Below are 72,089 nucleotides of genomic sequence, written 5' to 3' on the forward strand. Positions count from 1 at the left end.
TTGAAGTTCATTTTAAATCCAGTAAATTAATTTGAGTTTGTTTTGCTGTTTAATTTGTTGATTTAATTTGAATCATGTATTTTGTTGTTTGTATTGTTGTATCCTTGCTCATCCATTGATGGTCTAAATTAACCAGGATTGGTTCCTGATATGGTTAACTCATTCCATTAATTTTGAGTTGTGTTGTTCATCGTGTTCATGTGATTTGTTGTTGAAGATTGTTGAGAAATTGGTCATCTTGGCTATATTTTGGCTAAGTTATGATTAATTGATTGTTTAGAGCAGAGGGGTAGTTTGGTAAATTGCAGTACATTCTGGGGTAGAATGGTAAATTGCAATAAGGTCGGAAGGGTAGTTTGGTAATTGAACATTATTTTAATTCTTTATGTTAAGCATGGGGGACAAAATGTAATGGGGTGGTTTTTGATATGATTGTTTAACATAATAGGACAAAACATAATGTAGTGGAGGGGAATATTACATTTGTTTATGTTAGGCATGGGGGACAAATTGTAATGGGTTGGGGATGATGTATTTGTTTAATGTAAGCATGGGGGACAAATTGTAATGGGTTGGGTTTGTTGTATTTATTTAATGTAGGCATGGGGGACAAAGTTTAAAATAAATAAAACATTAAGTAGTAGGGACAAAACATGCATTGGGGGAATATTTTGGGTTAGGGATTCAAGACTTGTCTTGCTATATATATAGGGTCATTTGACACATTTTAGGGGACTTGAATGAGAGAGGGGAGAGGACTGAGAGATCATTTTTGGGAAGATTTTCGAGAATTAGAGAGATTATTATTGAGAGACTTTTACACTTGAGAGAGCTTTTAGACTTGAACTTCTACTTGAATAATTTCCGGTTGTTTTTCTCGAGTGTTATTCAAAAATCATTAAACCACTGCATCTTGTCTCCGCCTCTCTTTTGCTTTGACTGCGATTGCACTGTGGTCTTGTTGAGTATTCAATCTGTTACTGGGTTATTCTACTGGTTGTTACTGGTTTGCGGTGTTGCTGAACCTGCTGTTGCTGTGTTATTATTGCTGCTGATTTCTCCTTCTTTTGTTCTTGTACTGCCATTTCCAGGTACACATTTGTACACTCTCGGTTTGAAGAGAAATGAAATATTAATCAGGCTTTTGTTCCTGTTGAATTCCTCCTGTTAGATTTGTGTTTGAATATTAATTTTCCTTTCTTTGTACAAAAATATAGTTGATTGATTAATGAGTAACGAGGTTGCATATGTATAACATCTTCATCTAATAATGTTAGTTTAAATTAATCAAAGAATAGTTAATCGGTTTTGATATTATGGTATGTCAATCTCATGTTCTCGTATTATTGAATAATAGAATATAGAATGAAAGCAGTTTTTTTCTTTGTACAAACTCGATCGCAATTTTCCATTCACATTAGCCGTAAATTAATAACTAATAAGTTACGTTTTTCAGCATGTAATTAATTAAGAATTTTCTTTTATTTTAGAGACGAAATTAATAGAAAAATGTAGTTGCTGTAGGTTTATCCTTAAAAAATAAAAATGAGATGAGCCTCGCCGAAAAATACAAAAATCGCGGGGCCCTCAGTAAATATTTGTTTTAAAATTGCTTAGACTTCGGGATGGACCGCTCAGCAAAATTCCACGGCCTTCCCAAAATAACAATACGTTAGTCTCTTTAGGACACGCTTTAATAAATCCTACCTTCTTAAATTCGGGTGTACATTTATGTGACCCAAATCCAAATCTCAACGGAGTCGAAATGTGTCTCTAATCACGGGTACATTGATTGTGACGTGGTTCGAGATGCGTGTCCATGACGTTGCAAATTCCTTTCAAAAAAAATAAGAATGAGATGAGCCTCGCCAAATAAAAATACAAAAATTGCGGGGCCCTCAGTAAATATTTGCTTTAAAAATTGTTTAGACTTCGGGATGGACCGTTTTAGTAAAATTCCACGGCCCTACCCAAAGTAAATGATACGCTAGTTGCTTTAGGCGCGTATTTAATAATTTAACCTTCTTAAACACGGGTGCACATTGATGTGACCCAAATCCAAATCTCAACGGAGTCAAAGTGTGTCGACGACCACGGGTACATTGATTGTAACGCGGTTCGAGATATATTTTCACAACGTTGCAATTCCTTGTAAGAAATAATAATAATAATTATGAAAGCGGTAAAAAGTTAAAATTTGCACATAAATTCATATTTGTATAAAATCAGATAATCAAGCCGAATATAACAATTGAGCGACCGTGCTACAACCACGGAACTCGGGAATGCCTAACACCTTCTTCCGGGTTAACAGAATTCCTTATCCGGATTTCTGGTACGCAGACTGTAATATGGAGTCATTCTTTTCCTCGATTCGGGATTAAAATTGGTAACTTGGGACACCCTAAATCTCCCAAGTGGCGACTCTGAAATAAACAAACCAATCCCGTTTCGATTGTCCTTTAATTAGAAAAAACTCCCTTGCACCCCCGCGGGTGCGGAAAAAGGAGGTGTGACACTTATAATCCGCATTCTTTCAATACGACTTATAAATCGCATACTTCTAAACTGCTTATAAATTTACTAATTCATTAAAAAAAATTGTTGTATAAAAGAAATTAGCGGAGGTAACATACAGCGTGGAAGATGTCATTTAGCTTTTTTTCGCTATTTTTGCTATAAATTGTGAAGTAACGCCATAATTGTATTTATCGAAAGCTGCGACTCATAAATTGCATTGATACTCATAATTGTTCTTTAATTATAAATCGCGTTCCTCTAGTGCGACTTAAACTTGTTGCAAATGATATTTATAAATCGCATTCTTTGTAATGCATTTTATAAGTTAAGAATTCCTTATGCCTTGTAAACTGCCTTATAAATGATTTTTATAAATCGCATTCTTTGTAATGCATTTTATAAGTTAACAATTCCTTATGCCTTGTAAACGGCCTTATAAATGATTTTTATAGATAGTATTCTTTAGGGTTTGTTAGCCACCAAGTAATTGGAATTGGTGTAACTACAAGGGTAGTAATTACACAGTTGTGTAATTACGACGACTTATTTATTTATCATAGTGTAAATTACAGTGTAATTACAAATTTACTATTTGGTTGCACAAGTGTAATTAAACAGTTAGATTAAATTTTAAATAAAGTAATTATCAAAACTTAAAAGTTAATATAAAATAAATTTTTATATATATATATATATATATATATATATATATATATATATATATATATTTAATAATATTTAGTTTAATTAATTATAAAAACTAAAAATATACGTTTTGTAAGAACATCATGGAATTCATGTTTGATAAAATAAATTACTAATATTTATAAATATAATGTCATAACATTATTCAAATGTTTGACAAAACTAATCTATCAATTCTAATTGAACAATGAACAACATGTAATGTGAGACAATACTACTAATAAGTTTATAACCACATTCAACAACAAAATTCCACTTTAATTGCATTACTCATTATATGTTAAGTTTGTTAATGACTCATTATTTTTAATATTAGAAGGTGTAATTTCAAAAAGTAGAATAATAAATGAATAAAAAATAAAATATAAGCAATTACATGGAATCGCAAGAAATAAAAGTAGATAAATAAAAGATAAATAATGTACAAAGAAAATTATATTTTGAAATTTCAAAAGAAATTAAAAAAATTAAAATAATAGAAATAAAAAGTTATAAAGAAAATAAAGTTAAAATAAAAACAAAAAAGAAAGAAACTAAAAAACAACCTTCTAATTACCACCGATTCTCACCTCCCCCTCCCCTCCCCCCCTTGAGGTTTGGCCAAACAAACATGACAAAATGTGTAATTACACACAAATCCATTTCCAATGCATTTTATAAATTGCATTCTTTAAATGCATTATATAAATCGTATTCTTCTAATGCATTTTATTAATTTATATATCCCATTCTTCTAATTATAAATCGCATTGCTCTTTGCGACTTACAAACAAACCGCAAATCCCTGTGCTATATACAGAACTTTGTCTCAAATTACTGACTCGTCAACCATTTGGCTCCGACTGCAGAAAGGTACGAAGTTGAAAATGGGTCACCGAGTATCCCGCCGGCTGACCGCCATCTGCCTCTCTCTTCTCTTCTTCGTCTCGTCAACACACTCCTTCTATCTCCCCGGCGTTGCTCCTCGCGATTTTCACACTGTACGCTCTAAACTACTTCTATCCTGAGTTTTTTTTTTCCAACGGTATTTATATCAAGATAGGATCTTTTGGATCAAATAGTTATATGATTGACCGTTTCTTAAATAATTTAAGCATATTTTAGTTTTCGGTATTAAGTAATTTTTGAGTTCATGTGACTGATAAATGATTGGATCTATGGTCTTTGACTGAGTGTTGAAGTTTTGTGAAATGGGTTGCTGTTACCTGTTTGATCTGATTTTTAGGGGAATAAAAATGTTTGCTTTGTTTAGTACCTGTAAAAAATGTTTGATTTGCTTAATGGATATGATCACTTTTCGCTCTTTGTTGATAGACAAAGTCTAACTTAGTCAACTGAGGTAGACTCACCAGAGAAATGTAGTACTCTGTCTGTCCCTAACGCAGCCAGGATTTTTATGTAATTCAAAATATAAAGGAGTAAATGCAGAAAGAAGCTAAGTGGATTCTACGTATAGTGTATATATATATACATAAAAAAAAATTGACCTATATACATAGTGTACTTTTCCGTCGAAGTGGTGTCAATTGACTTTCCTTGGACAAGGGTACCTCCACCCTTGCTAAAAGAATGACACAATTTGGAGTTGGAGGGTCAAAATTTTTTGTTGATTTCCAAATAATAGTAGTACCAAACAAATTGGGATAGAGGGAGTATATGTCAAAGCTCCAAAAACTTATTTCAAAGAGAAAGAAACCATAAAGGTCTTCATGTTTAAGAGATAACTCGAAGTGTTGCTTAGTGTTGCTTTTCCAACTGAACTTGATTTACTTGAAGTCACCAGATATTTGTCTATTGGGCTAACCTGACGTCTTGGACTTGTTGCTGGATAGAATCCTTTAGAAAAGAGAATCAGTTGAATAAATCAGTGTTTGGGTGTCACGTTTTGCTATATATCTTTATATCTGTTGCTTTTGATTGTTCCCCTTTATTAAAAAAGATTGTGTTCCCTAGAGCTTCCTCTGTAGTGTAATTGTTTCTAACAAAGCTTCCTTTTCTGTGTTCCTCTTCTTCTTTAACAGGGTGATCCACTTTCTGTTAAAGTGAACAAGCTGTCATCTACCAAGACACAACTTCCCTATGACTATTACTACTTGAAGTACTGCAAACCTACAAAAATTTTGAATAGTGCGGAGAATTTGGGGGAGGTTCTTCGAGGGGACCGTATAGAGAATTCAGTTTATACTGTAAGGATATATGCTTTTATAGTCTAATGAAGGTTTTATGTTCTTATGTGTGCACTCGCTAACTGGATCTATATTTTAATCATCTGTTCACAGTTCCAAATGAGACAAGAACAGTCATGCCAAGTGGTGTGTCGGAAAAAACTTGATGCTGAATCTGCAAAGAACTTCAAGGAAAAAATTGATGATGAATACAGAGTCAATATGTAAGAGTAAAAACTTTTCAGCATTGTTCCCTTTATATTTTGTTCGCTCCTGCCGTGTGTGATACTTTTGTTCATGTTTTTTGAGTGAAATGAAAAGTTAATATTAATCACATGGTGTTGCAGGATTTTGGATAACCTTCCTGTTGCTGTTCGTAGACAAAGGCGGGATGGAATTCAGTCAACTACTTATGAGCATGGTTTCCGCGTTGGTTTCAAGGGGAATTATGATGGGGTTAGTGCTGTCTCTGAATTGTCAGATATGATAGCTTAATCTTCTCAAATTAATATAAATGTTTATGCATTCCACTTGCTTCTGTCAGAGCAAAGAGGAGAGATATTTTATAAACAACCACTTAAGCTTTCAAGTCATGTACCACAAGGATCCTGAAACTGATACTGCTCGTATTGTTGGATTTGAAGTCACTCCAAACAGGTTTAAATGCTTAACACCTATGACTTCTGAATCTATTTTAATTCTTCTGACCCCAGGGGGCAGGGGGTTGTAAATCTAGCCTATCTGTTATCTTCTGATAATTTTATTAACAGCATTAATCACGAATACAAGGAGTGGAATGACAAGAACCCTCAAGTGTCAACATGCAACGAGAATACAAAAAAATTGATACAAGGTAGCACTATTCCCCAGGAAGTAGATACAGATAAGGAGGTTGTATTCACATATGATGTTTCTTTCAAGGTATTCTCTTATTGAATCCGTAATTCCTTCTCCTTCCTGCTTCAGATTTCAAGATATTCTTCGTTGATTCTGGATATCTTATTCACTATTATCTATCTTTCTCCAGGAAAGCGATGTAAAGTGGGCTTCTCGTTGGGATACATACCTTCTCATGAATGATGATCAGATTCACTGGTTTTCCATCATAAATTCTCTTATGATTGTCCTCTTCCTGTCTGGTATGGTTGCCATGATCATGATGAGAACTTTGTACAGAGATATTGCGAACTATAATCAATTGGAAACACAAGATGAAGCTCAGGAAGAAACAGGATGGAAGCTTGTTCATGGCGATGTTTTCCGTCCTCCAATTAATTCTGGATTACTGTGTGTTTATGTCGGGACTGGTGTTCAAATACTTGCAATGACACTGGTCACAATGATCTTTGCTCTGCTAGGTTTCTTGTCACCTTCCAACCGTGGTGGACTAATGACTGCCACGGTTCTGTTATGGGTTTTTATGGGCTTGTTGGCTGGGTATACTTCTGCACGTCTATACAAAATGTTCAAGGGAACAGAGTGGAAAAGGATTACCTTGAAAACTGCTTTCATGTTCCCTGGTATACTTTTTGCTATCTTCTTCGTATTGAATGCTCTCATATGGGAAGAGCGATCTTCTGGAGCAGTGCCATTTGGAACCATGTTTGCTCTTGTGTGCTTATGGTTTGGAATCTCGGTCCCCTTAGTGTTTGTCGGAAGCTACCTTGGATATAAAAAGCCAGCCATTGAAGACCCTATTAAGACGAACAAAATCCCTAGGCAAATACCAGAGCAAGCATGGTACATGAGACCAGCTTTTTCTATACTTATTGGGGGTATTCTCCCATTTGGAGCTGTTTTCATTGAGCTGTTCTTCATCTTGACCTCCATATGGCTGAACCAGTACTACTACATCTTTGGTTTCCTTTTCATCGTTTTTCTGATCTTGATAATCACATGTGCGGAGATAGCCGTCGTGCTCTGTTACTTCCAGTTGTGCAGTGAAGACTATCATTGGTGGTGGAGAGCTTATCTGACTGCTGGATCCTCTGCTTTATACCTGTTCCTCTACTCCATCTTCTATTTCTTCACCAAGTTGGAAATCACAAAGTTGGTTTCAGCAATCTTGTATTTTGGCTATATGTTGATTGCATCATATGCCTTCTTTGTGTTAACAGGAACAATTGGATTCTATGCTTGCTTCTGGTTTGTTCGTAAGATCTACTCCTCGGTGAAGATCGACTGATCACAAGGGAGCCTCATAATATGTTGTTATTGTAGTGAAATGATCTAGTCTAGGTTCTTATGTGCTAAGACTCAAGGGCTAAAGAGAGGAAGTTCCCAGGCTAATGACAATTCAGTTTTCTGGTACTAGCATAGGTTTAGTCTGTATCTTGTCATCATATTTTTCATTTAAACGGATTCCCTGCATTCTTGATTGTACTATCTAGCTTTATGATTCGGTGAAATTTGATAAAATTTTGTTCGGCTGGAAATCTTATGATGATGTTGGATACATGAATTAGTGAGAGCTTGTCTTAATTTGGAATATAGGGGCTCTAATTGAGATTGGAGCCTTTTTGGTGAAGTCTCTTTATATATAAAACAGTGGAACATATAACAAGAAGTTTTACTGGAGATCTATCTAGCGCTATGTGCTTGCGACCCAAACAAATCTGAGGTTCTTTAAGCCTCTGGAGTCATTACTTGTTGTAAATGAATTTGTAATGGGAATACTTGGTGACTTTCCTGTGTTATTTACATCAGGTAGCCACTTTTGCAGCCTTGTATCTAGAAGTTGGCTGCTTTTCCAAAATTAGACCAAATGTGTAGTAGACAAGCAGTCTTTTTCTTAAATTGGTAAGTTAGCAGACTTTAAATGCCAGAAATTTGGGATAGGAATCCAAAGATCTTCAAATGTATGTGCAGTGGGTTGACTCATAATGGTTAGTGGAGTAACAAAGAGTGAAGGCCTAACATGGAGGTAAAAGGTTAAGCAGTATATCATTTAACAAGGCTTAATACATATGATATATAAAGTTGTCACAATTTTTCATTTAGACACGTTAACTAGGCCTTGTTTTGATTGGTCATCTATAGTAGACCCAAAGTGTATCAATAAGATACATTTCGCATTGGCTTGGAAATACCTCAAACATATGTTGGTAAGCACTCCTTAATTGGAATAATTAGCCAATTAAATCGTTGATTACGCTTGGAATATGTCATTTTCACATCTTTTTTGGACAACTTTCCATACTTGTTCTTAGGTTCACCTTTCACGGTAAACTCCAAATTGATTTAATTGGCTAATTATTCTACATAAGAAACGCTTGCTGATAGGAGCTTAAGAAGCCAATGTGTCTGGTAAATTTGGATCTATTACAAATATTCAATCGGAACAAGGCCTAATTAAAGTGTCAAAATGAAAAATTGTGACAACTATAAGTGTTTCTATATGTATTTCTGCCATTTAACAAATTAAAATAAATGGGATTTGACAGACCAACTAATTAAAGTTGCCTACCATTTTGTCTTTCCTTCTTGCCTTGTTACCATGACAAATGCAGGGTATGCTCCCAACCAAATCTTTATCACCCATTTACTTTTGTTTGCAAGTCAAATAAGCCTGACAATTATTTTAGGATAAGAAAGGGAAAAAAAGGTTGTCTGTTACCTCTGTCATTGGCAAACTACAGCGACAGATCAAATTATGTTAAACACCATCGGCTGCCGTCCAACTGCCAGCCCATTGTTTCATTTTGGACATATAACTTATACATTTCCTTCTTTCCAGTAGCCCTTCGTTTAATGAATGTAAAGGTGCTGAAGCGATTCTTAATGCATTAAAGCTTTTAATATTACAGATGTGATTGGATAGAAGAAATTCCTTTTCCCTTAATCAAAGGTCTCAAACTGGTACGAAACGCTTTCCATTTAAATGGATCTTAAGTGGAGGCAACAAATTCAGATTAGTCGGGCCAATGAATTTCAGATATTAGATGGCTAAACTTAAAAAAAGGAGTTTTTAATAATGAATTCAGCATGCAAAGAATGCAATGCCGGTACATAAAGCAGGCAGCACAAGTTGAAGTACAAGATTGAGAAAACATCTTAAAAGAGAGCTTGATGTTATTATTGCAATGTCACAGTAACACTACTACTAGTGCAAAGCAATGAATAATTGCTTTCTTACGTAGATAAATACAATGTTAAAATCCTTCAACTGAAAAGGCTTATAGATTCTACCACTAAAAATACTGCACACTGCCTCATCAAGAATCATGTAGATGTGCACTTAGACCAACTCCTCAAACTCTTGTTTTACAGATGCAGACGTACACCAATCTGACAGTAACTTATACAATGTACAGAATCTTTTTTGCCCGTCGTTTTTCCAATAAATTTGAGCTTTGATCTTTTGGATGTGTTGCATATCTGTACAACTTCACCCTCAGTGAAGCCAAAAAATGATTGTGGCGATTCTTGGATGTGAAGTAGCTTCTTCAAATAATTTAGAAAAAGAATACTTAAATATTGCTATTGTGTATAGTAGTACTAGCTGAAACCTTGTTTGTTTATCCTCAGTATCATCAACTGCAGATAGCTTCAACTGAGAGTTTTTTCATAACACCTGGACATGGATCACCACCAAAAATTTCTGGTGTCACAGGTACTGTACACGACTCTTGCCCGATGCAATACTGCAAAAAACAGGGGGGGAAATGCAATTAGTTCAGTCAGAAAATAACATCCTGCAACTGCTTGCATAAATAAGAGGAAAAACTTAGCGCGATTAGGTCCAAGGAACAATGCAGTAGGATATTTTTTTCTAGGAAAAAACAGTATAGAAATTCAATTTTGACAGCTACAACTAGTTATAATTGTGAATTTTTCACCAAGTTGTTCTACTGGAAACATAGCAGCAAAATCAACAGCAAGATTTAATACCTTCTCAAAAGCATCGTATGAGTGGTGGGCATGACAACTTCCTTCCCTGAAACTTCCACAAACCCCCTGTGGTGTTCCAAAGCTTGCGAATTTGATTGAAGTAATCTTTTGACCAGGAGCACAACTGAGGTGCGCTCTAGGCCTGAGTGGTTTATCAACTTTCCCAGATGCTTGCATCTGCCAATTCACTAACTGTGGTTGCCATTCATTTATATCTGCGCAGACACTTGCTAATTCTCTCTTGATCAAAGAGATTGCATTGGGATCCCCTCCCCATTCCTCAAATACAACTAACAAGTTTCCAGTAGGATGCAGCCAAGAACGAGGCACGTGATACCTGAATATCATGATTTTCAGTTAATAGCGAGCTTCTTGTTACATCAGAGGAAAATGCACCAAAAGGTTTGTCATTACTTACCATCTTTGTGAGGCCTCTCCACAGTTACTTTGGCACTTATCCTCATTAAAGTAGCCTGCATAGTTACAAGCACCACAAGTACCAGATGCTTTATATCCAGGCCAGTATCGCCCAATGCTTTGTCCGTTTATCCACACTTGACCTTTGCCCATGGCATTCATATCTAAAGCCAAAGGCTCATTTCCAGCTGGAGCATTGAAGGTGGTCTGAAAATATGAAGAGCTTGATATGAAAATTGTTATGATAAAATAAAGCACTTCGCCACAACAGATTACTCGCAAATGTTCATTAATGAAGAAGGCATAGATATGAGTTATGCACCTTAAACCACGTGAGAGGCTGTCTCTGAGCCACCAAAGAGCCTTCAACCCACTCAACAGACGAGCTGCCACTGAGCGAATGAAGATTCAAGGCTTCTCCTTTTAGACCAACCTGGTCAAGAAAGTTAAAAGTCAAATAAACTGGCAGTTAAAACAACTAAATTGTCTGTCGAATGTTTCAAAAAGACAAACCTTGTAGGACCATTTCTGCCATGTTAAATCTCTTTTGCCCTCGTCAAGACCACTGAGTGAAACTGGCCCAAGAACACCAGTGTTCCATGTCTCAAAATGTGGGCCAATATTCTGAGCTCAAGCACAAGCAAAAGCAAGCCAAGTTAACATGTGTACTTGAAGTACCAAAGTGTGACTCTGAAGATTAGTTTTGTGTGTGTGTGCGCAGTCTTTAGAGCCATGCAACTGCCTATGAGGATAAAGAGGGGAAAGATGGATAGAGGACAAACCGGAAGACCAACAGCAATGCTGAGCAGAGAAATCTTGTTTACACCAGCTCTCAGATTTACTGCTTTATTGAAAGTGAGTTTCTGGCTTTTTAGACTTCCATATACAGTTCCTGCAAAAAAAAAAATGATTTAACCAACCAAGATGTTATATAACTAACTTGTGGTTATACAGTGGAAGTGTAGATGGCTTATTTTTTATTATCACATAAATTATCGAGTCGCTTGGGGATTTCTGATGACACCAAAAAGGTTCTCACCATGGGCGGAGCCAGGGGCAGGAAAGGGGTGCACTGAAAATTACACTATATATACTAGGTCAAATTTATTTATTATACATATATAGTAGATATTGATTCCTCTTGACTTATTCGTATGTTTGCTTCTTTATATTTTGAACCCCTTACTGAAATTCTTGGTTGGGCCACTGGTTCTCACCTTTCAAATGTTTAAAGAACAATTTCATTACAAAAAGATTTTTTTTAATTACTGTTTCATAGTTTTTCGTTTTTCCTTAAAATTTGAAGGATCAGTGCAGAACTAAAGATGCAAGTGTAAAGCTCATGAAAAACAAACGATCATGTGACGCACCTGCTAATTGATCATTCACGAAAACATGCAAAGCAGGACCAGCTGAAGAGACTCTAAGCCAAGGCCATTTTCCACTACTCAAAAACCCTTCTCTTGGATCAATCTTGACACTGAAGATAGACATAAATGAACTTAAACTTGTGCAGAAGCTAAAGTAATTAAAATGTTGTTAATTTTCCTAATTTTGACATACGAAGCAGCAATCAGAAACTTATCAGAAGTTACACAAGCACTTACTCGGTCATATACCACAAATAATCCGACACATCTCTAGTGGTATTTATCTGCTCCAGCAACCCAACAACCGTGAAAGTATTGTCTTCATAAGATGCTGGCTCATCATTGTATGACTGCCAAGAAAATCCCCTATTTGCTGGAGTCATCTTCATCAGAGCACTTTGAGCACCAACCTTCACATGGAATAAAGAGAGCCGTCAGTCGCAGTAAGGAGTGTGAGGCAAGGAATTCTCTATTTCATAACTCATTAATGTGGAAATAGCCTCTATATGTTCACTAGGTAGGGGTAAGGTCTGCGTACACACTACTCTCCCCAGACCCCACATGTGGGAATATGCTGGATATGTTGTTTTTGTATAACTCATTAATGTTTACTTAGACTTTGAGATGCAATTTCATTGTTATGCATCAAATAGCATAAATGCTTAATGGAGAGAGTCCAGTTCTCACCCTTGCAGTATTATATACGGTGTTCTTGCAGTCGGGTAGAATGCTGATAGACCAGGGTGGTAAGTTATAATGCCTGTTCGCGAAAGGCCACTGTAGCAAAAGAATGTTGGTTGTAATTTGCAAGGAATGCAGCACATGCCCCAGACTTCGACCTAAAAACACGGGCCTGCAGAAAAAATTGCAGTTAATTTGACTTCAGATTTAGTCATATATACGTCGACTGTTCAAGAATTGAAACAAATCTTACCTCTTGATAGTGTCCAAGGGATGTCACAGTTGGATCACCAGATACTAAAGCTGGTTCACAAAGCTTTATTGCTCTATGCAGATCTTTCAGATGACCCCACTTAGGTTGTCGTAATAATCCTAACGATCAAAAGGGAAAAAAACTTTAGTTGGCTAAACAATCTAGTTCTTCTTCGGCTTCTTTTTTCTTTGCTCTTTCGCTTCTTATTTCAAGTGGTAAACCATGAACATAAGAAACCTCATCAGCAAGAAGTTATCTTTTCACAGCAGTAACCAAACTTGAAAGTGTGATATCATATTCGTCGCAGAACAGGACTCATCAAACCAATCACATTAGATGATATAATCAACATCAGCTAAGCCATCAAAAGTTACTGAAAATTCAAGCTTGGGAAATCAGGAGGCTTTTCAAAGAAGCAAATAGATACTTTTGTCACCGGCTTTTGCTTCAAATGCAACTAGCATCAGGGGCGGATGCAGCGTAGGACCACCAGATTCATGTATTTTCTACGTGGAACATAAATTTGCATGAAATAATTCACTAAAATTGTATAAAATAATAGATCTGAACCCAGAATTTTAAAAATAAAATAAGTTCAATGTCGAGAACATTAAAGTTTGAACTCATAAAACTTAAATCCTGGATCTTCCTCTGGCTAACATGACTTACTACACCATCATATATCTATTGGTTGGCTTTTCTATTAGATTAATAACAGGTGGTAACCTCAAAGCATTCAGCCTAAATTGTTACTCTATTCAAACAAAACAATTTGGTCAAAGAGTCCACTTTTCCATGGTTATGAAATGATAGAATTCTGATCTTAGCTCCTCTTTAAATGAAGATATTTAGCACAGACTCAAATTTAAAGGAGAAGTGCATACCAAATTCATCAAGTGGGGCATCATAATCATAACTAGTAGCAATAAATGGGCCACCAGCAGTCCTGCCAAAGTTTGTTCCTCCATGATACTAAACCAAGAAAGAAATAAACATCATAAAGCAGTGTTCTTTGATTCATAAGCAATAATAACTCTTGAAAATTAAAAGGACAGCCCGATGCATTAAGTTACCGCTATGCGCGGGGTCCGTGGAAGGACCGGACCACAAGGGTCTATTGTAGGCAGCATTACCCTGCATTTCTGCAAGAGGCTGCTTCCATGCCTTGAACCATGACCTTCTGGTCACATGGCGGCAACTTTATACGCCAAGGCTCTCCTTCTAACTCTTTGAAAATTAATTATAAAAAGAGCACTCAATATACCATGTAGTAATTGATGAATGAGCCCCCAGTTTGTATAAATTTAGCAACCCCAAATGCTAAATCCTCAACAGGACGATAAGGAACTGGACCTCCAAATTCAGTGAACCTACAAAAATTAATAATATAAAATTATTTCCAACATGGACAGTTGCTAAGATGTAAAATAAGAAACTGATCATTTATTGCTTCTGAAATATGTATTTGCAAATTTACCAGGCAGTCCAGGCTTCTGTCCACATCTTGGGTTTATAATCCTTGTTTGGTGAGAAGGTATCACAGTAGAAACCATTGCAAGTATTAATCTAAACATGGGATAGAGATACATTTTGAGTAAGATAATTAAGGAAGAAATATTAGAAACAGTACTAACATAACCAAAAAAATGACATTATTAGCATTTGAAAATCAAACAAATTTCTTTAACCATGATCTTTTCAAGAATTTTTAATTTCTTAATTAAATGGTTGTAATTTAAAGTAGTTATATATAAATTTTCTATTTAGATGTCCAAACTCTCACAAAAAATTACATGCATTTGCCCTGCCTCACAGGATTTAGGCCGTGTGCATGTAAACCGATAGTTTTTACAAGCATTAGATTTAGGCCGTTTTTACGGTGCCAAACTAGGTATTTTATTTATATATTTTATTATCTGTTGGTCGGGTCCTCATGCTTCAACAACAACTACAATAACAACATACCCAGTATTGGTAGTGTGTACGCAGACCTTACCACTACCGCGGGCCCTCATGATTCAGAAAAAAATAAATGATGCACTTGGTTGAATGTTGAGTTATTTATCCAAAGGAACATGGATCGTTTCTCACCTAGTACTTCTTTTATAGTGCACCCATATTTTAGAAATCATAAATCCGCCTCTGACTCACACTTGTTTATTCATTTTATTTTTTACTAATTAGATGCAGAACAAAAGGTATGTCACCAATAAAAAAAAAGAAAACAAAGAAGTATTATAGAACTTATTCCCTAAATATTTTTAAATTTACACAAAATAAAGTAGAAATCAGATACTACAAGCTAACATGGTCTCAAGTCGGTGATGAAACGACAGGAGAACAGACAGGTATTTTTTTGTAAACAAAAGACACACCATGTGCAGGAATTAAATTATCAACAATGAGAAAAAAATAATAAAAACGACAAACAAGAAAGAGCAAATTAATGAGTTATTATAGGGGCAAAACTTACGACAGGATCTGGAGCATCATCTTGCTTGCACATGACCCATGGGACACCTGTCCCAAGATCCAACGCCATTTTTGCTGCCCATTCTGAGTAAGATTTACCTGCTTCACCTAGTCTTAACTCCATTGGTCCATATTCATTCTCAATCTGCCAATTAAATGGCCATTTGTAAATAAGAATTGTGAAATTCCGGGGAAAAAAAAGAATTTTAAAAAAATTTCAAATGAAAATACAACAACAAAAACCAAGTATAAATTATTCAAGTGGGGTTTGGGGTAGTGTGTAAGTAAACTTTACCCCTATCCTGGGAATAGAGAGGTTGTTTCCGATAGACCCTTGGCACAAGAATTAGAGTTGTGTTTGGACATGAAGTTTTATGAGTGCTTTGAAGTAAAAATTTTAAGAAACGGCTTTTTGGATATTTTAAATTCAAAAAAATTCCGAAACTACAACTGCAAATAAAATTTAAAATTTGCATGGGCAAACACAGATTCCAAAAAAAATTTAAAAAAATCCGGAAAAAATGATCTTTTTGGGGCCAAACGGACCCTAAGTGGGCGTTTGGACATAAGAATTGTAAAATTCCAAAAAAAAAAAAGAAATTTTTTTTCAAGTGAAAATAGTATTTGAAAATTAGATTTGTGTTTAGACATTGAATATAATTTCGGGTTGTTTTTGAAGTATGTTGCTTTTTTGAGCCGAGGGTCTCCTGGAAACAGCCTCTCTACCCTTCGGGGTAGAGTTAAGGTCGGCGTACATATTACCCTCCCCAGACCCCACTTGTGGGATTATACTGGGTCGTTGTTGTTGTTGTTTTTGAAGTATTGTGAGTGATCTGAGTGAAAATTTTGAAAAAATGCTTTTTGGAGTTTTTCAAAATTTTCGAAAAATTACAAATTGGATCTTCAAGTGAAAATTAAAAATTGTATGAACAAACGCTGATTTCGAAAAAAAGTAAAAAAAATTCGGGAAAAAGGAAAATTTTTCTTATGTCCAAACGGGCTCTAAGTTAAATCAAAGAAAGAAGATTACTTTCATCAATTTACCTCTCACTTTTAGCTATAGGAAACAAATTGTACTGGAATTAAGGAAAATAGAAAGGGATTAAGAACTTTTTTAACAACCTGTGATAGTATTATAGGGCCACCTTGAGATTCATATAGCCTTTCTGCTTTCATCATATTAACAATCTTGGTAGTGAACTTTTGCATTGCAGCCTTTTTATAGTAGTAATTTAGGCATGAAAAGAAATAGAGTCAAAATTAGAAACCAATGACAATCAAAGTAATAATTACAAATTTATAAGTATTTTTTTAAAATCTAATTACCTTGAAAGGCCCATTATCTGTTCTAAAACTGATACCTGGAACATACTTGAGCCAAACAGGAAAACCCCTAAAAAATTGAAATAAATAAAGGAAATCAAGAACTTAACTTTATGCCAAAATGGGTAATTACAATTTTAGCAGATAGTATAAGAAGTTTGAGCCATATATACCCAAAATTCCATTCAGCACAAGCATAAGGTCCAACCCTGAGATGCACATAAAGTCCTGCTTGGTGTACTAGCTTAATAAACTTCACAAGATCATATCTTTCTTCAAAATAATACTGGAAAATGAAAGAAAAAGGACAGAAAATTGCATATCAGTACAAGTAAATCATGAAAATTACAGTAAAGGTCTCAACTTTTACTCACTTTGCCTTGTTCAGGCTCATGCCCATTCCAGAAAACATAGGTCTGAATCACATCTATGCCTCCTTTTTTCGCCTTCTGAATTAAATCCGGCCACATCTGTGCAATACCAAACAAGGAATTTAAAGACACCATTTTGCCAAAAGAAAATAAAAGGTCAGTCCGGTGCACTAAGCTTCCGCTACGCACGAGGTTTCGGTAAAGGCGGACTACAAGAGTCTATTATTTACTGCCTTAACCTCATTTCTGTAAGAGGCTATTTCCGCAACTCGAACCCGTGACCTACTAATTATATGGCAGCAACTTTACTTGCCAAAAGAAAATCTTGAACAAAAAATGGGACATGACTAATACAAACAAAGTGCATTGTAATACCTCAGGAGTGCTTCTTGGGTAGTGAATAGATCCAGAAATAAGAATTCTCTTTTGGCCATTTACAATGATAGAGTTGCGGTCATATGATACAGAAGCTAATCCAGAAAAAACCCAAGAACCCAATAATGTTAACAGCATCAGCAACACATTCGACATTACTAACCTTAAAATCATGTTCATTTGAATCAAGAACTCAGTCCCAAATCTCAAGCTTGTACCTTTTCAAGAAATGACCTTTATTCCCAACCTTATCCCTTCTTTTCTTGCTACACTTTATTCTATAACTAACGAAAACAGCTGTGTTTAATTAGTCAAAAAAAAATTTCTTTTTCCTTTCTTGACAGCGTTAAGAGAAGAAAAGTTCAGAGAGTGTGTGATGAAATGAGGACTTGGGACTTAGCAAAAATTTGTGCTTTTTGCAGCTGTTTATAAACAACAGAAGTACGGATTAGTTTGAAAGTGAAAGTGGGACCATTTTTTAACTGTACCACGAAAATGGGCCCCATATTTGGCTTAAAGCTCATCACTGCAACAAATTTATTATAGATCTGAATTCTGATGATATATATATATATAGAAAATCATATACTATACTATTATTCTGATGAATTGACTTAAAGATATTTATTAGGAGTAATTGATTAGTTATAATTAAATGATAACACTTATATATAGAACAGTTTTTTGTCAGGCTGAAAGTTACCTCTGCTTGCAAATTTGGCAAATAATGGGTAAATATGTATTTAGTACCAAAGTCATTTTCAAGTATATATTTTTTACAAAATAGGTTTTTTTTTTTAATTGTAAGGGAAAAGTTTTTCTTAAAAGAATTTTATCAGAGTTATGATAATGTTAGCAAATCAGATAGAGTTTTAACGAAATTTTTGAGAAAAAAGTCTCAAAAATTATAAAAATATATAAATATTTACTCGAGTTGTGATATGAAAATAGTGTTGGATATTTAGAAAGAAAATTATTTTTCCCTTGTTTCTTAAAAGCATTTTTCTAACAATATTTTCGGTGATATCTAACGCACCCGTAAATTAATTACACATTAACAGCTGTTTGACTCTGTTATTTTCTTTTTCTTTTTCTTTTTTACACTCTTTTTTGTTTGGCTCAGTTAGAAAAAGCGAATTTTAACACGGTGTTTCAAGCAGATGTACAAAGATTCTCAACTGTTCCGACCTTATTGGCCGGAGCTTTATGTTTGTTCTCGGGGCGGCTTTCTCAATCGCTTAAAACGCAAGTACAACTGTCTCTGTACAAATGGCCTCATATAATTGGACAGTGTGCTTCACGTATAGATTAAAGCGTATGATAGAAATTCTCCTAGAAAAATACGCTGTAGTTTGTGTAATTGGCCTGTCGTGTGCATGGTTTGACTAAATATTCTAAGTATAATAAAAATAAAAGATTGTTATAAAACAATAAAGAGAACGAGAGCAATATTGTACATAAAAGAGAAAGGGAATTCTTATTGAATTTTGGGATGATTTATAATGGGGTAAAGCCTCTTTATTTATAGGGAAAAAATAATTTAGCCACAAAGTAAAATTCTCTACAAGATTGACATTCACTTTAAATAAAATTCAATTCATAACACTTTCCATTGAATGTCTACTCAATAAGTAATGTGCCTCATTAAAACCTTAACTAAAATAAAACTCAATGGGAAAAATAATTCTAGAAAAGGAAAAAGAGTACACATATCTAACAATACGCCTTTTGGTTGTCTCGTTAAAAAAACATTACAAGGAAAACCCAGTGAGACAAAATCTTGTAAGGGAAAAAGAGTGCAACGCGCATTAACTCCCCCTGATGAGAGCATCATTTTACATCCTTGAGCATTCGCATCCCAATCTTGTGTATTAGCTTCTTGAAGGTTGACGTCGGTAGAGATTTTGTGAACAAATCAGTCATATTATTACTTGAACGAATCTGTGTCACATTGATATCACCATTCTTTTGAAGATCATGCGTGAAAAATAACTTTGGTGAAATGTGCTTTGTCCTATCTCCTTTTATGAATCCTCTCTTCAATTGAGTTATGCATGTTGCATTGTCTTCATACAAAATCGTGGGTAGTTTGTCATATTTCAAACCACATTTGTCTCGAATAAGATGTATTATAGACCTCAACCACACACACTCTTGACTTGCTTCATGAATAGCAATTATCTCAGCATGATTAGATGAAGTAGACACAATTGATTGCTTAGTCGATCGCCAAGATATGACAGTACCTCCACATGTAAACGCATAGCCTATTTGAGATCGAGCCTTGTGTGGATCAGATAAATACCCAGCATCAGCATAACCAACAAGATCGGAATTGCAATTATTGTCATAAAATAAGCCCATATCGGTAATTCCTTTTAGATACCGCAATATGTGTTTGATTCCATTCCAATGTCTCCTAGTAGGAGCAGAGCTATATCTTGATTATTTAAAGAAGGAATTCGAGATGAAAGATCTCGAAAAGACAAAATTATGTCTTAGTTTGCAAATTGAACATTTGGCTAACGGAATTTTTGTTCATCAATCTGGCTGCATAGAAAATGTATTGAAACGGTTTTACATGGATGGAGCACATCCATTAAGTACTCCGATGATTGTTCGATCACTTGATGTGAATAAGGATCCATTCCGACCCTAAGAAGAGAATGAAGAGCTACTTGGTCGTGAAGTACCATATCTTAGTGTAATTTGTGCACTAATGTATCTTGCTAATACTACAAGGCCTGACATAACTTTTTCAGTTAATGTCTTAGCAAGGTATAGCTCTGCTCCTACAAAGAGACATTGGAATGGAATCAAACACATATAGCGGTATCTAAAAGGGACTACCGATATGGGCTTATTTTATGGCAACATTTGCAGTCCCGATCTGGTTGGTTATGCTGATGCTGGGTATTTATCTGACCCATACAAGGCTCGGTCTCAAACAGGTTATGTATTTACATGTTGAGGCACTATCATATATTGGTGATCGACTAAGCAATCAATTGTGGCTACTTCATCTAATCATGCTGAGATAATTGTTATTCATGAAGCAAGTCGAGAGTGTGTGTGGTTGAGGTCTATAATACATCTTATTCGAGACAAATGTGGTTTGAAATGTGACAAGTTACCCACAATTTTGTATGAAAATAATGCAACATGCATAGCTCAATTGAAGGGAGGATTCATAAAAGGAGATAGGACAAAGCACATTTCACCAAAGTTATTTTTCACACATGATCTTCAAAAGAATGGTGATATCAATGTGCAACAGATTCGTTCAAATGATAATATGGCTTATTTGTTCACAAAATCTCTACCGACGTCAACCTTCAAGAAGCTAGTGTACAAGATCGGGATGCGAAGGCTCAAGGATGTGAAATGATGCTCTCATCAAGGGGAGTTTAATGCACGTTGCACCCTTTTTCCCTTACAAGGTTTTGTCCTACTGGGTTTTCCTTGCAAAGTTTTTAACGAGGCAACCAGAAGGCGTATTATTAAACATGTGTACTCTTTTTCCTTTTGTAGAATTGTTTTTCCCATTGGGTTTTATTTTAGTTAAGGTTTTAACGAGGCACATTACTTATCGAGTAGACATTCAAGGGAGAGTGTTATGAATAGAATTCTATTTAGAGTGAATCTCTATCTTGTAGAGAGTTTTACTTTGTGGCTAAGTCATTTTCCCCCCTATAAATAGAGGGGTCTTACCTCATTGTAAATCATCTCAAAATTCAATAAGAATTCTATCTCTTTCTCTGCAATATTGTTCTTCTACTTTTATTGTTTTATTACATGTTTGAACTTTGAATGGTGTAATAGTATCAAATTGATGAATATTGTATAATAGCAGCATTTACTAATTTGTAACAGAAAACCTGAAAATGTGTGGACTATTTTTTTCAGTTTTCGGATTAATGTATTTAACTTTCAAAATCTTTTGGTATTGCCAACTAACTATTTATAGGCAATATAATGGACATACACATCTTTAACAATAGGCAGTGTTTTCAATTAATTCCCACATTTTCAGGTTAATGGTTCCCCTAAAAAAAATTGTATGTCAGCTTATTGTGGGGAAGTACATGATTTATGGAATTAGAAACCTCCAAATATAGTACTAACGGCAAAGAGCAAAATATACCCCGTACTATGAGAATCGAGAAAAGATTTAAATATACCTTTTGTTATGCTTTCGGTCCAATTATACCCTTAACGTAATACTATTGGTTCATATATATCCCTCTTCCGTTAAGTTTGTCTAAGGTGAATATCCAATCCTACGTAACACTGATATTTGACGAGGTGAATGCAACATGGAATGCCACCTATTTCAGTACTCCTAATCCATATATAAAAAACTAAAATTTGAAGTATTTTTCATGGTAGTAGTAATGGTGGCAATATTGGTGGAGGGGAAGAAAATATTAGTAGTGGAAAAAAAATAGAAGGGAGGGGTAAAACGGGTTAGAGGCACTTAGGTGACAAGTCATGTAGCATCCACCTTATCAAATGTCCGTGCCACGTATGATTGAATCTTCACTTTGGACAAACTTAAAAAAAGGTATATTTGAACCAATAGTATAACGATAGGAGTATATTTTGGACTCAAAGTATAACGAGAGGTACATTTAAAACTTTTTTGATAGTACAAAGGTATATTTGGCCCTTTTATGTTGTACTAATAATAATTGAGATTATAATCACAAACTAAATTAAATAGCCTTTTCCAGTTATAACGTTCATCTCTTTCTCAATCTGCTAAACTAACTATCGTCAATTGTACTGTGCTATCTTGAATTGGAAAAATAGCCTTTAAAAGATAGTAATAAATTTTAATGTATTAGTTAAATTGACGTTTTGATGCAAGTAGCAATCGGTCACTTTTTCATTCTCGAAGTAAAAGTATTTATTTTTCTACAATCTAGCATTATCCCTTTGAATTCAAACACAACAATTAATTAATCTAGTATTACTCCTTTGAATTCAAACCCAACCAAATTTAGTTTATTATGCATTAAACAACGTCGTTCAAAACTTTATATAACGATATGTAGATTAATTTGACACAAAGAGATAAATTGAATTGTAATTAAAGCGAACAATGATAAAATAAATTCGACTTGAACAATTATAGCCTTGAAAATTGAGTCTCACTTGAACCGGAGACAATTCAAACTATATCAGACACAGAAGAACAATAGCTTACAGAAAGAACATAATATTATATTGATTTGGGATGCGTGTAACGATGTCTCTTACAAATAATCAGACCTCATTTATATAGTAGGAGAGTCCTACTTTACGCTCTGTTTGGATCATTTTTACCCATCATTTTATTATGTATTGTACTGTATTGTATGGTATTGTATTCTATCGTTTTATGAATACAACATTTGGATAGATTGTATTGTTTGTTGTTGTCAAATAACATTTTGTTGTTTGATTTTACTGTATCGTACTGTACCGTAACAGATAAGTTTACTAAAATACCCTCAATTGTTTTAAATATTATCAAGAATTACACGTAAAGCAATTAGAATTGGAATTAAAACTCAATATTATACAGCTAATTGGAGATAAAGTAATTAGAATTGGAGTTAAAAATCAAAGCAGAAGAAAGAACAAAACAAAAAGAAGGCAAAACTTATACTTGATGTTGGAGTTGGAAGAGGCGGAAGGAAAAACGGAATGAAGACGCAGGTTATAGGTTAGGAGATTTGGATTAAAATAACAAAAAAGTAAATACTAAAATAGAATTATAAAGTAATAAGTTAGGATATAATTGGAAAGAAAAATAGGAAACAATCCCACCACACCAAATCGATTGTTTTAAAAAATGAAACTTTTCATTGTTACGGAACAATGGATTTAACAATACAATACAACCAATTTTAACTAAACAATCAAAATAAACATTATTTTGGGATAACAATACGATACGATACAATGAGAAACAGCCATCCAAACAAGTTGTTAGGTACAATTCTATAAAAGGTAAAAATTCCATGATTTGCTAATTAGTCGGTTTCTCATTGATACATGCCGCGATTCCTGCCGTGATACCCGACCGGTTATAGATATTGCGTCTTTCGTTATTCGGTCTGGCAATGTTTCCCTCGAGCTCATTCGGGGCCAGGGTCGATTCCGGGGTCATGGACTCGATATTCTCAAGGACGGACATTCTGATCTCGTATCTTGGTTCGGTGAAATCCGGGGTCGATCTTCAACCCATCACGTTTCAATCTGATCTGTCATGCAATAGACGAGCCCAATTTCGACCGTTATACAACTTTAAAAAATTCGAATTCGATAAACGTAAAAATACTATTAGTTGTTATATAATTATGTTAATTATGAAAAGTGGGGTGGGGAGAGAGACCATTTCTATGTGTGTGTGCAGTCAAACGTGTAGTAGCAGATTGAACTTTATGTATTAGAGATTGGAATTTTATACTAATCTATTTGATTTATGGGGTTTGAAAAATATTTTTATTTGTTTAGTAAATTTATAAATTCATACACGGGTTCAAAATTTATGTACGTAGTACCATAAATTCTCAGCTAACTCCCATCCTCCTCTCCTTCCCCGAACCAACTGTTGGGTTTTTTAAGTTTATTTTAGTTTAAAAGAGGTGAATATAAAACGAAAGGAAAATGAAATATTTGAGTTTTTCTTTTTGACAAAAGGATGTTGTCCCATATAGGAGGAGGAAAAGTCTTTTGATGGGTATATATACAATTGCCCTTTTTCTAGCTCTTAAAGAGTTGAGAAGAAGGCAAGCCTCGCGCTGTCATCGCTCGGCTCGGCTTTGGCTTCGGTCAAATAATTGATTGATTAATTTTTAGAACCAAATTTATTTGTTAATATTAAGATTAACGTAATATTATTTAATCCAAATTAGCCATTTTTGTAATGAAAAATTAATTTTCCTCCGCTTTTTGAATTCCCGTTTTATTTTGCGTAAATAGCCATTTACGCAATAGCCGTTTTATGTGAACAATCATGAGACCTTCTGAAGAGTTGCAACATGTTGGGTATAAATAGCAGACAATTTCCTTAGATTTTCCATACGAAATCTCTGAATTCTCCTCTTTCTTTCTGCATTGTTTTCTTACAAAACAAACAACGTAAGTGTGATTTGCTGCCGCCATTTGTGTTCGTTAAAACACTGAGATTGGAAGTACCGTTGCACTAGTGTGTAATCCGTTCTATCCTGGAAGGAAATAATCCACAACCTCGGGTACTAGGAGGGGATTAAGTTCCTTAAGGAAATACCTTCGAATTCAATAAACTCAAATTAAATTCTGTTTCTTCTATGTTTTTGTCTATACATTATTTTTCTTTCTCCAGAATTAGTTTACATATACAGTTTATTACCACCAACTCACCTTGTATAATACTGAATTTATTTTTTCTTCAACATATTATATGTTTCATTGCGATTTTTGGGAAAGAATTTATTTATTCACTTGAAGATTGAGACGAAAAATGAATTAACAATAATAATAATAATAATATTAATATGTTAATATTATAGTATCCGTAAACAGTCCCTTTGAGTTGTCCTCAACGATCAACTGAACATCTCAAAAATGTTAATGACCAAATAGATACTTTTTGCTAAGTAGAAACGCGTCTCTTAAACCCCTTATGTTGATATCACAAAATTTGTGTGTTACACTCGGATTGGAGCGCGTGAAACTCTTTAAAATTACGTTTATCCTTTTTTTTTTGAAAATTAATGTAGACCCCACCTCCTTCTTCTCCAATTTTTTCCTCCACCATTCGATGAGCACCAGACCTTTCTCTCCACCTTCCCCTTTCATGCCATAAAGCCACCAGGTATCGCCGCCGGCGGGCTTATCACTCGAACCATTTTCGGAATTATACAGGGAAGGCATTTTTTTTTTTTTTTTTTTACTTTTCTTTGTTTCATAGAAATCCATAAAGAAACTTAAAGGGGTTATTTATAGCATGCAGTTGATCGTTGAGGACAACTTAAAGGGGTTATTTATGTATTTTGCCTAATAAAATTAACAATGATAATAATATTATAGTATCCGTTATTTGGTCGGATCATGTGAATTAAAAATATTTTCATGTAGCTTCTGAGAGCTAGGCGTCAATCAGATTGACAGATTGTCCAAAGTGGTTGGTCAAAATGTTAGTATTATAATTTTTCGTCTGCATGCTTCTAATTAGCCATGCGAACAAGTATGAGTCAACTTAATTGAACGAAGAAAAGCTATAAAATTCATATAAACAACTGACATACAGCTAACGAAGATGAGACCATGTGGCACCATTCACAAAATAATAATCACATTTTATTGTTTTTTTGTCAATATTTCCATTTTAATTTATTGTTCAGTTATGCAATTTTGTTATTGACATATGTATTGCTGTAAAATTAATAAAACAATAAACTTTCTGAAAAAACAGAAACAGAATGTTAGTAGAAATAATTTTGAAAACAGTATGGTATCTTCAAAACGTTTTCTGAAAAATAGTAAAGGAACAAATCGAGCTCACTGAATACACAGTGTGTCCTTAAGGAAATTATTCCCCTCAAGTACCCGAGGTTCTGGAATATATCTTCCCATGATAGAACGATTTAACTCACCAGCGTATCAGTACCAAAAATGCAGATGAACAACGAACCACTCAAAGACTGTAAAACACACTAGAATTTTTGTGCAGAAGAAGAAGAAGATAATCAGAAAAATTTGTGAGTAAATATTCTTGGATTTGAAGGAATAGTTATAGCCAATTTGGTATTGTTTCTGAAAAGGTTTGCAACCTTTCATAACAGCCATAGTTGTTGGAACAGGTTTGACACTGTTTCAGAACAGCCATAGCTATTGAAAATATTGCGGGAAAATTAAAACGGAATTTAAAATAATCCGGGAAAGAAAACGGGCCGAACTGGACCGGGCCGTGGGTCATGGGTTATTCCGGATTGAATTTACGTTAATTAATTTAATTAATTATTTGAAAAAAATTGTCCAAAAAGATTAATCAATCAATCTTTGACCAAATCCGAAGCCGAAGCCGAGCGAGCGAGCGACGGCGGCGGCACGAGGCTTGCCTTCTTCTTAACTCTTTAAGAGCTAAAAGATGAGCTTCTCTATATATACACAAAGATTTTCTTTCCTTATACCAATGAGGGACAAAGTGCATTAGTAAAGTGAACTCATTCAAAAATTTCACTTCCCTCCATTTCTTTTCCCATCATTTTTCATTCACACCTCTTTTGTTATTAATAACAAAATTTAACAATCTCCCATATGAATGGGGAATGGCTATAAACTTAAAGGAATGCACAGACGTGTGTGTGTTTTACATGCAAGGATTAATTGCATCTAGACAAGTAGGTTTCCCTTTGAACTTTTCGTAGTGAACTTATATCGGATATACTCGGTCAATCGGTAGATTTGATATCTTTGAACCGTCGAGCTTTGTTGTAAATCTAGACAACATAAGTCACACAATCAATCCTTAGCCATCTATGGTTCTCACGGCTGTGTTCGTTTCAGCCATGAACACCGCTCTGGTTTCATGAATTCTTAGAAAATGGGCCTTTACTTTCATTCCTCTTGAAGCGGCTTACACTTCACACTCACATAGGTGATTCCTAAACGTGTAATCCTAAAGACACACTATCTGATCATATCTTGCCAAACTTAGCAAATCATTAAAAAGCTTTAAGCTTTATTGACTCATCAAAAAGCCTTAATGTTTTACCTCATTTTTGAACATTGTCTTCATCACGAGAATGGGTTGAGTTATTTGACAATGTTGAACCGTCATTCATAACTTTGTTTGATCTCTTTGAACCTAGCTCTTGGGATCTCCAGTCTGCTAGGTAGAGTTACCGCTATGATGACTTGTCTTAGGTCTTTAATCCCATTCCCTTTGATGATCTTTCAACTGCCTCTCTAGATAGGCCTTTTGTAAGTGGATCCGACACGTTATCTCTTGACTTTACGTAGTCAATTGTGATAACACCACTAGAGAGTAGTTTCCTAATGGTATTGTGTCTCCGTCTAATATGATGAGATTTGCCGTTATACATAACGCTCCCTGCCCTACCTATTGCCGCTTGACTATCACAATGTATACAAATAGGTGCCAAAGGTTTGGGACAAAATGAAATATCTTCCAAGAAATTCCGGAGCCATTCAGCTTCTTCATCGGCCTTATCTAAAGCTATGAATTCAGAGTCCATTGTAGAACGGGCAATGCACGTTTGTTTGGATGATTTCCAAGACACTTCTCCACCTCCAATTGTGAAAATATATCCATTTGTGGATTTAACTTCAGATGATCCGATGATCCAATTTGCATCACTATATCCCCCGATCACGGAAGGATATTTGTTATAATGCAAAACATAATTTTGGGTATGTTTCAGATATCCCAAAACTCGTTTCATTGCCATCCAATGTATTTGATTGGGATTACTTGTAAACCGACTCAGTTTGCTAATAGCACATGCTATATCTGGTCGCGTACAATTCATGGTATACATCAAACTTCCCAATACTCTTGCATAATCCAGTTGTGAATCACTTTCACCTTCATTCTTTTGAAGTGCATAACTCACGTCAATTGGAGTCTTGGCAATTTTGAAATCCAAATACTTGAACCTCTCAAGTACCTTTTCAATATAGTGAGACTGTGATAATGTAGACCTTATGGATTCTTGTGAATTCTGATTCCTAAGATCACATCAGCAACTTCTAAGTCTTTCATGTCGAATTTGCTAGCCAACATGCGTTTTGTAGCATTTATATCTGTCATACTTTTGCTCATTATCAACATGTCATCAACATATAAACAAACAATGACTTCACAACCTGGAGTGTTTTTAATGTAAACACATTTGTCACACTCGTTGATTTTAAATCCATTTGCCAACATTGTTTGGTCAAATTTTGCATGCCATTGTTTGGGTGTTTGTTTAAGTCCATAAAGTGACTTAACAAGTTTGCACACTTTCTTTTTTTTTTTTAATAGGATCCACAAAACCCTCAGGTTGTTCCATGTAAATCTCTTCCTCCAATTCTCCATTTAAGAAAGCTGTTTTAACATCCATTTGATGGATTTCAAGATCATACACGGCCGCTAATGCCACTAACACCCTAATAGATGTTATCCTTGTTACTGGCGAGTAAGTGTCAAAGTAATATAGACCTTCCTTTTGTCTATAACCTTGGACAACAAGTCTTGCCTTATATTTGTCAATAGTGCCATCAACTTTAATTTTTCGTTTAAAGATTCATTTCGAACTTAAAGGCTTATTTCCCGGAGGAAGATCAACCAATTCCCATGTATGGTTATCCAAAATTGATTGAAGATCACTATTGACTGCCTCTTTCTAAAACGCTAAATCAGAAGACGACATAGCTGCTTTAAAAGTTTGAGGCTCATTTTTAAGCAAAAATGTCACAAAATCTGGTCAAAAAGAAGTAGATGTTCTTTGATGTTTACTACGCCTTGGATCTTCTATACTTGGAGTATTTTACTTTGGTTCTTCCCGAGGTCGTTTAGGTCTTTCACTTAACGACTCACATTCAGTTTTATACGGATAAATGCTTTCAAAGAATTCAGCATTATCTGATTCTATTACCGTATTAACATGAATCTCGGGATTATCAGATTTATGAACCAAAAACTGACATGCTTTACTGTTTATAGCACATCCAATGAAAACGCAATCTACTATTTTTGGTCCGATTTTAACCCTTTTAGGTAAAGAAACTTGTACCTTTGCTAGACACCCCCACTCTTTGAAATATTTTAAATTGGGTTTTCTTACTTTTCATTTTTTATATGGAATAGATTGTGTTTTATTGTGGGGTACTCTGTTGAGTATTCGGTTAGCTGTAAGGATAGCTTCCCTCACAAACTCTGCAGTAATCAGGAACTTATTAATAAAGAATTCATCATTTCTTTTAGTGTCCGATTTTTTCTTTCCGCAATTACGTTGGATTGAGGTGTGTAAGGTGCAGTAGTTTGATGAATAATTCCATATTCCGAACATATTTCTGCAAATGGAGATTCATATTCTCCACATCTATCACTTCTAATCATTTTGATCTTTTTATTCAATTGATTCTCTACTTCATTCTTGTATTGCTTAAATGGTTCAATTGCTTCATCCTTACTATTAAGCAAATAAACATAACAATATCGAGTGCAATCGTCAATAAAAGTAATAAAATACTTTTTCCCACCTCGAGATGGTGTCGACTTCATATTGCAAATGTTAGTATGAATTAAGTCTAAAGGATTTGAATTCCTTTCAACAGACTTATAAGGATGTTTTACAAACTTAGATTCAACACATATTTGACATTTCAATTTATTACACTCGAATTTAGGCAATACTTCTAAATTAATTAACTTCTGCAAGGTTTTATAATTGACATATCCTAAACGAATATACCATAATTATTTGACTCCAATAAATAAGAAGAAGCTGAAATTTTATTTATACTGTCAACAACCATTACATTGAGTTTGAAAAAGCCCTCCATGAGGTAGCCTTTTCCAACATACATTTCATTCTTGCTTACAACAACTTTATCAGAAACACATACACATTTGAATCCATTCTTTACGGGTAAAAAAGTAGAAACTAAATTCTTCCTAATAGTAGGAACATGAAGAACGTTGTTGAGCGGTAACACCTTGCCGAAAGTCATCTTCAGGAATATCTTCCCATAACCTTCAATCTTTGTTGTTGCATTATTTCCCATGGAAATCTCTTCTTCGGGACCAGCAGTAGAGTAAGTCGCAAATGCTTCTTTGACAGTACAAACATGTCGAGTGACTCCAGAGTCAATCCACCACTCCTTCGGATTTTCAACTAGGTTGCATTCCGAAAGCATTGCACAGAGATCATCAATGTCATTATTCTTCTCCACTATGTTGGCTTGTCCTTTCTTTTTATTTCTTTTCGGGAGACGACAATCAAAGCTTTTGTGACCAACTTTTCCACAATTGTAATAGTTGTCCTTGAATTTCTTTTTGTTCTGCTCCTTTGTCTATCCAGAAGACCTCTTCCTCTTCTTACTCTTTGGAGCAGTCTCCTCAACGATATTAGCTACTATGATCGTTGAATTTCCACGAGACTTTTTCTCGGCTATTTTGTTGTCTTCCTCAATCTTTAGACGTATCACAAGATCTTCCAACTTCATTTCTTTGCGTTTGTGCTTAAGATAGTTCTTGAAATCTTTCCACGAAGGAGGCAATTTTTCAATCATTTCAGCTACTTGAAATACTTCATTCACGACCATGCCTTCAGCAATAAGGTCGTGGAAAATAAGTTGAAGCTCCTGAACTTGGGTTCCCACAGTTTTGTTGTCTATCATTTTATAGTCTAGAACCTTGGCAACCACGAATTTCTTCAAGAATGCATCTTCCGTCTTGTACTTTTTCTCAAGTGCATCCCATAATTCTTTCGAAGTATTCATCGCGCTGTACACATTGTACAAGTCATCCTCTAAATCGCTTAAGATATAGCCTTTGCAAAGAAAACCTGCATGCTTCCACGCCTCAACTATCATGAACTTCTCATTATCTGGCATGTTCGCAATAGGTACTTGAGACTCTTCACTAGTTAATTTCTGCATACCAAGTGTGGTAAGCCAGAAGAACACCCTTTGCTACCATCCTTTGAAGTTGACTCCAAAAAATTTCCTCGGTTTCTCGGCCGGAGGAACAACAGTGCGACTTGACGAGGCTATCGTCGTTGCAGCAACAGTCGCAGAAGAATTTTCGTTATTAATTGTCATTTCTCACTGTCAACAATAGAAGAGTTTAATTAATGGCAAAAATAAGAATGGTAAACAATACTATAATCAGTAAGCAGTACGTAAAAATTGAAGTTTTTATATACTGTTACACAGAAAACTATGAAGCTTTTATGTTCTTCAAATCGTTTTCTGAATTTCAATATTCTGATGAAGTTTTTATATTTTCAAATCAGAATAGTAAAATTCAGACGGAGTAGAAAACCACAAAGGTTTTAATCTCCACAAACAGAATACAGAATATAATAAAATAATTTCCTTAAGATTGTTATTGACATCTGTATTGCTGTAAAATTAATAAAACAATAAACTTTCTAGAAAAACAGAAACAGAAAGTTAGTAGAAATAATTCTGAAAACAGTATTTTATCTTCAAAACGTTTTCTGAAAAATAGTATAGGAACAAATCGAGCCCACTGAATACACAGTGTGTCCTTAAGGAAATTTTTTCCATCAAGTACCCGAGATTCTGGTATATATCCTCCTAGTATAAAACGATTTAACTCACCAGCGTATTGGTACCAAAACACAGATGAACATCGAAGCACTCGAAGGCTGTAAAACACAGGGGAATTTTTGTGCAGAAGAAGAAGATAATCAGAAAATCTCGTGAGTAAATATTCTGGGATTTGAAGGAATATTTATAGCTAATTTGGTACTGTTTCTGGAAAGGTTTGCAACCTTTCAGAACAACCATAGCTGTTGGAACAGGTTTGACACTATTTCAGAATAGCCATAGCTGTTGAAATATTGCGAAAAAATTAAAATGAATTTAAAATAATTCGGGAAAGAAAACGGGCCTGACCGGACCGAGTCGCGGGTCATGGGTTATTCCGGATTGAATTTTCATTAATTAATTTAATTAATCAATTGAATATTTGAAAAGAATTTTGTCCAAAAAAATTAATCAATCAATCGTTGACCGAAGGCGAAGCCAAACCGAGCTAGCGACGACGACGGCGCGAGGCTTGCCTTCTTCTTAACTCTTTAAGAGCTAAAAGATGAGCTTAACTGCCTGATTGTATACGTGTCCTAGAACTATTCATTCAGTCTGAGAAAGAATCATACTAGAATATAGTATGCTTTTTTAGAACCTTTTTTAAAAATACTTTTAGTTGTAATTTACTGTACTGTTTTACATTTAATAAATACGTATTATCAACTTCGTTAAAAAATCGATCTTTAATTGTCATTGTAAATTAAAAGAATAATGTAAATTGACTAAGTTCAGAAACTCAATCAGCCAAATGGTCTTGTCCAATGGCGAAGCCAAGAATTTTCTCAAGAGTTACAAACTTAAAAGAAATGAGAAATTCACCGATAAAAGGTGTAATATATGTTATGTATCTCTAAAATTTCACATTTTATCTATATATGTAGTGTAATTTTTCGAAAAGAATAATCAATTAACCAGTAGATTTTTTTTTTGGAGAAAAGCGAACAACCAGTAAATATTACTGGTTTTGCAATTGTGTTTTGATATGCATTTCACTTAAAAAAATATTATATTTTTATGATTGGAGAAAAAAGTTAATATAGAAGGTAGATGAAATTGATCGACATATCATACATTGCATTCTGACTCAAACTATATATGTATAATTGAAATTCTTTAACATGTGTATTTTTACTAAATTCAACCTCATTAGTACAAAAAAAAAAATTGTAATGGTGCTCGATTCAACTAAGTTAAAATCCCATGCCCACAAATATAACGGAATCAAGCTATAAATTTAAAGAAAAGTTAAAATATGAATTTGAGTAAAAGAAACCTGAGTATTGATTCACAATAGATTATAGATAGCCCAAACAAATGAATTTAAAAGACATCCAAATTATTTGTAAAATTAGCACGGGATGGTCAGTTTTCGGATTGGTCATTCAAAAATAGCCAGCGTTTGTCAAGTTATTGAAAAATAGCCAATATTTTGCTGCAACAAAGACCGGTCCAACATAAAATACTAGAGTTTGGTGCACCGGTGTATGAACTTCCAGCATATTATGTTGGAACTCCAACACACGGAAAGTTCCAGCATAATATACTGGAGATTCGAGCACTTGTGTATAAACTTCCAGTATATTATACTTGACTGGTATACTTTGCTGGAACTCCAGTATATTATGCTAGAGTTCTAGTGTACTTATGCTGGAACTCCATTATATTATGCTGGAGTTCCAGTATACTTATCCTGGAACTCCAGTATAATATGTTGGAGTTCAAGTATACTTTTGTTGGAACTCCAGCATAATATACTGGGTTTTGAACAGTGTTTTCTCTCAGATTTATATTTACATGAAAAGTGGCTAAATTTCGATTACTTTTGAAAGCGTGACTATTTTTGAATGACCACTTATAAATCTGGTTAATTTTGAATTTCTCCCATATTATCTTCACTTTCTTATTTTCATAAATTAAATAATACACTTATTATCGGAAATAAGTTCTACATGTCAAAGCCATAGACAACAAAAGTTGTCGATCGTTAGCACATTACCTCAACCCCATTCCGCCAATCACTGCAATTACGATATCTGCTTTTCTTATACCAAAACAAGATTATATATTTCTAAGTATCTTTCCCAACAACGAAAATGAATGTAACTATGTAGTGGAATGATTTTTACCTAGCTATACTGTAATAGAAATTTTTATTTAGATTTCTTATAAATTACTTTATAAATTTATATTTACAAGTTATACACAAAATCATAAAAAATAATAATTTTAGATCCTTTAATTTTAGCGTGTCAGTTACACGACATACACTGCCCATTTCCAATAACCCTCCCCTACATTTAAGATTTTTTTCTCTCTTTCTTAATAATCACCCAAAATCTCTCTTTTATTTTTAAACCCCCTCCCCTCCAAATTTTCAATTATTTTCCCTTTCCAAAGATTTTCAAACCCAATTTCTCTCTTTCTTACTTATCACCCAAAATCTCTATTTTTTATTGATACAATACAGACGAAATTCGGAATATTGCTCTAGAATCAAGCCGTGGGTAAGTTTTGAATATTGTTTTCTTTCTTTCTAAAATCTTTATTGTATGTGATTTGTATATGATACATCAATACCCAAAGCAATACTCGATACAATATTAATACAAATAATACGATTATATTAGATTGTATTGTAGAGTTATGATTGAAACTTGAAGAAGATGAAGATTTTAATTATATTATATCATAATTTTTCAGGAATGTATTGCAATTGTATTTGTATATGTATCATAATTGTTGTAGGAATTATATTACAAATGTATGATAATTGTATATTCATTGTATATTATTACAAGCAGTTGTGAATTCGTGACGAATTTGATAGTTTGTATCACAAATATACGATAATTGTATCAGAAATTATTTTGGATATTATTGTACCATATACAAGTTAGATACAATTGTGATACAAGTATGATACAATTTTGTTTTAAGATTGATGTATTTGATACAATTCAAATATAATTATGATACACTTATCATACAATTCCTAAATATTTCTTCATTTTCAGCGTTGTCCAGTCTTCCAGCAAAAGAACGATATAATAGATGATTTTTAATAATATAAAGTTGTCAAGAATGGAGGGAAGAGAGAAGATGGACATTCTTGTCGTAGATTAAGGGATTTTGATGTAAAAAAAAGAGACAGAAAAGGAAAGGAAAAAAATAATGTAATTGAATCTCTTAATTGAAGGCACTAATAATGGGGTGAGAGTCTTTTTTAAAGAGAAATATATACAATTTGTAAGAAAAATCTAAATACTTATTAAAAACTACAAAACACAAAAACCAAAGGTAAATAAATTTTTAATATAGTATAAATAAATAAAATTCCCAAATATGTTTTGATTTCGGTATAATCAAAGGCCAAGACATTTTCCGCAACTCTGTAGATTGCAAAATCTCACATGTTATCTCCACCATTTATTCCAAAATGAAACAGTTAACCATGAAACCAGGGGCGGATCCAGCCTATTGAAGGTGGGTTCCCGTGAACCCAGTAGCTTTTGCATATATCTTGTATATGTATTAAGAAAACTCATTAAATATTCACAAATATTTGATTGTGAACTCAGTTACTTATTGTATATTTACTTAAGATCGTTATAGGAACCCATAAGTTTTAAATCATGGATCCGCTTGAGACTAAACTTTTCCAAATTAATCAGCGCTAAACAAGTCAACAAAAGTCATAGATTAATGCTGTAATATTGAATTGGCGGCCTAACAATTGAAAAAAGGATTGTGTCAATTTCAGCAATTAGACGAGAAAAGAGACGACGCAACGTTGGTCACGTGTGCATGCCATTAAACTTTAATTTGAATAAATAAAAGCACCGGCTCTAGTTGAAATGTTCCTTTCATGCTTAAAGTTTCAACAAACATAAATTATGCAAATAGTCTTCATTTCGTCCCTAAAAAAAAACAATGATTTCTCATTTGCTTCTTTTGGTCCAATCGGAACAAAATGCATTCTAAACTTCGTCACTTATAACTTTACCATTCATATTATTAATCTTTAATCTAAATCGTAACTAAGCTTGTACGTGAATTTCGGTCCGGAACTAGGGGTGTACGTAGATCGAGTTGGTTCGGTTTTTATCAAAACCAAGTTAAACCGATTATATCGATTTGGATTGGTTCGGTTTTGTCGGGTTTTCGGGTCTTTTTGTTACATGAATATTATTTCAATCTTACTTTGTTAAAATTATAGATAAAACTTCGATAAATGAATATGTGTTTAGTAAATATGGAAAAAAATTGACAAACATATGATCTATTAAAATATTCTAATTGGAGAATTATTTTAGTAATACATGATAGTTATTTTTTTAGTCGTCTAACAATAATTTTTCGTTAATTTACGCTTTCAAGGTTAATACATGAGAAGATCCCAAATATTTTTACATTTTCTAAAGAAAATTCACTATAAAGTCTTAAAAATATAAATAAAATTTATATATTTATATGTCGGTTTGGTTCAAATTTTTTAACTCAATACCAAACCAAGTCAAACCAAACCTAGTCGGGGTTTTTAATCGATTTGGTTTGGTTTTTCGGTTTGGTGCGATTTTCCGGTTCGGTTTGAACACCCCTATCTGGAACTATAGAAGTTCTAAAGCTTTATGCATATATAAATGTATATAAATTGTTAAAAAGACTTGGGATAGTCATTTTTATGAATGGTTACTGAAAAATAGCGAGGGCTTGTGAAGTTATTGAAAAGTAGTCATTATTTATGACGAAAATAAAATCTGGACAAAAGTACCCTAGCTGAAACACGAAAAGTTTCAGCATAATATGCTGAATTATGAAACTTTTGCGTATAAAATTTCAGTATATTATATTGTAAAGTTAAGAATATCGTAAATCTGGCTATTTCTGATTTTGCTCATATAAAGAGAAATTTTCATAAAGCACTATCTTTTAGTAGTAATTAGTCGTCTATAGATACCATTTGCTATATTACGGAATATAGATACATTTTCTGTGGTTATAAGATGTATTTGATGTATTTAAGCTATTGTATTCATGAATACAGTAGCAAAAATAGGCGTGAATCAAGGAAGTACAGCTAATCAGTTGTTGTATTCGAGTGTATTCCACTGTATTCATGGAGTGAAATATGGGATTACAGCTGGACAGATTATTGTATTCGAATGTATTCACAGCGTGAAATAGGGGATTACACTGTTTTTAAAACGGAAAGTGAATCAATTAACATAATACACTCCTAATATGACTCAACAAACTCAATTATAACACACAAATTTTGTATTTTTTAGTTATAAAAAAGATTCTCAACCGCAAAATACAATGAAGTAGATAGAATACAGAGGGATACATTGAAATACAATGAGAAAAAAGACATTAGATATAATGAAATACATAAAATACAACGAGATACATTGAATTACAATGAAAAAGATAGTGAATACAATGAAATACATAGAAATATAGCGAGATACATTGAAATGTTCTTTAAAAAAGGTAACAAAATCTTCAAATTGCTTAACCCCAAACTTCAGACGAACTATTTTAGTCGGCAATTTTCCGACGACCCATCGGATTCCGATCATGATTCCATAAGCAGCGATGAGAGAAAATTCCAAATTAATAAGGCCTACGGTCCACATGAACTCGGCAGAGTCGTATAGAGGTGCCTCTGTCTCTGCCGCTTGAGAATTGTTTGTGCAGCCTTGCAAAGTCGCAGAAAATAGTTTTAGGGCCTTTTTGGCAATGCCTAAGAACTAAAGCTGAAGGCAAATAAAAAAGTAAATTACCCTCTCCAACTGCAATAAATAGCTAATCGTAAGCATAAACTAAGTCCCCTAACCTCAACTGCCCAAAAATCAGCCATAAGAAAGAGGAAAATAAAGAATAAGAAAAAACAAAGAAACTCAATGACATTACCTAGCTCTAGCTTCGAGGATGACGATGAGGAACAAGGACATAAGGGTTAAAAATTGGTATTTTGTGGTGTAATATGCCTGCTCTGTCGTTGGAAAAAATCGGCAAAGTATTGCCCTTCTCCGGGCTGTGTTTCTGCTTTAGAGTCCTTGTCGCCAGATCGGAAATTTTAATGGGATGGGGGAAGAGAATGAGATGTATCAAAGTAGAGAGAAAGAAAATAGTGATACTGATTAGTGTATTTAATGACTTAGGGCTAGAAAGTAACCAAAATTAAATATTTTGCTATAAAACTTAAAAGGTATTTATAAAATATATATTTTTTAAATGGTATTTATTTAAAAACTCCTTATATTTTGTAGGCCAACTCCCCTCTGCCCAACTCTAAGGATTGAACGTGTGTGTCATTATCAGATACTAGATGGTAAGCAGTAGTTATCATCTTTAACATGACCTGTTGGGTTATTGAATAAGTGGGCCTCTTCGACTTTTCATTTATTGGAGCCATCCACCCTACCTTTAAACTAAAAATAGTTGGTGAATATATATATATATATATATATATATATATATATATAGTTTATATATTACATGTGTATAATATAATTGTTTATATATTACATGTGTATAATTGTGTACAATCAATGTATAATCTGTATACATGGCTAGAAAAAGTAAATAATTAATATGCCGGCTATTTGTGTAAAGATCCCTCCATGATATTGGAGCTTAGATGACTTTTGGGCCCAATTGTTGGGCTTCTGCATAGGAACCTTTTTTTAGGTTTTTGGGAGAAATTGAAAAATAGCCAGATTTATAAGTAGTCATTCAAAAATAGCCATAATTTCAAAAGTAATTAAATTTAGCCACTTTTCATGTAAAGATAAATTTGAACGAAAATACTGTTCAAAATCTGAAAAATACTCTAGTATAATATACTGGAACTTTCCGCGTATTGGAGTTCCAGTATAATATGCTGGAAGTTCATACACATGCGCACCGATCTCCAGTATATTATGCTGGAACTTTCCGTGTTGCAGCAAAATAGTGGCTATTTTTCAATGACTTTGCAAACGCTGACTATTTTTGAATGACCAGTCCGAAAATTAGCTAGCACGTGCTATTTTTACTATTTTTTTGGCTAAATGAAAGGAACTTAAATTAAACACAGAAATTAAGGAGGTTCATTTCGCAAAAAAAAAAAAAAAAACTAATCATGATGACTCAATACCATATAATCTTTGCAGAAAATGCAAATAAGCAAGTAAAGGAAGGTAATGCCATAAAATAATTTTAATTTCAACTAATTCACGGGAGGTCTAGATAAGATTGCGTGTCAGTGTCACCATGTTCGTCTCAACGGTAAATGTGTTGCATATATTATAACTTAACATAATAATTGGTTCCGAAAAAAACTCGACTTTTATAGTAAATTGCTACTATATGGATACCGTTATAACGAGGTATGATTGTATTTGTCAAAAAGACCTCACACCCCACCAGATTTCTGCACGTAAATTTGCAAAAGAAGCATCTAGAAAACCGGTCAAATGTAGATTTAGTGAATAAAAAATAGAATAAAAAAATCATTAACTTAATTAAATCAAGCTAAGAAGGACACGGGAAATAAATGTAAGCATATTGGGAAAATACAGAAGAAGAAAATAACTAGAAACACAAGAAAGGCTATTTCGTAATTTAGGTCTTTAGTGCGCACTCTGCACTTTGATAATAAATTTATTAGTATTAGAAATATCCATTAATTACGCTTCTTGATATGTTACCAATGATAAACCTTTAAAATAATTTTAGGCTTCATAAAATATTCAATCCAACTAATTATTGTTGCATAATTTTTATGTTTATGATTGGTTTTTAAACATTTTAACTCATCTCATTCACACAAAAAAAGAAATGCTAACTTAATATATACTCCCACTATTTCAATTCTATGTGAAAATATTTATTTTAGTATATTTCAAATATACTAATACTTATAAAATTTTGGAAACACATTACTTTATGACGATAGTATTTTTTTAAAAATATTTCTTTCTTTAACACGTGCTTATTGAAAGCTAATTTATCATCATAAATTGAACGTGGTAAAGGAGTTGGAGAGGGGTACGTTTAATGGTTTCAGTATTTCTTCATTGGCATGCTTATACTTTTTCAAACTCCAAGCGAGCCTGCATAATATTTCTGTTAGAGCTTTGGTTTAGAAGCAATGATATGGTCATTGCATGGATGTTGAGCGGGTTGGATAGGGAAATGACAGATAGTGGATTTGCAATGAAGTTATAGTTAGCGGGTGAAGAAACTATGCACCAATTTGAAGAGAATAAAAACTAACCTTGTAAACCCTGAAGCCCCCATTGAGAGAGGGCTCTAGTAGGTCAAACCCAAATGTGCGAATGCACATCAGGGTGACATTAGTGTCACCAGCGGTAAGGACCTTGCCAAGACCAACAAGATCCACCCATCCCTTGATGCCACACAATTTGCACAATATTAAAAGTAAAAAATATAAATCAAAATAAGCTAAAAACTCTTCATTTCTTATGTACTAAGGCAACAGGGCTTCAGAAAACTTACTGTGTACACCATGTTGCAGGAATCTCCTGTGGGCAACTTGTGATCTTTTAAGCCTAGCTTCGTAGCAAACTTGCTCTCTTCTTTGCAACTTTGGTAGCGTACCTGCAAAACAGATCATGATTAAGTACATACTTTCAAAAGAATACTTAAATCGTCAAATACATAAACGACACTTAACTTGGCACTTATTTTCAGTTAGACATCTTAACTTGATGTCTAACCTATTGAGCACTTATCGGTGTAAATGAAAATTAGTGCCATGTAAGGGTTCATCCAAGTTGTTTGGCATACTTAAACTAAATTGAATGAAGTCATACCTTAAAGTAGTAAGAAACAGTCTTGTCATTTGGACCATCTAGAGGCTCCAACCGGTCAATGTTATGTAGGCTCGCTTGGAGTTTGAAAAAATATAATCTTTCCATCCTATCAAACGAAGGAACGGAAAAACAATTAAACGTATAAGAGCATTTTCAATTTTTAGATAGTATAGCCATAGGTAATAAGCTGGGTTGGTGGGCCCAAATAGCTTTATGCTAGCTTTTTCCTAAATGTAATGGAAGGTTATACATGATGGATTTTGTGAATGATTTATACTATTATGAACACTTTGAGAATAGTTAATTGCTTTTCATAATTGTGATACATGAAAAAATATATTGGGTGCAGAGGACACTAAGGACTTTCTTCCATAAATAGCTATCTATGAGAATGAGATGCATCTTAAATAAGTACAGCTAACAAAGACACTTTGCCAAAAATAATTAAAAAAACTTCCATTGGAGGCCATTGCACGTTAAAGCCCAATAGAACAAAATTTAGCCACTTTTCATGTAAAGATAAATTTGAACTAAAACACTGTTCAAAATCCGAAAAATATTCCAGCATAATATACTGGAGTTCGAATTTTTTACATGTGAACTTCCAGCAAAATATACTGGAGTTCCAGCATAATATACTAGACCAACATAATGTACTGAAAGTTCATACATAGTGCTCCAATATCTAGAGGGTGTTTGGATTGACTTATTTTAAGTGCTTATTTTTTAGTTTGTGTGGTGTTTGACAATGATAAAAAGTGTTTAACAGCACTTACTTTTAGGCATAAAAAGTACAAAAATAAGCCAAAAACTAAAAGTTGGGTATTACCAACTTATGGCTTTTGGCTTAAAAGCTACTTTTTATAAGCCAATCCAAACACCTTCCTAGTATGCTGGAACTTTCCGTATTACAGCAAAATAGTTGCTATTTTTCAATGACTTTGTAAACGCTTGCTATTTTCAAATTACCAGTCCGAAAACTGGCCAGCCCATGCTATTTTCACGAGCATCCCTCCCTCTACCAGCCTCCTTGAAGTCAGATTAAGACAGGCCCAAACTTGATGGATCGGACCCAATCCTTTTTTTATCCAGATTATGTCGTAAATATAAATAGGAGTTTTTTTTCCATTGAAGTATGAAGCAATGGAGAGATAGAGGAAACCTCTTTGCAAATCAGGAAAACCTGAGTTCTATTAGCCCGACTGCCCGACAATATCTTTACGAGCCTAAAAAACCTTAGTTCTAATAGCCTACTCTATTTCTTTTCATTTTGTATTTTTTCTGTAGGATGACTGCCCAAAGAATATTAATCTAGTTAATGGGGTATATGAGGGTGAATTCGCTGATGGTACGGAATATCAAGTGAGAGACATAACCATTTCTTTAGTCCAAGTATGTTGTTTCTTCATCATGTTGAAAGCATCCTACCCCTATCTTCATTTCTGGCTCCAGGTTACTATTTTTTTTTGCTTGTTGATTTGAGGAATCTTGAGCATACTATAATGACCCTTGATTATCATTAGATTTCCGAGAATTAAGAGAACCACTTTGCTCGAATGAATCGAGGACCCGATGACACCTATTTGGCTGGTAGCCTATATACTTAGGCCTAGGGCAGGGGGCCTGTAATGATCCGACCGGTTGTTTTATTTTTTAGAACCCCGTCTTTCTAAATAAAACTTTTTGTACTTGCTTTTACTGATTTATGACTTGCGGGGATGATTGGTTCGAGATTTGGAAGAGTTTGGGTTGAAATCGGACCACTTCGTTCCTTAAGGTTAGCTTAAAAGGTCAAGTTTGACTTCGGTCAACATTTTGAGTAAATGACCACGGAATCGAGATTTGACGGTTCCAATAGGTTCGTATGATGATTTCAGATTTGGGCATATGTTCGGATCGGATTTTGGATGATCCAGGAGCGTTTTGGCTCCTAATAGTGAAAGTCGGTTCTTGAATAACTTTGAAGTTCTTTAAATTTGGTTTGGAGCGAATTTTGGTGATATCGAGTCCCAAATTAAATTTTGAGATCAGGAATAGTTACGTAATGTCATTTAAGACTTGCACACAAAATTTGGTATCATTCCGAGTAGTATAAGTATGTTTCGGCGCATTGGAAGTAAATTGAAGAACTTGAAGTTCAAAGTTTGATTCAATTTGGTTTTGGGGTGTCACACCTTCTTTTTTGATCTAAACCCTGTAAAGGGTGTAAAGGAGTTTTTCCAATTAAAGGACAATCGAAACAGGATTTATTTAAAAGATTCAGAGTCGCCACTTGGGAGATTTAAGGTGTCCCAAGTCACCGGTTGAATCCCGAATAGAGGAAAATATGACTCTGTAATACAGTCCGCGAACCAGAAATCCGAGTAAGGAATTCTGTTAACCCGGGAGAAGATGTTAGGCATTCACGAGTTCCGTGGTTCTAGCACGGTCGCTCAACTGTTATATTCGGCTTAATTATCTGATTTTAGTACATGTTCAAACGTATGTGCATTTTCAATCTTATCCGCTTTTTATTAATTTTTATGAATATTGCAACGCTGTTAAAACATGTCTTGAACCGCGTCACATAAATGCACCCGCGGTCCTCGACATATTTTAACATTGTTGAGATTTGGATTTGGGTCACATAAATGCGCACCCGAGTTTTAGGAAGATAATATTATTAAATGACGCGCCTAAAGCAACTACGCGTTTTAACTTTGCGAGGGCCAGGGAAAATTTGCTATATGGCACGCCTCGAATTCTGAACAAATGGTTTCTAAACTAACTTATGAGGGCCATAAATTATAACTTGGCTAATATGGCTCGCCTCAAGTCTAAACCAAAGTTCAATTAACTAGCTAAGGCTTAACGTGATTTGAATTTAAACTAAACAGACGTATAAGCTAGCCTTGGGAACCAGAAAAATAAAATGAAGCCCGTATTTGGCTATGCGAGAAACTCGATCGACCAACAGGCCCATTTAGCATTTATGAGAGCATGCTCGTTGAGGACCCAAAAGGGAAAATAGGTTCGAGTGAAGCATGTACTTGAAAGCCAAGAGAGAACATTGTGCCAATGCTGTGGAGCTCAGATGCACGTTCTGACATGATTAATTAAGCAAGATCACCCATTATGTATAGAACTTAGAATTAAACAATTAGGGGCAGACTTTTGCAAATGTAGACAAATACAAAGCATGTTTTTGATATTCATATCCCTCCCAAGATGGCAGCACTCTTTAAGGTCACGAGAACCCAAACATATTCATTTAGACTCTGGCGAACAAACACAACGTCTCCTTCCAATAACTAAATCTCATTTCAAATAGCCTTAAACAAATGGTTAATTTCAAGTGCATACATTACTCCACACCTAATAATATTCAACCTCTGAGATTACTCAATTTTGAAAGTGTTTATAGAATAATATGCAGTCTCTCACACTATGTCCCTGAACTCTTTCCTTACGATAGAACAGACTTCAAGACTACAAGATTCAAATACTCATTTCACAGGACATTAAACAGTGGATTGATTCCTGCCCAAAACTTTTAAGCAAGACTAATGGGTAAATTAAACTATTCTTAACATGGATCTATATATCACAAGTCATACCTTTTTCTCCAATCAACACTTTAACAAGCAAACCTTAGATCACATCACGATTCCCTTCAAATAGAAAATTACACTTGTCATTTTGCAAATTCCATATGAAATCGTCACACTGACTCTCAATAGAAATAAAAAAAAATTGATAGCATAACCATCACAAACCATCTGTTGCACTATCTCTAACAGTCCCAAATCAAACATAGGCATACAAACTCGACTTCCTAAATCAGAGATTAAGCAGAAAACATAGTGAATCAAGCTATTAAGACATCATACAAATGAGGAACTCTTAAAGGCACAGATTCATTTCTACAGTATAGCAATTAGGCTAGCATGTATAATATAAGATCTATTACAGATCATTCAAAGAAGTAGAAGAAGAGAATGAAGGAAAATCATTCAAAGAAGATCATTCAATCTGACCTCAACTCGAAGTACATGTTCTTAGTCACTCGTTGACAATGATTTGAAGTAATACCTGGTAATGAACAAGGAAAACAAAAGAGGTGAAAAATCAGCAACACACAGCAGCAGAAATCAAGTTAGCCCAACAATGAAACAGTAACAGAATCAGCAAGTCAAGCCTCAGATTTTTAAACCCAAATTCTGATGTTCAAAAATCCAAATACACCATTTCTACTGAACCCTTTCAAATCTGACTTCTCACAAGGGAATTAAAACTTGAAATCAAGCAGGAAGCTTAACAATTCCAGTATTTTTTGAAAAAAAGGACTTCAGCCGTTTTCAATTTTTGCAGATTTTTCTTTCTTCAAATCTTTTCAGCTCTCCAATCTCTTAGGCCTTTCTTATTTTTTCTTAAAAGGCAAGAAATGATGTCTTTATAGGCAAGCAAAGTAGGGCAGACTTCAGATTGTAATTTTGCACTTTAGCCCTCTTTTAATTTTTATTTTTGCTCAGGAAACCTTAGTTTAAAATCAAATTTACCAACTAGCCCCCACCCCAACTTTCTAGAAGCTTCCCCAATCAGTTACAAAGAGATTCCCAAGCCTAGACTACCCAAATTACCCCCTATGATCCTGTTATTACCCTTCTAACCAAACAGAGTCTGGGTTCAATTGACCCCAGTTAATGGGTCCAAATAAACCCAATTCAGTTATTTTTGGGTTCAATTTTAGGTATCGATTTTAATCAATCAAAGACTCAACATTCTAAAAAGAAAATCTGGCCTAAGATTAACCAAGAGAAAGAGACACAAGAACTTTTAAACCAAAGCCCAAAATCCAAAAGAGAAAAAAAAGAAGAAAATGACTCACTCTATTCTAAACAAACAACTAGATAATTATGTTGACCAACAAACGGGTCGTACATGCATAACAACAGGCATGCTATGGAGAAGCAGAAACACAAACACAGAAACGAGATGAAGCAGGACGACTTTAAAAAAATAGAAAAATACACGAGAAGATCCAACAGAGATGTAAAGATACCTAATGGACTGGCCAAGCCTTGCAGCTCTTTCTCAAACCCTCGATTCCGACCGAAAAGGGCCTCAATCATATGTTCTCAGATGAAAACACATGACCAAGGTCCGTTTTGGTCTTAATCAACACCGAATCTGCCGCTTCTGGAGTTTGACATTTTTAGGTCTCACTTTCAACTTAAGATTCGACGAGCTCGGGGCAGTTTCGAAGGGAAGTGGTTGTGGATTTGGTATGAGGGGATCATGTGGGTTGTAGGGTGTTAGTTTTGGGCTGTTTGAGAACCGCACCGCCGACGACAAACGGTGGAAACCAGGGCGGCGTTGCTAGGGTTTCTATTGGAGACGATGAGTTTTTGGAAATGAGACGGGGGGAAAAGGATTCAGACATTATTATATTAATCAAACCCCACTTCCAGACCGTTAGATCAGCAGGGATCAACGGTCCCGATCAAAAGAACAAAACGACGTCATTTTGATTATGAAGGCTGGATCGGGTATTAGGGACGAGTTTTGGGCCGGGTAAAGGGTAATTTGGACGGGTTTAAGGGGAAATTAGTCTGGGCTTGGGGACATGTCCCGATTTGGCCTAAATTTTTCCTTTTTTCATTATTTCCTTCTCTTTCTTTTTTTTCTTTTTTCTTTTTTCAATTCATTTTTTCTTTAAAAATTCTTTTCTTTTCCCAAAATTTAAAATTAAAACCTAAATTAAATCATAAACCCAATTATACTACCACATTAAATTAATTAACCCTAATAATTGTTACTACCAATAATAAAAAACCAAATTAAAGGGAAAAACTACCAAAATTAAAATTAAAAGTGCAAATAAATTATTTTTGGGATTTTCCCATTAATTTAATTAATCCTAAAAATGTAAAGTTAAACTTAAATGCAAATGCAACATATTTTGTATTTTTCACTAATTAAACAAAAAAATAAACATACACAGACAAATGCAAACAATTATCAGAAAATGCCACGAAAATTCCCAAAATTGCAAACACTGACAGAAATTATTTTGTTTTGAGTTTGTTGGAGTAATACATATAGGGCAAAAATCACGTGCTCACAGCTACCCATCTTTCCCTGGAAACACGAAGAGTTTTCGTGCAAAGATAAAGTGAGCGGATACGAGCGATTTTTGCCCGTTTGAATTCTCCGTGGGAAGCATTTTTGAAAGAGTTGACCGCACCCTACTTCCGAGGTTGCCTACATATACTTGGCTATAAAGGAATCAGGTCAGTGTAGTTCGGGAATGTTTGGTAGCTGGGACTACCAAGAAGCTGTGATTTCACTGTTGCTGTTGTTGTTGCTACTGCTTGCTGAACCCCCTTATGACACCATATCAACATAAAACAAAAAGCTAGACTAGGCTATGATCTATGGATTACAAAAGTCATATCTATATCTTCAAACTTGCTCTTGTGTTTCTTGTTGCCTTGTTGTCTTCCATTCTCTCGGAGACATCCATTTGTTGCCACCTTGAATTGTAAACTGAGATGTTTTCCCCTTCTTCGGGTGGGTGCCTGACTGCTGAACTTGCTATGTATTCCCATGTTATCCAGGCGGGCTCCTGACTTCAAAACGTGAATGTATTCTCATGCTATCCAGGCGGGCTCCTGACTTCAAAACGTGAATGTATTCCCATGCTATCCAGGCGGGCTCCTAACTTCAAAACGTGAATGTATTCCCATGCTATCCAGGCGGGCTCCTGACTGCTGACTTGAACTGTATTCCCTGCTCTCCAGGCGGGCTCTTGACTTCAACATAGACAAAACAAAGAATTTGAAAGCTAAAATTTAAATTGTAATCCCTTGTTCTCCAGGCGGGCTCCTGACTGCTGCATTTGAAAGTATTCTCTGCTCTCCAGGCGGGCTCCTGACTTCAAAAATAGACAAAACAAAGAATTTGAAAGCTAAAACTTAAATTGTACTCCCTTGTTCTCTAGGCGAGCTCCTGACTGTTGCGCTTGAAAGTATTCCCTGCTCTCCAGGCGGGCTCATGACTTCAACTTAAAATGTATTCCCTGCTCTCCAGGCGGGCTCCTGACTGCTGCATTTGAATTTCTTCTCCCTGTTCTCCAAGCGGGTACCTGATTTCAACAAAATAGACAAAAACAAAGAAAAATTTTCTGCCCCAGTTTGGTAACTGGGCACATATGTGAGTGTTAAACTGAATCATATTACCAAATATTACTAAGAATTTGAAAGCTAGATCCCATTATGCAGGGGGGTCCCGACAACTCTTAACTAAACAACAATTTTAAATCTAAGTTATATCTTTTACAGGTGTGACTTCTGCTAAATCTTGATATCTAAGAGAATCTTTAAACTACTCCCCATTATCCAGGAGGGTCCTGAAAATCAAAGGTCAAATTTTATCTTAAGGGTGACAACTTTCATGTCTGAATTATACTACCCTACAACAGAGTTTACGCTAAATGTTGTTATCTAATCGAAATATTAAAGTTAAGTCCCATTATTTAGGAGGGTCCTGGAAACTCCTAATTGCGTCCTATCTCGAACATGCAAACTTCTAACCGACTTATATTCCTTTGGGATATATTTATGCTAGATTATGCTATTTCTGAACTTTGAACTAGGTCTCATTTTCCAGGAGGGTCCTGAAAATTAAAAATCAAACCTGTTTGGTGACTTCCTTTCTTTATGGAGGGTTTCTCCAAAACAACCAAAATTTTCTGCCCCTGTTTTAATCAAATAAAATTTTGTCAGTTTAAAATAGTGGTTAGCTGATGGCATTCTTGCTGAAGATCTTTCCGCTGAATTATTTTGTTTTGACTGGCTTCCCCGAACTGGTCCTGAACCGCTTTGACTTTCTGACTGACTTTCAAACCCCATGACCTTTGACGAACTGAGTGTTCTATACCCATGCTGCTGTTCTACCTCTGACCCCTTTATTCAAACCTTTGTGTCTCCCATGACATTACCAAACCATTCCATCAATGAAACTTCCGGTGATTCCTTGTATTCCTCCTCTTACATCATGTTATCCTTAGTATGCTTCGACCACGATGTGCTTTGCAATTTTGGAAGTTGGTAGTGAGTTTTGGCTTGCTTTGAAAAAGACTGACATTGAAACATCTTAGATAAATACCCACAAGAAAATGAAATGCAATGACTTTGCGGATTAAGGATAAGAAGAATCCAAAACCAGATGACTGCTACAAAAAGAAAAAGAAAAAGAAACTTATCTGAGTGGAACAGCTGGTACCAATGATCATGACATGCATTTCGAATTAATCGGCCCAATCTGTCCAACCAATCGACTTTCAGTTGTCGTACTTCGTTGCCCCAGAATTTCCATGACCTGATTACTTTACCCAAACCTTGACCTTGTTCATCCTGCGGTGCCTTGAAAGGTTTTCACCAGCAGACCTCTTTTATTCGTTCATCTCTCAACTCACTTTCGCGTTACGGTGCCCGTGAGGGTCTTCACCAATAAGACTCTCTCATTTTAATTTCTCTCAACTCCCATCGTCTAACGGTGCCCATGAGGGTTTTCACCAATAAAACTCTCTCATTTTATTTCTCTCAACTCCCATCGCCTTACGGTGCCCGTGAGGGTTTTCACCAATAAGACTCTCTCATTTTATTTCCCTCCTTGCTTAAACCAAAGTGTTGCCCCCAACATGAATTACCTTTACCTGCTTGACTTGGCATTTCTCAAAGACTGATCGGAAGGTTTTTCCTTGGACCGTAATGTGGGCTTTTGAACAGGGTTAAAAAAAAGGGTATAAAAGGCTCAAAACACTTCAAATGGGTCAGAATTACAACTTTCGGAATCAGGTTTCTCACAACAACCACAATTTCTACCCCAGTTTCTTGCATGGGGACTTTTAGATTTTTGTTTGGATGAGACCGAACCGTGAGGCTGCCTACGTATCCTTAAAAGAAATTAGGTCGAACGTAGTTCATGTCATAGAAATTACTTTGTTGTTGTGATTTTTATTTTCTCTCTTTATTTTCTTTCTTTTTTTTTCTTCTGTTATTCTTCTTTCTTTTTCTCTCTTTTTCTTTTCTTGCTTTTCTCTTTTCTTTTCTTTTCTTTCTCTTTCTTTTCTCTTTTCATTTTTCTTCCCCTTTTCCTTTCTTGTTCATTCTTTCTTTTTCTTTTCACTTACTTATCCTCTACACTTGCATTTCTGAATTGTGTCGTTAATCCCGAAAGAGGGGTATGAAAGAAAATAAATAAGGCTCAAAAGGGGTGACAAGGGATAAAGTGTTTAGATAGTAGAACAAAACGCCTTCGTCATTTCAACCTTCAAAATATGCCAAATACAAGCAAGTACAATCAAAGAAAAAAAATCATACATAGTATCTCTTGACTGCATCGGAATTGATAGCCATTTCTACACATTTACCTTCTATATCTGTCAAATACAATGTGCCATTGGACAACACTCTAGTTACAACAAATGGCCCCTACCAGTTTGGGGAAAACTTTCCTTTTGCTTCAGCCTGATGAGGCAAGATACGTCTCACCACTAGTTGACCCACTTCGAACTTTCGTGGACGTACCTTCTTGTTATATGCTCTCGCCATTCTCTGTTGGTACAATTGGCCATGACATACTGATGCCAATCTCTTTTCATCAATCAGACTTAATTGGTCCAAGCGGGTTTTGACCCATTCAACGTCATCAATTTTTGTCTCAGCAACAATCTGAAGGGATGGAATTTCAATTTCTGCGGGTAGTACTGCCTCCATGCCATACACCAACAAATAAGGACTCCCCTACTGAAGTGCGAACAATAGTGCTATAACCCAGCAACGCAAACAACAGCTTTTTATGCCACTGCCTAGAACCTTCTGTCACACCTCCTTTCTACTGCCCCGCGAAGGGGTGAAGGAGTTTTTTTCCAATTAAAGGACAATCGAACGGGATTTGTTTATTTATTTCAGAGTCGCCACTTGGGAGATTTAGGGTGTCCCAAGTCACCGGTTTTAATCCCGAATCGAAGAAAAGAATGACTCTAAATTATAGTCTGCATACCAGAAATCTGGATAAGGAATTCTGTTAACCCGGGAGAAGGTGTTAGGCATTCTCGAGTTCCGTGGTTCTAGCACAGTCGCTCAACTGTTATATTCGGCTTATTTATCTAATTTTAACAATTATGTACTCAGTGCGAATTATGACTTTTTTACCGCTTTTATTATTATTATTATTGTTATTTTTAGCAAAGAATTGCAACGTCGTAAAAATGTATCTCGGACCTCGTCACAATCAATGTACCCGTGGTCATAGACACGTTTTGACTACGTTGAGATTTAGATTTGGGTTGCATAAATGCACACCCGTACTTAAAGAAGTAATTTTATTAAAGACGCACCCTAAGCAACTAGCGTAGTGTTATTTTGGGCAAGGCCGTGAAATTTTGCTAAACGGCCCGTCCCAGAGTCTAAGCAACTTTACAAACACGTATAGAGGGCCCTGCAGCTTGTGATTTACTTGGCGAGGCACGCCTCATTGTTGTTTTAAAAGGATATCCTAAAGCGACTATGTTTTTCTATTTTTCTGTTTTTCTTCCGTCTCTAAAAATGAAAGAAGAAAAGGTCCTACTTTATTTGCATGCTTACGAGTTAATTATAGTTGGGTTCCGAATATGATTCGTAAAATCTGAAAATGATGCAATCAGGGCAGTACGTTTCCAACGCGGGCCTAGGCCCAACGTGTATGGTACAAAACTAGACCTGAGCCATCTCATTCACATGTTACTACCTAGTTATATTATACTACACATGCTCACAGTTTGCCAAATTAAAGAACTTGGCAATCTAATTTTAATCCTAAACCATTTACATGCTGAAATTAACCAATAGTATCTAGCTAAACAATATTCCTACAAGTTTCGAAACGGGCTATTTGTTTAATGAGCTAACTGTTTAATGTTTAAGAATAGTCTAAATCAGCTAACATGCTTTTTGAGACATGATAATCATCAAACAATAATGAACTAACTGAACAGAGCTACTACACCATTAGTCTTTTTAACTAGCATACATAGACAGTTCGTCCACTAAGCTACTGTCAGATATTCCATTATATATATCAAACAACTACATGATTCTAATTAGAGGAAGCTAAATAATGTACATATACAACTAAAATTCAGAATATAACTAAGATAAATTCGGAACTTCAACTCTTCATTTCATATTCATGCTTCAGTTTCCATTCTACAAGAACCAGTGTATCAATTTGTGTACCTGGTATTTGGAAAGCAAAGAAGAGGAAGATCAGTAGAAGCAGCAGTAGCACACACACAGCAATACAACAGGTTCAGGAACACAGCAAAACCAGTGAAACCAGTAATAACAGTAGCAGAAATCCCAGGAGCAGATTAAAAACAAGAGAAGAGCCCAGTAGCTCAATAAAACAGTGCTTGAAAACCAACAGAAATCCCAGGAAATACCAAATTCAAACCAAGCAGTACCACAAAGCAATTACAGTCAAAGCAAAAGAGAGGCAGATGTAAGAAAACTGTGGCTTTCTGATCGTGAACCCTCAAAGAAGAAAACAAGCTGAAGCTCTTTGATGTAAAGCTTAGCCTTAAACACTCACTCTATCCCTGACTTAGCAAGATAATAGCACAGCCTATATGCACTCTATTTCTCTAGAGTTTTTTTTCTTTTCTCTCCAATATCCAGCCTCAACACCCTCTTATACAAGTCTGCCCTCTCTCAAACCTACTGCCCGACCCCCTTTTCCCCACTAAATCTGAAATTTTCCACTTAAAATCCACTAAGGAAAACTTTTCCTTATTTTCAGCCCCCCATTCCCTTTTGTTCCCCATTAATACTAATAAATTCATTAGTTTAATGGTATTATAATACTTAGTGGACAGAACACTCAAACCACCCATCTTCCCTGTTTTCAATTCCCAAATTACCCTCCTAAAATCCCTGAAATTGCAGCTATAGCAAATGCTCCTAAGTTCTGAATGCAGCCTTATGACTCACTACTATCTAGTTGACATTATCACCAATACTGAATTCAAATCAGATGTCAGTTTCATTTCAGACCCTAGACAGTAGGATTCGATTCATCAATTGCTTAAACTTAAATCAAACAGCAACAAAATAAAGGCTAAGGCTATCGATTGACAGGGCATGACACATCAGGTTTAGGTGACAATCAAAATAGCAGCTGTGATGAAGCAATTCAATTGACCAAGCAATTCAGAACATTTCAAATGATCAAGCAAAAACAACGTGACGAACTGAATATACCCACAAGCTCAGTACTAAGTTCAACTATACCAACATGCTCGTTTCAACACAACATTTAGGACAGAAACGAAGTAGGAGGGGAAACAGACTAGCATGAACCATGAAATCAAAACCAACATTACACTACTATCATGTTAAATTAATATTCAGGCCTACCGGACTAATCGACGTCACTTATTCAATCGATTACACAAATTATAACACATAACAATTACAGCAAATAGAAGCAATGATAGAATTGGACCAAATAAAAGGTCTACTGAAGATGAACAGAATTAATTAAAAGAAAAGTAGAAAAATCACACAAACTACTAAAACATGCAAAAAGATACAAATAGAACACATGAACAGAAGGAAGGAAAGGAAAAATACCTCTGAATCTTAAGAACAAAAATGACCCAATTAACCGGACTCGACCTCTTTGAGGTCGAACGGACTTTAATCGAAGTGTTCTCAACTGAGAACACCTCGATTAAGGTCTATTAGACCCCAACCCTTTGTTTAATTGGACAGACCCCAAGGTTCTGGATTTCTAGGGTTCATATAGTCGATTTGGGGCTTGAAGGTTTCTGGTTAGATTCGAACCAAACCAAGCTTGGTTTGGTTACGAGTGAGGTCAAGGGAGTAACTGGTATGAATTTGGGGTGGTTTGGCATAGATTGGATTTTGGCTCGAATCTTCAAATGAAGATTCGAGAAGATGGGGATTGATTCGAGCCAAGGGAGTAGTGGATTCGTAACCAGGGTGTTAAGGTGGATCTATGGTGTTAAGGAGGTGGCCGACGGCGTAGTTGCCGCCGGGTTTTAGGCGAAGGGGAGCTATGGCGACTAGGGTTTGACCTAGGTTCCGTCTCTGAAACAAGAGAGACGAAGTGAGGAAAGGGGTGCGTTTGGATATGGGGGCGTGGGGTGAGAGATGAGGTCTTATATACGAAGGGGAGGGATGGATCCTGGCCGTTGGATCAGGTGAGATTGATGGCCAGGATCTCTTCATTTAAGGGAACGGTGCCGTTTTGATTGAGTGGGTATTGGGTCGGTCTCAGACGGGAGTGGGTCGGGTCATGAGGGAAAGCCTGGGAGCTATTAGATCAAAAGCAATGAATGGTCCCGATCAAATACAACCATACGACATCGTTTGGTTTAATGAAACAACTAAACTAGACTGTTAGATCTGTTTGATCAACGGTCCAGATGGAAAGTGCCAATACAGCGTCGTTTCCTTCGTTTGAGAGACCAGCTAACCGGACTGGGTCAAATGAGTTGATTTGGGCCTGGGTTTTGGTCTCAATTTTAAGCCTACATCTGAATTCCTTCATTTTTTGAACTCTTTTTCTTTTCCTTCTTTAATTTCTAATTTAAACACAATTCCTAATTAAATTGTAAAATCAAAAATAAAACTACATAAATATTAATTAACACTTACAACAATTAACATACAAATTAAAACCTTAAAATAAAATCACACAATGACAACAAATAGAATAAAATGCATATTTTTGTGATTTTCCTTTTAGAGCCAAATGATGGTTTCATTAATTCCTAAATGCATAATTAAATCCTAAATATGCATGCAACATGTATTTTTGTATTTTTCAATTAACTACAACAAGGTAAACATTTACGGACAAAATAATGACCAAAAATGTCACACAAATTCTCAAAATTGTACCCGAAGGCAACTTGCTTTATTTCTCGATTTCTTTTGGAGTAATTTCCATGAAGCAAAAATCACGTGCTCACACCTTCCACCATTTTTCAAAGTATCTTCTTTATATTCTTGTTGGTTTCCTCGACTGCTCCATTCGCCTTAGGGCGATATGGGTGGAATTGCGATGTATAATCTTAAACTGCTGACATGTCTCCGTCATCAGATGACTGTTGAGATTAGCGCCATTGTCCGTGATGATTACCTTCGGAATTCCAAACCGACAGATGATATTTGAATGTACAAAATCGACCACTGCTTTCTTGGTCACAGATTTGAAAGTTTTTGCTTCAACCCACTTGGTGAAATAATCAATGGCTACCAAGATAAACCTGTGTCCGTTCGATGCTGCCAGCTCGATTGACCCAATGACATCCATGCCCCAAGCAACAAAAGGCCATGGTGCAGACATTGTATGTATTTCAGATGCTGGAGAATGAATCAAATCTCCATGCACTTGGAACTGATGACATTTACGCACAAAACTGATGCAATCCCGCTCCATAGTGAGCCAGTAGTAACCTGCTTGGAGAATCCTCTTTGCTAGAACGTACCCACTCATATGTGGTCCACAAACTTCAGAATGTACCTCAGTCATGACTGTTGTGGCCTGTCTAGCATCTATGCATCTTAGCAATCCCAGATCTGGAGTTCTTTTGTACAATACCCCTCCACTAAAGAAAAATCCACTTGCCAATCGTCGAATTGTTCTTTTTTGATCACCAGTGGCCTGTACCGGATATACCCCCATCCTAATATATTCTTTGATATCATGGAACCATGGCTCCCCATCAAGTTCTTCTTCCACCACATTACAGTAAGCGTGTTGATCACGGACCTGAATCTACAAAGGGTCCACATGAGCCTTATCTGGATGATATAGCATTGACTCCAGAGTAGCCAAAGCATATGCAACTTCATTATGGATCCTCGGGATATGCTTGAATTCTATTGACTGAAACCATTGGCAAAGGTCATGCAAACATTGTTTGTACGGTATGAGTTTCAAATCTCGTGTTTCCCATTCTCCCTGAATTTAGTGCACCAGGAGGTCCGAGTCTCCCAAGACCAAGACTTCCTGGACACCCATATCCACAGCTAACCTCAAATCCATAATGCACGCCTCGTACTCAGCCATGTTGTTGGTACAGTAAAAATGAAGCTGAGCCATAACAGGGTAGTGTTGCCCTGTTTCAGAAATAAGTACTGCTCATATTCCCACACCCTTCATGTTTGCAGCCCCATCAAAGAAAAGTTTCCATCTCGGCTTCTCAACTTGTTCCAACTCATCAACATGCATCACCTCTTCGTCAGGGAAATAAGTTTTCAAAGGTTCATAATCTTCATCAACCGGATTCTCGGCCAAATGGTCTGCCAAGGCCTGTGCTTTCATTGCAGTCCGAGTCACGTAGACAATGTCAAACTCTGTGAGCAGGATCTGCCACTTTGCAAGCCTACCTGTGGGCATAGGTTTCTGAATGATATACTTCAATGGATCCAAGCGAGATATGAGATAGGTAGTGTAAGATGACAAATAATGTTTCAGCTTCTACGCCACCCAGGTTAGGGCGCAACATGTCCTCTAAAGCTGAGTGTACTTGACCTCGTACGACAAGAATTTCTTGCTGAGATAATATATGGCTTGCTCATTCCTGCCAGTAATATCATGTTGACCCAATACATAGCTGAATGAATTGTCCAATACCGTCAAATATAGAATCAAAGGTCGCCCTGGTTCTGGCGGGACCAACACGGGTGGATTTGACAAATACCCCTTTATCTTATCAAACGCCTCCTGACATTCATCTGTCCACTTAACCGCAACGTCTTTCTTTAACAGCTTGAAGATAGGCTCACAAATTGTCGTGAGCTGAGCGATGAACCTACTGATATAATTCAATCTCCCCAACAAACTCATCACCTCGGTCTTGTTCTTCGGAGGTGGTAATTCCTGGATGGCCTTGATTTTTGATGGGTCCAATTCAATATCCCGGTGGCTGACTACGAACCCCAACAACTTTCCAGATGGCACCCTAAAAGCACATTTTGCAGTATTAAGCTTGAGATTGTACCTGCGAAGCCTTCGGAAGAACTTCTTCAGATCCCTGACATGGTCAGACTGCTTTCTAGACTTCACGATCACATCATCCACGTATACCTCGATTTCCTGGTGTATCATATCATGGAATATTGTTGTCATTGCCCTCATGTAGGTTGCCCCAGCATTTTTCAAACTGAATGGCATGACTCGATAGTAGTACGTTCCCCACGGCGTGATGAATGCCATCTTTTCTGCATCTTCCTCGTCCATCAAGATCTGATGATAACCCGCGTAACAATCCACAAAAGAACCAATCTCATGTTTGGTACAACTGTCAATCAATATATGGATGTTTGGCAGGGGAAAATTATCCTTCAGACTTGCTTTGTTGAGATCCCGATAATCAACGCACACCCTGGTCTTGCCATCCTTCTTTGGCATAGGCACAACATTGGCTAACCAAGCGAGATACCGGGTGACCCGAATGACTTTAGCATCGAACTGCTTGGTGACCTCTTCTTTGATCTTTACACTCATATCTGTTTTGAACTTTCTCAGCTTCTATTTGACAGGAGGGAATGCCGGGTCAGTGGGCAACTTGTGAACCATTAAATCAGTGCTCAGACCCGGCATGTCGTCATAGGACCATGCAAAAACGTCTTTGTATTTGAACAATGCTTTAATTATATCCTTCCTGAGTTGAGGTTCCAGATGGACACTTATTTTAGTTTCACGGACATTTTCTTAGTCCCCTAGATTAACTGTTTCTATGTCATTCAAATTAGGTTTGAGCTTTTCTTCAAAATGACTTAGTTCCTTACTAATTTCTTCATAGGCCTCATCATCCTCAAATTCCTCGTCATCACACTCAATTTCTTGTATTATTATTTCAGAGTTAGATTGGCTTTTAAAACTGGGCCGAAGATTCCTCACACATGTCATGTCATTGATATCAGCATAAAAAGAACTGTACAAAAGAAGAAAACAAAACAAAAATAAAATTAAAAGAAATGAAGGAAAAGGAACAATTGCATTTCATTAAATATAAAGATAACAGGGTTTTAACACATCCAACTGGACGGAACATAATATCTGAATTACAGACCCTGGAATAATCTAGATAACTAAAAGAAAATCAAAATCCACTACCAAGACTCCCTCCGGATAGGAAGAAGAGTAGCTTCCCAGTTGTTGACTTTTGCACGTGGTCCCACAAATTGCACATCTGCCTTGCTAGACCCTTCCCCAGCCTGAACCATATTAACCTCAGCGAATAACCTTTCGAACCCCTTCTCCAAGTCTCCATCGGCTCCAATCAGTGGTCCAGGGACCTTTGACAATAGTTGCTTTCTGGTACCCGGCCTGACGAAGGACCTAGACAGATGCGAGACTGGCTTTGGCAATGCTCATGCTTTCTTTTTCATTTTCCTAGCTCTTCTCGCGTCTGCAATGGTAGGGTTGAACCCCAGACCAAAAGTATCTAGATTCCTTGGAAGGGATACTGGTTGCACAATACCTTGCAGAGATGTACACAAACCCTTGCCCGGTACGAAACCGTTTTTCAACATTTCGACAGCTACCATGATTGATGTCGTAGCCATCTTTGGAGTTGGCACGCACTTTCCTTCCGGAATTTTCTCTACCGATACTGTGTCGGAAACCTGATAAACCCATGGTCCCTTGCCATCGTCAACCTCTATGAACGGAACAATGGCACCATTGGGCACACACAAATTATCTTCGCCATGTACAACAATTTCCTGTCGATCCCATTCAAACTTGACCATTTGATGTAGAGTAGACGAGACTGCTTCGGCTTTATGGATCCAGGGTCGTCCCAACAACAGATTGTATGAAACAGTCACATCGAGCACCTAGAATTCCATAGTAAATTCAACTGGTCCTATTGTGAGCTCAAGCACTATGTCCCCGATTGAATCCTTCCCTCCACCGTCGAATCCCCGGACGCAAATACTGTTCTTATGAATCCTTTCATCCTCCACTTGCAATTTGTTCAATATGGAGAGAGGACAGATGTTTGCACTAGATCCATTATCAATCAGCGCTCGAGTAACCATAGAATCTTCGCATTTTACCGTTAGATAGAGGGCTTTATTGTGCTCGGTACCCTCCATGGGTAACTCATCATTAGAAAAAGTGACTCGGTTTACCTCAGATATCTTATTAGCTATCTTTTCCAAGTGATTTACTAAGATTTTATCAGGAACGTGGGCTTCGTTCAAGATCTTCATCAAAGCACGACGGTGTTTGTCTGAATGGATCAGTAATGACAAGAGCGAGATTTGAGCTGGTGTCTTCCTTAACTGCTCCACAATGGAATAGTTTTGCACTTTCATCTTTCTCAGAAATTCTTCTGCTTCTTCCTCAGTCACCGCTTTCTTCACCGACACTGGATTATCTTTTGAGGTCTTTGCTTTTCTCAACTCTTCGGGGGCAAAGCATCTCCCCGATCGAGTTAAACCATGGGTCTCACACACTTCTTCTTTAACCTCTTTCCCTCAGTAAGTTACTATCACTCGTTCATAATTCCACGGGACCATCTTGTTGTTGATCACTAGGAGCTGAGTTATTGGTTTTATAATAACAGGCTCTGTGCGAGCACCCTTCACGACCACAACAGGTTTATTTATAACCCCTGATACCACCACTTTAGCTTTATCTAGTTTTACCATGACAGCGATTGATGACCCTTTCCCGGTTACCATAGCTGGCTTATTGTCTACCCCTTTCAACTGGACCACTGATTCCCCACTGGTTACCTTTTCCTTTGAACTGGTTTCACTAGAGCGGATCATCATCACCGTCTGTGAGGGTTTCTTAGCCTCCCCTCCCTTGTGTATCAACTCAATCATATGGGTCTTATGGTGAGCTGGTAGCGGATTCTGGTTAATGTTTGGTGTTTCTGGGGCCTAAACCTCGATCCGATAAGTATCAATGAATTTTTGTACAACTATTTTTAGTTTCCAGCATTTCTCTGTGTCATAGCCCAGGGCCCCTGAACAATACTCACAACTCTCTAAGCGATCAAGATTTCTGGGAAGGGGATTCGGGATTTTGGCCTCGATCGGATTCAACATACCCAACTGTCTCAGTCTGTGGAATAGGCTGGTATATGATTCTCCCAATGGAGTGAAAGTCTTTTGCTTCTACAACCTCTCATTTTGAAAGGCTTGATTGGGTCGAAAACCTATTCCAGAAGGGTTTTTGTGGGCTTTTGGGGGTGGATGGGTATTTTATGGAGCTTGGTAGGGACTCTGTGGAGATGGCGCACGTCATTGTGCGTGAGCGGGAGGTTGGGTATAGGTTTGTGCGTGATATACAGAAAAATAGGGATCTGGCGGTGGGTAATAGTGTTGTGGTGGGCTATATGGAGTGTGGGGGTATGTTTGGGGATAGGGTCGAGGCTGGTTGTAGAATGGTGAAAGGTTCCTGGATCCACCCTAAGCCGCCGACTCGATCGTTGCAACATCCTCTTTCTTCTTCTTTCTGAGTACACCCCCAATACCGTTTTGAATGGCCTGGGTGGTTGTTTGATTGTTGAGTAACTCATGATCTTATTGGACTTGAGTCCCTCCTCAACCATGCCTCCCATTTTCACAACTTTATTAAAGGACTTGCCCACTGCTGACACCAAATGACCAAAATAAGTGGGCTCCAAAGCCTGCAAGAAATAATCAACCATCTCGCTTTCTTTCATTGGAGGGTCAACCCTCGCCGCTTGCTCTCTTCAATGAAATCCATATTTCCTGAAGCTCTCACCGGGCTTCTTCTCAAGTTTTGTCAACGACAGACGATCTGGGATAATTTCGAGATTATACTAAAAATGACAGGCGCAGGCTTGGGCCAAATCATCCCATGTGTACCACCTGCTATGATCTTGTCTGGTGTACCATTCTAGTGCCGACCCACTCAAACTTTGGCTGAAATACGCCATCAGCAATTCATCTCTTCCGCCTGCTCCTCTCATTTTGCTATAAAATCCTCTTAAGTGTGCTACCGGGTCACCATACCCATCGTACAAATCAAACTTGGGCATTTTGAACCCTGCTGGCAACTGAACATCTGGAAAAAAACACAAGTCCTTATAGGCTACACTCACTTGACCTCCCAGCCCCCTCATATCTCGGAACGATTGCTCTAAGATTTTGACCTTTCTGATCATTTCTTCATGCTTGGGATTTTTGGGCGGTTTCTCGGTCTCTGCCGAGATATCAATATGAGGAGTGTAAGGATATGGTTCTGGAACTTTGAAGGTAGGTTCAGGGGGGGGATAATACTGGTTGTCGTGAGTTTGGAACAGAGGTTCACTGGAAGATCTATGTAATGTAGCAGGTGGAGGTGCCACAAAAACAGGTGTAATTGGTGGAGGAGGGTATGAGACTTGTTTGGGTGGTGGAGCTTGAGAAGTATGAGAAGTGGCGCTATGACATTATTGGTAGAGGGGAAAGGCTGGAGATGAGTTCATAGTGAGATGCTCCGGAGGTTGGGCTGATGGTGAGATATAAGCAGGATTGGCAGGATAAACCGGTGGTAGATGCCCCTTCGCCCAAGCTTGGTACATTTCAGCCATCTGTTGTTTCAGCTTATACATTTCTTCCCTCGTTGCATTAATGTCCATTTCTTCCACCTCTCTCGATGGGTCGACAATACTTGTTTCCGATTCCTGGTCGACCATATTCAGCCTGTCTTTCGATCGGGTGTTGTAGAAGTGAGTTGCCAGAATGCCAGTCAACTAACCACCTGCCTGGACTGAATACATCAAACAAACAACCTTGTTAGCGATTAGGCTTTAACAGATTGGTAACCGCACATTGGGCATGAATGCACCTAAATAGTTAACCGTCTCTATTATGTATTTGATTGGTTGCGTGCGTCATCCCGGCCTTTTCTTTCTTTTAGTTGCAAACATCCCCTTTTCTTTTCTTTTCTTTCCTTTCCTTTCATTCTGGCATCTATTCTCTCCTTGTTTTTACTCTCTCTTATTTTCTCTTTTTCTTTCCTGTTTTTCCGCTCTTTCGTTTTCTTTACTCTCTTGTTTTTCCTCTTATTTTCTTTCTTTTTTTTTCTCTTTCTTTCTCTTTCTTTTCTTTCTTTTGGTTATGGTCGAATCCTATGGAGATTGCCTACGTATCATGACCCTGCATGAATCAGACCGAGTGTAGTTCTGGGAGATAAGTGTGAAAGTAAAATAAAACATTTTTTTTGGGATTTTCGGTTTTATAAACACATATGCCTCGAATACAGAGGCTCAATACTTAACAAATTTCAAAAGACGAGCAGACTCTGATGCAAAGACAAAATACCAACTCCGAAATTAAGTTGTCATACTCCAAAGAAATAAAGACTCAAAATAGAAAGAAAATACAAACCCAACATAACTTATAGACTCTGACAGAAAAGGAAATACAGACTCAATGGAAAATCATGAGTACATCAATGCTCCTGGTGCCCGCGGGACATCGTTCGATCTCGCCACGGGCCTATGTGCATGCTCCCTTTGAAGTTGATCCAAGTCGTTCATTATTTGTTTAACAAATGTCATTACTACTGCAAAGAAGGTAGTGAGAGTCATATCCTCACAAATCTGGCAATTCAAAACGATGTAGTCCGTAATGCTTCTAATTCTCTCTCTTCTGGCGCCCTTTTCCTATAACAGATGCCCAATCTGCTGGGCTCTGGCCTCCAAAGTTTGCTCAGCAGCATAATTTTGTTCCTGAAGCTATTGCAAATCTATTTCTAAATGTGCCAGTGTCGTATAACAATGTTCCCTTTCAACTTTGAAGTCTTTTGCCTGCTTGATCATTTTGTTTTCCATGGCGATGACCTTTTTCTTTAACCTTGCGACCTCATTGTCGTACCTTTCTCTCAACTGCTTAACCAGGCATACCCGTTCGTTTGCGTTTTTAGCCAATTGTTTTTGAGCCTTGGCTGGTTCACTTTCTGCTTTGTTCAAATCGAAACTATAGTCACTCACTTTCTGCCTTAGGTTAGCTATGAGTTTTTCATCCCTGTCGCTTCGGGCTAGATTTTCTGCCGCTACTTTCATCTTTTGAATTTGAGCTCGAAGGGTTTCATTTTCTTTGGCTAGCCTTTTCTTCTCCCCTTCATCCGCCGCAATCTGCAAGCTACTCTCGAATTGAAGCTCCCTGATTTGCTTTTCCAATTTTCCTATTGTGGCCCTGTACTCATTCTCCTTAGCTACCCAAGCCCACTGTTCTTGTGACGCTTCAACGAATTTCTGAACGTGAGGCTTTTTGGCTGGTCTTTTTGGTTCAGCCCTTGCATTGTTCTTCTTTCTATACCAAGCAAGATAGGCGGGTGAGACTTCGCCTCTAGATAAATCACGCACTCGAGTGTTTACTATCAAGTACTGGCATTTATTCCAAATAGAACGAACTGTTTCTTCATGAAATTGACCGTCAGAACTAACCTCGACCGCATGCGTACTAAGATCATCATCTGGATGCATCACCTGACACCTTCCCAACTGTATCATCGCCCGGTAAGGAGCGTAAGGCTGAATACCTCGCAGACCCATCAGGAGGAAATAAGGACCAGTGGCTGGCATATACCCAATTTCTTCACCAGGAAGCCAACCCAATGTCCACTCTATTTGTCCTGCAGTAATGGAGCGAAGGCAGGATACCCAGTCTTCAAACCCCTCTGGCAGCTTAAACCCTGCAATTCTTGTGTCAAACTCTTCAATACAACTTTTCTCTGTGGATTCATAACTCATATACTGAGGGCGATGGCATAGGTGCTCGATCATCCACATCTGTAATAGCAAATTGCACCCCTCGAAGAAATCTACCCCAACTTTACAGGCTGTGAGAGCTCGGTATATCTCAAACACTATCATAAGGGCGAGAATGCTCTTAGCATTGGTAATCAGGACCTTGACGACTCCGGCCACCCGCAAATCGATATTCCCGTCTTTTCGGGGAAATACCACAAGGCCTAAAAAAGCTACCTTAAAGGTAAAACACCTATGCTCATCCCATTTTGTTCGATTTCCTTTGCTACTAACCCCGCTTGTCGGATCATTGAACCCTCCTACATGCCCGTACCTCTGGTATATAAAACGTAGAGTAGCAAAACCATCCTCCAACTTGGAATACGGTACTCCCTTGATTATCTATAGCAAATCCATGAACTTGTGAGAGTTAACGACTCTTGGAGCGATCAGATACTTATGCCTCAGCCCTTCAGTACTTCCCATATAACCTGCTATCTCTTCCAAGGTTGGGGTAAATTCAAAATCCGAAAATTGAAACACGTTATGGGCCGGGTCCCAAAACGTAACCAAAGCCTTTATGACATCTCCTCTGGGCCTGATTTTTAACAACCCAGTAAGACCTCCTAAATGTATATTGACCTTATCTTGCTCTGATTTTCCCAGATCTTCCCACCACATGTGCAACTCCAAAGGGATCTTGTCCATGACTGCTATCGGCAAACTTGGACTCGTGCTCATTCTGCACATTTATTAGGGTGATTAAGCAAAAATCAAGACTCATTTGACCCAAAGACAAAATTGACACACTTTTTCTTTTCCTTTTTTTTCAAAAAAATAAAATTCGGTTTTGCAAATATGGCCTTTCAGCACATCGAAGACGAAGATTTTAAGGTTGTGTTGGCTAACCGATGAAAACCTTGAAAAATGACCACAGATAGTTGTTCTTGCAAAAACAGTCTTCCGGCGCCCTTTTAGGGACATTTGGCTATTTCTGACAAGAATGGCATCACCCTAACTATTTTCAAATAAAAGTAAAATTTTTATTCTTTTGGATTATTTTTGCAAAAAGAAAGTGGGACCCGATAGGGGTTGCCTACGTATCTCACACCCTGTGAGAATCAAACTGGCGTAGTTCGGGCAAATAAATCAAACTATTTTTTTTGAAAACAAAACTCTTTTTTCATTCCATTGACAAATAAAACAAACTAATTTCTCAAAAATTCGGCAAAGTTTCGGCACTATTTGGACATTGGTTTTTTTCTTCAAAACAGGCGATTAACTCTCTTTAGCGCTCGTACTGCCATTTCTTTCCAAATGCTCTCCTTTTAAAAAAAAAGCCGGCCAGCATGCAAATCCAAAGCAAATAAATGCACAAGTAGCAAGTAAGATGCATCAGGATAATTTTTTATTTCGGGTGCACCTGTCCTAAACAGACTCAACCTCTGTGTTGAGTCTCCAAAGTCAAATATGCACATGATGCAAACAAACGTTCCTACTAGGGATCTGGCATGAGGTGTTGTTATACTAGGTTAAAAACCCTGGGTTTATTTGTTCTAGACCTGGCTTACCCGAGCGGACAACTCGAGCCGAGGAGGGGTTGCGTACCGGTAACCAAAGGATCATCTGGCTTTGCAACTTGTCCGAGCCTCATTCTATTTGGGATTTGACACTAACAGAAAGAAGTCACGACCAGCGTGCACTCCTCAGGAGAGAGAAGAGAGGGGTTTCGTAGCAGTTTATATATACAGTTCAGATAATATCAAAGCGATAAAAAGAAACATTTAGCACATTAGGCTCAAACATGTGAATAAAATCAGATAATAAATAAAGCCAAATACAACGATTCATCTAAGCTCGAATTCTTGAACCCTGAAACAGAGATTCTGGGTTCGATCCCCAGCAGAGTCGCCAGAGCTTCACACCTTCTTTCTTCATCTACACCCCGTAAAAGGTGTAAAGGAGTTTTTCCAATTAAAGGACAATCGAAACGGGATTTATTTAAAAGATTCAGAGTCGCCACTTGGGAGATTTAGGGTGTCCCAAGTCACCGGTTGAATCCCGAATCGAGGAAAATATGACTCTGTAATACAGTCCACGAACCAGAAATCTGAGTAAGGAATTCTGTTAACCCGGGAGAAGGTGTTAGCCGTGGTTCTTGCACGGTTAGCTCAACTGTTATATTCGGCTTAATTATCTGATTTTAGTACATGTTCAAACGTATGTGCATTTTCAATCTTAGCCGCTTTTTATTCATTTTTATGAATATTGCAACGCTGTTAAAACATGTCTTGAACCGCGTCACATAAATGCACCCGCGGTCCTCGACATATTTTAACATTGTTGAGATTTAGATTTGGGTCACATAAATGCGCACCCGAGCTTTAGGAAGGTAATATTATTAAATGACGCGCCTAAAACAACTACGCATTTTAACTTTGCGAGGGCCAGGGAAAATTTGCTATATGGCACGCCTCGAATTCTGAACAAATGGTTTCTAAACTAACTTATGAGGGCCATAAATTATAACTTGGCTAATATGGCTCGCCTCAAGTCTAAACCAAAGTTCAATTAACTAGCTAAGGCTTAACGTGATTTGAATTTAAACTAAACAGACGTATAAGCTAGCCTTGGGAACCAGAAAAATAAAATGAAGCCCGTATTTGGCTATGCGAGAAACTCGATCGACCAACAGGCCCATTTAGCATTTATGAGAGCATGCTCGTTGAGGACCCAAAAGGGAAAATAGGTTCGAGTGAAGCATGTACTTGAAAGCCAAGAGAGAACATTGTGCCAATGCTGTGGAGCTCAGATGCACGTTCTGACATGATTAATTAAGCAAGATCACCCATTATGTATAGAACTTAGAATTAAACAATTAGGGGCAGACTTTTGCAAATGTAGACAAATACAAAGCATGTTTTTGATATTCATATCCCTCCCAAGATGGCAGCACTCTTTAAGGTCACGAGAACCCAAACATATTCATTTAGACTCTGGCGAACAAACACAACGTCTCCTTCCAATAACTAAATCTCATTTCAAATAGCCTTAAACAAATGGTTAATTTCAAGTGCATACATTACTCCACACCTAATAATATTCAACCTCTGAGATTACTCAATTTTGAAAGTGTTTATAGAATAATATGCAGTCTCTCACACTATGTCCCTGAACTCTTTCCTTACGATAGAACAGACTTCAAGACTACAAGATTCAAATACTCATTTCACAGGACATTAAACAGTGGATTGATTCCTGCCCAAAACTTTTAAGCAAGACTAATGGGTAAATTAAACTATTCTTAACATGGATCTATATATCACAAGTCATACCTTTTTCTCCAATCAACACTTTAACAAGCAAACCTTAGATCACATCACGATTCCCTTCAAATAGAAAATTACACTTGTCATTTTGCAAATTCCATATGAAATCGTCACACTGACTCTCAATAGAAATAAAAAAAAATGATAGCATAACCAGCACAAACCATCTGTTGCACTATCTCTAACAGTCCAAAATCAAACATAGGCATACAAACTCGACTGCCTAAATCAGAGATTAAGCAGAAAACACAGTGAATCAAGCTATTAAGACATCATACAAATGAGGAACTCTTAAAGGGCACAGATTCATTTCTACAGTACAACAATTAGGCTAGCATGTATAATATAAGATCTATTACAGATTATTCAAAGAAGTAGAAGAAGAGAATGAAGGAAAATCCAGAAAAAAAACAAAACAACTTGTATTCAATCCGGCTTCAACTCGAAGTACATGTTCTTAGTCACTCGTTGACAATGATTTGAAGTAATACCTGGTAATGAACAAGGAAAACAAAAGATGTGAAGAATCAGCAACACGCAGTAGCAGAAATCAAGTTAGCCCAATAATGAAACAGTAACATAATCAACAAGTCAAGCCTCAGATTTTCAAACCTAAATTTTGATGTTCAAAAATCCAAATACACCATTTCTGCTGAACCCTTTCAAATCTGACTTCTCACAAGGGAATTAAAACTTGAAATTAAGCAGGAAACTTAACAATTCCAGTATTGTTTTTAAAAAAGGACTTCAGCCATTTTCAATTTTTGCAGATTTTTCTTTCTTCAAATCTTTTCAGCTCTCCAATCTCTTAGGTCTTTCCTATTTTTTCTTGAAAGGCAAGAAATGATGCCTTTATAGGCAAGCAAATTAGGGCAGACTTCAGATTGTGATTTTGCACTTTAGCCCTCTTTTAATTTTCATTTTTGCTCAGAAAACCTTAGTTTAAAATCAGATTTACCAACTAGCCCCCACCCCAGTTTCCTAGAAGCTTCCCCAGTCAGTTACAAAGAGATTCCCAAGCCTAGACTACCCAAATTACCCCCTGATGATCCTGTTATTACCCTTCTAACCAAACAGAGCCTGGGTCCAATTGACCCCAGTTAATGGGTCGAAATAAACCCAATTCAATTCTTTTTGGATTCAATTTTAGGTATCGATTGAAATCAATCAAAGACTCAACATTCTAAAAAGAAAATCTGGCCTTAGATTAACCAAGAGAAAGAGACACAGGAACTTTTAAACCAAAGCCCAAAACCCAAAAGAGAAAAAAGGAAAAAAGAAAATGACTCACCCTATTCTAAAAAAACAACCAGATAATTATGTTGACCAACAAATGGGTCGTGCATGCATAACAACAAACATGCTATGGAGAAGCAAAAACACAAACACAGAAACGAGATGAAGTAGGACGACTTTAAAAAACCAGAAAAATACACGAGAAGATCCAACAGAGATGTAAAGATACCAAACGGACTGGCCAAGCCTTGCAGCTCTTTCTCAAACCCTCGATTCCAACTGAAAAGGGCCTCAATCACATTTTCTCAGATGAAAACACATGACCAAGGTCCGTTTTGGTCTTAATCAACACCGAAGCTGCCACTTCTAGAGTTTGATATTTTTAGGTATCACTTTCAACTTAAGATTCGACGAGCTCGGGGCAGATTCGAAGGAAACTGGTTGTAGATTTGGTATGAGGGGATCATGGGGATTGTAGGATGTTAGTTTGGGGTTGTTTGGGAACCGCGCCGCCGGCGACAAATGGTAGAAACCAGGGCGGCATTGCTAGGGTTTCTATTGGGGACGATGAGTTTCTGGAAATGAGACGGGGGAAAAAGATTTAGACATTAATAGATTAATCAAACCCCACTTCCGGACCATTAGATCAGCAGGGATCAACGGTCCCGATCAAAAAAACAAAACGGCATCGTTTTGATCATGAAGGATGGACCGGGTATTAGGGGCGAGTTTTGGGCCGGGTAAAGGGTAATTTGGACGGGTCTAAGGGAAAATTAGTCTGGGCCTCGGGACATGGCCCGATTTGGCCTAAATTTTTTCCTTTTTTCATTATTTCCTTCTTTTCTTTTTTTTTTCTTTTTTTTCAATTCATTTTTTATTTAAAAATTCTTTTTCTTTTCCCAAAATTTAAAATTAAAAACTAAATTAAATCCTAAACCCAATTATCCTACCACATTAAATTAATTAACCCTAATAATTGTTACTACCAATAATTAAATACCAAATTAAAGGGAAAAACTACCAAAATTCAAAATTAAAACTAAAAGTGCAAATAAACTATTTTTGGGATTTTCCCATTAATTTTCTAATTAATCCTAAAAATGTAAAGTTAAACTTAAATGTAAATGCAATATATTTTTTATTTTTCACTAATTAAACAAAAAAATAAAAATGCATAGACAAATGCAAACAATTATCAGAAAATGCCACGAAAATCCCCAAAATTTCAAACACTGACAGAAATTATTTTGTTTTGAGTTTGTTGGAGTAATACATATAGGAAAAAAATTACGTGCTCACATGGGGTATGATTCTTGGTTTTGTTGATGTTTTTCGTATTTCGAGAGTTCGAGCAAGTTCGCATTATTATTACAGACCTGTTAGTGCCTTTGGACGGGGTCCCGAGTAGCTCGGTGAGTTTCGGACCCCTCGAAGCATTATGAAAGAAACCAGAAATGCCCAGTTCTGGTTTCCTTCTTCGCGAATGCGAAGGGACCATCGCGTTCACGTAGAAGGAGTTGGGGTTGGGGGGAAAATGTGCTACGCGTTCGCGATAGCTAGTCCGCATTCGCGAAGGTCTGGGGCCAGTGACCTTCGCGTTCGCGTGAGGTGACTCGCGTTCGTGTAGAGTAGCTAGGCTGGGTTGGGGGTCGCTTTGTTCTTCGCGTTCGCAAAGCAACCCTCGTGTTCGCGAAGGATAGGCCAAGCCAGCCTCCACGTTCGTGAGACCTTGGTCGCGTTCGTGATGAAGGGCCTTCAGGGGGCCTGAGCCATTTGCCTTCGCGAACGCGAGGCCTCTTTCGTGTTCGCGAAGAAGGAGGGCAGCATTTTTCGGGTCATTTATTACACTCTTGGGCGATTTCGACCTAACTTTGTGATGTAAGTAATTTCTACCTAATATGAGTTTAATATATAGTTTATGGGTAGATTAATATGTAAGTTCGTAAAAATCATGGGTTTAGAAGAAAACCTAAGTTTTTTATAAAAATAGAGTTTTACCACGAAAATGGTTATGGAACTTAATGAAAATTATATATTTATGTTTCTAAGGTTATGGATAATAACTTTCTTCGAAAATTTTCGGAATCCGAGCACGTGGGCCCGAGGGTGAATTTTAGGAATCTTGCATTTAGAGTTGGGAAATTACTTAAATAGTTGGGATATGAACTTTTAAGCCTATATTAATTAGTTTTTACACTATTTGGATAGTTTTGGATTATTTAGCACCAAATTGAGGGTTTAGGCAGAAGCTTGGACCGGAAAGTAGGTCTTGAAGCGAGGTAAATCTATTTTTTAACCTTGTAAGAGGGAAATTTCCCCATAGATGAACTTGATTAATTGTGGGTGAGGGGGGGAGGTCTATGTAGTATGAAGTGACGAGAGTCCGTATGTAGCTACTATTCTTGTTATGTCCGGGTAGTTCTAGGCTTACACCAAGCTTTGTGGATATCATTATGTGAACATATTTGTTGACGCAATGAATGGAACTAAGTTGAAAATTTCAAGATTTCAAAAGTTTCAAGTAAAATATTATTTTGAAAGAATTGAGAAAAATTACATTATATTTATATTTAACTGCGTCCCAAGTATATTTCGCGAGCGGGGTGACTGTTCCACTACTCTCATGGGAGCAGGCCGTTCGCCTTGGCAAGTTAATAGATGCATCTATGGTTCGCACCATTCGACATCGGCAATGCATAATTTACATTTTTATGTTGGATCGTGCCGAACATCCTCGGTGGATTTTGTGTGTGATAATAGAACTGGAAGCCCTTTTTATATTTGGTATAAATTTACTGTTCTAGAGATCATTTGTTTAAAATGAAAAGTCTTGGTTTCAATGACTCCCCAAGCCATGACCTATTTGATCCTTCAGAACCAGCTTCAGCATTGAGTAAAGAAAAGAATATATTGGGTTCTTAGATATGATGGAAGAACTGTACAGTTATTTCTTGTTATGAGTTTATTGTTAGCTCTGTGTATCATGCTTATTTAGAATCACACATTATTATTATTAAACTAGATACTTACTGGGTACATATTTTTATATACTCATGCTACACTTCTGTACTTAATTGTACAGGAAATAACCCTCACACTTGATTGTAGTGGCCTTAAAATACTCAAAAGGCCACTACAACACTCAAAAGAAATAACCCTCTTTTGATATTCCTACCTCACTACAATATCACCCACTCTCTATTTTCTCACAGACTATTTTCTTATACCCTGTCTGTGAAACCTCACTCTTTCTTTCTAACTCTCAGATATATTTTTCTTTTGAGATTGGTGTGTCGAGATGAGAGCTCAAGCTCTCCTTTTATAAGTAGAGCCTCACTCTCTCACGCCTACTACATTTGACATTTTCTACCTGCAGATCTACTATGCCTACCGAATTTGACAAATGCAAAAGATATGATGGCTGCCAACTTTGAAAACAATCAACAAGGAAGAAAAGTCTTCCTTAATTAATGGGATGGACCCCACAAATCTCCCCCTCCAGTCCCATTCACTTGAAGGAGGTAGCACCGGAGATTCTAGTTTGAGCGCATGCCCACAAGTTCTTTGCAAAGCTCGAAATTGTCTCTTGGTACTACCTTGGTTAACATATCCGCAGGATTTTCACTCGTGTGAATCTTTTTGGCCTGAAAAGATTCGTTTTCCACCTGCTCACGAATCCAATGATATCTCACATCTATATGCTTTGTTCTTGCATGGTACATGGAGTTCTTGCTCAAGTCTATTGTACTTTGACTATCACAATAGACAACATACTCCTTTTGATGCAATTCCAGCTCTTGAAGAAATCGCCTGAGCCATATCATCTCCTTGCCAGTTTCTGTAGAGGCAATGTACTCTGCTTGAATTGTTGAAAGTGCAACACACTTCTGCAACTTAGACTGCCATGATATAGCTCCCCTTGAAAATGTAAACAAATATCCAGTAGTGGATTTTCTGTTATCAATGTCACGTGCCATATCAGCATCTGTATAGACCTTCAAGATTGGATCAGATCTTCCAAAGCACAAACAATCTCCCGTGGTACCTCTCAG

At 36.5% G+C, this 72,089-nt stretch overlaps 1 protein-coding gene, 1 long non-coding RNA gene and 1 pseudogene across 2 annotated transcripts; 1 reads left to right on the forward strand and 2 right to left on the reverse strand.

Annotated features, from left to right (window-relative positions):
* Nucleotides 1-3,978: 3,978 nt before the first annotated feature.
* Nucleotides 3,979-7,825, forward strand: LOC107824279 (transmembrane 9 superfamily member 7). Its single transcript, XM_016651032.2, has 7 exons — nucleotides 3,979-4,205; nucleotides 5,247-5,411; nucleotides 5,505-5,614; nucleotides 5,738-5,846; nucleotides 5,935-6,047; nucleotides 6,161-6,311; nucleotides 6,418-7,825. Exons 1-7 carry the CDS (start codon nucleotides 4,092-4,094, stop codon nucleotides 7,573-7,575), a joined length of 1,920 nt encoding a protein of 639 aa, XP_016506518.2. The 5' UTR covers nucleotides 3,979-4,091; the 3' UTR covers nucleotides 7,576-7,825.
* A 1,616-nt stretch (nucleotides 7,826-9,441) lies between these two features.
* LOC107824289 (beta-galactosidase-like) lies at nucleotides 9,442-17,945 on the reverse strand (annotated as a pseudogene).
* A 19,273-nt stretch (nucleotides 17,946-37,218) lies between these two features.
* On the reverse strand, nucleotides 37,219-38,154 carry LOC142162631 (uncharacterized). Its single transcript, XR_012693860.1, has 2 exons — nucleotides 37,781-38,154; nucleotides 37,219-37,623 (listed from the first exon to the last, which is right to left on the reverse strand). It is a non-coding gene; the product is annotated as an uncharacterized LOC142162631 (long non-coding RNA).
* Between the last annotated feature and the right edge of the window lie 33,935 nt (nucleotides 38,155-72,089).

Source organism: Nicotiana tabacum, chromosome 8 (genome assembly GCF_000715075.1).
Source record: "Nicotiana tabacum cultivar K326 chromosome 8, ASM71507v2, whole genome shotgun sequence".
NCBI lineage: Eukaryota > Viridiplantae > Streptophyta > Magnoliopsida > Solanales > Solanaceae > Nicotiana > Nicotiana tabacum.

What these genes read in the sequence shown, in the direction of transcription:
- LOC107824279 (XM_016651032.2), top strand. Translation starts at nt 4,092, where the DNA reads ATGGGTCACCGAGTATCCCGCCGGCTGACCGCCATCTGCCTCTCTCTT. An exon ending in TAGAGAATTCAGTTTATACT is followed by an intron (nt 5,412 to 5,504) that starts GTAAGGATATAT and finishes ATCTGTTCACAG; the next exon opens with TTCCAAATGAGACAAGAACA. An exon ending in CATATGATGTTTCTTTCAAG is followed by an intron (nt 6,312 to 6,417) that starts GTATTCTCTTAT and finishes ATCTTTCTCCAG; the next exon opens with GAAAGCGATGTAAAGTGGGC.